The sequence below is a fragment of the Sturnira hondurensis genome, unplaced genomic scaffold (genome assembly GCF_014824575.4).
Source record: "Sturnira hondurensis isolate 20B ecotype Veracruz unplaced genomic scaffold, ASM1482457v3 Scaffold0021632, whole genome shotgun sequence".
Taxonomy (NCBI): Eukaryota; Metazoa; Chordata; class Mammalia; order Chiroptera; family Phyllostomidae; genus Sturnira; species Sturnira hondurensis.
Genome location: NW_028094263.1, coordinates 1,141,520 through 1,209,011, shown reverse-complemented (window position 1 = coordinate 1,209,011; position 67,492 = coordinate 1,141,520). Strand labels below are relative to the sequence as shown.

At 56.2% G+C, this 67,492-nt stretch overlaps 5 protein-coding genes across 6 annotated transcripts in view; all 5 read right to left on the bottom strand.

Moving 5' to 3' along the window:
- KRT35 (keratin 35) overlaps positions 1-3,697 on the bottom strand; it is a 3,866-nt gene extending 169 nt beyond the window's left edge. The window contains exons 1-7 of the mRNA XM_037033204.1: positions 3,227-3,697; positions 2,324-2,406; positions 1,978-2,134; positions 1,708-1,869; positions 1,294-1,419; positions 588-808; positions 1-313 (exon numbers count right to left, since the gene is read on the bottom strand). The exon at positions 1-313 is cut by the window's left edge and continues 169 nt beyond it. Coding sequence (XP_036889099.1) covers positions 166-313; positions 588-808; positions 1,294-1,419; positions 1,708-1,869; positions 1,978-2,134; positions 2,324-2,406; positions 3,227-3,697 — 1,368 coding nt within the window. The 3' untranslated portion in view covers positions 1-165. The remainder of the gene's footprint in view (positions 314-587; positions 809-1,293; positions 1,420-1,707; positions 1,870-1,977; positions 2,135-2,323; positions 2,407-3,226) is intronic.
- Positions 3,698-9,628: 5,931 nt separating this feature from the next.
- On the bottom strand, positions 9,629-13,510 carry KRT36 (keratin 36). Its single transcript, XM_037033197.1, has 7 exons — positions 12,581-13,510; positions 11,936-12,018; positions 11,518-11,674; positions 10,829-10,990; positions 10,599-10,724; positions 10,201-10,421; positions 9,629-9,832 (listed from the first exon to the last, which is right to left on the bottom strand). The coding sequence occupies exons 1-7, from the start codon at positions 13,028-13,030 to the stop codon at positions 9,655-9,657; spliced, it is 1,377 nt and encodes a 458-aa protein (XP_036889092.1). The 5' UTR covers positions 13,031-13,510; the 3' UTR covers positions 9,629-9,654.
- Positions 13,511-21,065: 7,555 nt separating this feature from the next.
- Positions 21,066-24,938, bottom strand: LOC118978025 (keratin, type I cytoskeletal 13). Its single transcript, XM_037033191.1, has 8 exons — positions 24,368-24,938; positions 23,700-23,782; positions 23,351-23,507; positions 23,043-23,204; positions 22,829-22,954; positions 22,520-22,740; positions 21,827-21,852; positions 21,066-21,467 (listed from the first exon to the last, which is right to left on the bottom strand). The coding sequence occupies exons 1-8, from the start codon at positions 24,812-24,814 to the stop codon at positions 21,268-21,270; spliced, it is 1,422 nt and encodes a 473-aa protein (XP_036889086.1). The 5' UTR covers positions 24,815-24,938; the 3' UTR covers positions 21,066-21,267.
- Positions 24,939-33,401: 8,463 nt separating this feature from the next.
- LOC118978027 (keratin, type I cytoskeletal 15) lies at positions 33,402-37,767 on the bottom strand. Of its 2 annotated transcripts, none has more exons than XM_037033195.1 (8): positions 37,182-37,767; positions 36,176-36,258; positions 35,896-36,052; positions 35,331-35,492; positions 35,121-35,246; positions 34,680-34,924; positions 34,249-34,274; positions 33,402-33,723 (listed from the first exon to the last, which is right to left on the bottom strand). In XM_037033195.1, the coding sequence occupies exons 1-8, from the start codon at positions 37,671-37,673 to the stop codon at positions 33,632-33,634; spliced, it is 1,383 nt and encodes a 460-aa protein (XP_036889090.1). In that variant the 5' UTR covers positions 37,674-37,767; the 3' UTR covers positions 33,402-33,631. The 2 variants fall into 2 exon arrangements, with proteins under 2 accessions (XP_036889090.1, XP_036889091.1); XM_037033196.1 differs by having other exon boundaries at positions 34,704-34,924.
- A 4,920-nt stretch (positions 37,768-42,687) lies between these two features.
- On the bottom strand, positions 42,688-46,535 carry KRT19 (keratin 19). The gene is made up of 6 exons (XM_037033205.1): positions 46,122-46,535; positions 44,240-44,322; positions 43,911-44,067; positions 43,451-43,612; positions 43,210-43,335; positions 42,688-43,078 (listed from the first exon to the last, which is right to left on the bottom strand). Exons 1-6 carry the CDS (start codon positions 46,533-46,535, stop codon positions 42,824-42,826), a joined length of 1,197 nt encoding a protein of 398 aa, XP_036889100.1. The 3' UTR covers positions 42,688-42,823.
- Positions 46,536-67,492: the final 20,957 nt, after the last annotated feature.

Below are 67,492 nucleotides of genomic sequence, written 5' to 3'. Positions count from 1 at the left end.
GAGAGGCTCTGAGCAACTTTATGGCATGTGTTTGCAGTGAGGCCACTTGGGGCCAGGCCCTGGGCTCTGCACAAAGAGAAGGGATTGGGCCTTAGGGTTAGGGTTCAGTAGTGGCCAAGTCCAAACCCTGGAGACAATGGCCTTAACTTTCTGGGCCAGTCACTCTTAGAACCGGCCTCCTGGGCAGGGCACACAAAGGGGGCGGGGGCTGCAGGTGGCGCGGGCTGCACCAGGGCCACAGGAGGCTGCAGGAAGACAGGGGAGGCATGACTTGGAGGGCGAGGGCTCAGGAGCACATGGGTTACAGGGGAGCCTAAGAGAAAGAAAAAGATCAGATCAGTCCCTGTTTTTAATAACTCAGATCACCTTAAAAATCACTTAGTCCTGCCCCTCTCATTTCACCAAAAGGAAACCAAGAGGCCCAGGGAGACTGAGGACTTGCCAGGGTCATGTGCTGAATTTGTAATAAGACCAGAACTAAAACCCAAGGCTCCTGACTCCGGACGCTGGCTCTTCCCAGGCCCTATGCTGCCTCCCAGAACTTTGTATATTGAACCCAGGAGATAAGAGAGTGCAGTGGTACTCACTTGCAGTCCTCGCTCTCCAGCAGGCCCCGGTACGTGGCGATCTCACCCTCCAGCCTCGCCCGGACGTCCAGCAGCACCTGGTACTCCTGGTTCTGCCGCTCCAGGTCGGCCCGGATCTCCGCCAGCTGGGCCTCCACGTTGGTGATCATACACTGCATCTGGGTCAGCTGGGAGCTATAACGGGCCTCAGTCTCCGCCAGGGTGGATTCCAAAGCATCTCTCTGTAAAAGCAAGGATTGCATAGAGAAGGAGGAGTTTGGAGATGGGAGGAGGAGCAAGGAAGGTGCACCTAATCCATCTGAGGCTCAGTGCAGGCTCAGAATCCAAGAACAGAAGCTCAGAGAATCACTTTCATCCAGAGTGAACCACAGTCAGACTTCTCGCTTGAGATGCACCAATTAGCCCCTATAGCCATCTTGGTCTAGAGGGTGTAAATCTATGAATAATATCTCTGAATAACTCAGAAAGAATCTGCTTCCACAAATACGGGAGCAGCTGCCTGGACCTGTCGGTAGCTACAGGCCTCCTTTCTTTCACCACTGGGACATTTGTGAATGGGGGCTGGGCCCCCATTCCGTCTTCTCTGCATAGAAAATCTCAGGTATTCAAGAACTGAAACCACTAGAGCCTGCTTTCTGTGGTCAGAACGCGGAAGTTGGGGGTTTCACGTGCAGCTGGCTTGGTCGCCAGCAGCCTCGGGACTCACCATGCTCTGCTGGGCCTGCAGCTCGATCTCCAGGCCGTTGACCGTGCGTCTCAGCTCGATGATCTCTGCCTGGCAGGTCTGCAGCTGCTCTGAGCTGGACACCACCTGCTGGTTCAGCTCCTCGGTCTGAAACGGACACACCCAGGACCTGGTCAGGATGACTGAGGACACAGCTTCGGAGGTCTAACAGGGGCCACTTGGGGTCATGAGTCAAGAAGGACGTTGCAGATCACCCAGGCCAAGCCATTCATTTTACACTTGAGGACTTTGTTGCTTAGGGGACAGCAACCAGCCCAAGATGCCTGGTGAGGTCGAAATGGAGCTCAAATGCAGGTTTCTCGATCCAGAGCTGCAAGCTGATTCTGAGAGGCCCGTGGGGGGTCCCTGTTGCACGGGCTGTTCCCAGGTGCCCACCTGGGTGTTAAACCAGTCGGCAGCGTCCCGGCGATTATTCTCCACCAGGGTCTCGTACTGGCACCTCATCTCATCCAGGACACGATTGAGGTCGACAGGTGGAGCGGCGTCCACCTCGACGTTGAGGCGGTCACCAAGCTGGCAGCGCAGAGAGTTCACTTCCTGTGGCCCAGACCAGAGTCAGTGCTCACTTTCCCAGCTGGCTGCCTCACTCTCCCTCCTCCCCGACACCTACCTGCTCCCTGTGCTCACCTCCCGCCCCACACTCACCTCCTCGTGGCTCTTCTTGAGGCAGAGCAGCTCCTCCTTCAGGGACTCCACCTGGGCCTCCAGGTCGGCCTTGCACAGGGTCAAATCGTCCAGGATCCTGCGCAGGCTGTTCATGTCCGACTCCACCAGCTGCCTCATGGACACCTCCATCTCATACCTGGCAGGCACATACAGGGCACTTAAAGCCACATTCCCTTTTTGTATCTAAGTCAGATCCCACCCCAGACTGACCTGGTGCTGTGTGTCCACCTTAATGCCTCAGGGGCATAACGAAGCAGAAACCCTGACTCTAGACACGGACAATGTCCAGCTCTGCCAGACCCCAACAGGTGAGCGGGACACTCACTTGGTCCTGAAATCATCTGCGGCCAGCTTGGCATTGTCGATCTGGACCACCAACCTGGCGTTCTCTGCCTTGGTGCACAGAGTCTGGAGGAGGGAAAGTGACTTCAGAGAAAGAAAGGACATTCTGAGGGTGGGGTGCCCCCGAGCTGGATGTGCGTCCTTTGGATACAGGGCAGTGTCCATCCCTGGGCTCTCAGCAGCTGAGCCTCCATGAGGACTTCTGGAGGACTCCATGCTGCTAAGGTCCCTTCCAACACATCTGTGTCCTGAACCTGAAATAGAGAGAGGGAGGGGCAGAGGTGCTGCAGGAAAAACCCAGTGTGGTGGCTTCCTCTTGTCTTCCTTTTGCCCAGGCCACCGGGCTCTCTGGGCAGGTTACTATCAAGGGCATGCTCTGTGGTTCCTTGGTCATAGATGGCCTTTCTCAGCAGGCAGCTGAGACTTTTAGGGGGTGGGGGCTGGGCAAGAAGGAAACTTCTGACAGGCTTTTCCTTTCCCGGACTAGGTCCTGACCTGCACCAAACTCATCATATTCGATCCCCTTACCTGGAAGGAGGAGGAGAGAGTGGGCAGAGAAGAGTTGGGCTATGGTACCCAAGGTGACACAATCAATTAGTTCATAGAGCCTGTGTTTATGTTCTGGCTCCACGCACTGCCAGCTGGACCACTTTAAACAAGTCACTGAACCAGCCCGCGCCTCAGTGTTCTCATCCGTTAAATGGGCTGGCGGTGCCCCCCCCCATAAGATTACTGGGAGGAGCAAACAAGGCCACAGTGTGAACATACCCTGTGACCCCTGCAGGGCCCCCTGGAAGCAGGGCCACCGCCACAGGTGTCCTGGCTTCCAGCCCAGTGCAGGTGGCACCAGCCCCCCAAGCAGCCAAGCCCACTTGAATCCCCTCACCTTCTTCTGCAGCTCCTCGATGGTCCGGAAGTAGGACTGGTAGTCTGGGCACAGGTAGGGCTCCTGCTGCTCACACCATTCACGGATGCGGCTCTCCAGGCTGGCGTTCTCCTGCTCCAGCTGCCGCACCTTCTCCAGGTAGCTGGCCAGGCGGTCGTTCAGGAACTGCATGGTCTCCTTCTCGCTGCCGGTGAGGATGCCCTCCCCAAACCAGCCCCCGCTTACACTGTAGCTGGTGGCGAAGCCTCCAGGCGGGAGACCGAGAGCAGGGAGGCAGCTGGCGGCCCTGCAGCTGCTCCTGCCCAGCCCCGCGGAGCACGTGGAGAAGCTCCGGGGCCCCCGGGAGAGGCTGGGGAGCTTGCAAGAGCTGCTGGAGTACATGGTGGACACACGTGCGGAGCCCCCGTAGCCCCCTCCCGGGCCCTTGAGAGACCCTGAGGAAAAGCTGGCCTTGAGGCATTTGGAAGCCATGACCTCAGCAGCCAGGACGCAAATGACAGACCTTCAAGGCTGGCTACCCCCCGATGCAGAGGCACAGCTCCTCACCGGGTTTATATCTCTGCCCCAGTGGGCGTCGGCCTTTGCCAGACAAAGTGTTTTCTCCTCGTAAAGTTAATACCACTTTCTATAATACCTCCTCGTTAACCTGTTATTTAGCTTCCCGTGAACACTTCCTGGCCTTGTAAAGAAGGAGCCCCGTTGGACTGGCAGCTATGTGGAGACTCGTCTCCACCGCCCCGTGTTGCTGGGAAGACCGAGTCTCTGTCGGGCCTTCAAAGGGGCCTGTGATCAGGGCCCAGCCCTCGGCCTCGTGAAGAGGTGTGGGCATCCCGCCACAGCCTTGACTTTCTCCAGCATTGTCTTCTTTTATGGGTCCGAGGGAGTAGAGGAGGCCTCCGGGTCAGAAGAGCAAGCCTGGTTGTTGCATCTCAAGCCCAAGGAGGCACAGAGGCTCAGGAGAACAGGCCGTGGCACCCAGCTACTACGGTTTCCCCAGGATTGTTCTGGGTTCAGGGCCGAAAGCTTCGTGTCCCTGGAAAGCCCTCAGGCCTGGGGGGAAATGGTTCGTCTGGTCGCCCTGGACACAGCACAGCCTCAGTGGCCACATCCCGCTGCCTCCCTCATCAGGAGGTCCCTTCTGCTCATGTGGCCTCAGCTTCAGCCAAAGTGACGCGAGCTCGGCTCCCTGGGGACCGGCCCGAGGACGCGTCCACAGATAGGAAGGTGTGTCTTCCCAGGCCCGGCTGAGAGATGGAGACACTTTCCTTCTGGCTGTCGGGGTCCGGTGGAGGGGAGGGGTGTGTTCCTGACTCCCAGAGAGCCTGGCCTTCAGAGTTTTAGCTCTGCTACAGGGGTTGTCAGGACTAGTGCTCAGAAAGCTTGACAAGGGTGGGTTAGGGTCCCAGAAAATCCCACCTGCCAAGCTAGTGGGACCTGGAAGAGGAGCTGAGAGCTGAGCCAGAGGGCAGGTGTGGCCAGGGAGGGGGTCTCACCAGGTAGGCCAACGGGATCTGCCTTCTGTTCGGCCCTGCAGGCTGGGGTCCCGCTCACTCTTCCAGGGACGTGTATTGTTACCTTTTCCATCAGGAGGACTGAGCTGCGCAGCAGCAGCCCCCCAGGCGGGCGATCGGCACTTCCCCGTGATGGTCTCGCTTAATCCTCAGGTTGCCCTGGGATCCCGGGCTTGTTTTCCCCATCTCAAAGCCGAGGCGACCGAGACCACCACCCAGGGACAGGCAGAACCAGGATGCCAGCCCGAGTCTAGTTTGGCCCTGTCCACTGCACCACCAGCCTCCACCACTGCTGCCGACTCTCGTCCTGGGCTGCAGAGGTGGTCGGGCTCTGTGGAGAAAGGAAAGGACAGGACCGAGTGGGCTCCACGAGGGGGTGGCCAGCAGCCCCCAGTGTCCCGGGGGAGGGAGTACAGCATCGTGGTTACCTGCAACCTCTGTGGGTTTGAATCCCAGCCCCACCACGTACAGGCTGTGTGACTAAACGTCTCTCTCTCCTTCTCTTTCTCCTCCTCTTCCTCCTCTCCTTCCTCCTGTTCCTCCTCCATAACTGAGAAGAGGAGAACAGTACCTGCTTCCTAGGGCTGCTCTGAGGGCTGCGTGAGCATGAAGCCTCTAGAATGGCACCTGCCCGTGGTACAAGCTCAGTAAGGACAGCTGCCATGACTGCTCGTCCCCACACGGGTGGAGTCTTGTAGTAGTCACACTGGTGATATGAAACAGCTGTTGCTAGGAGTGCAGAGAGTCTCTGAGCCCATAGGCTGCCACCCCACAGGCCAGGTGCGTGTTGGGGGCCCTCAGATACAGAGCTTCCGTGAGTCACCATGCCCTTCCCATGCCTGGGGGCCTGGTGTGACCAGCATCCCTGGCCCCCATTGGCTACCTCAGCCTTTCCTCCCTGGAAACCCATGCCTGGTGCAAGGACACAGCTGAGAACCTGGCAGCACCTCCTTGAGTGTTTGTGCTTCCCACCCAGGCGAGCACAGGGCTCCACCCAAGCCCCGTAGCCTCCTGCAGCCTCCCTAGAGCCCGGAGAACCTAGAGCAGTGGAGGCCAGGAAGCCACAGTCTGTTTATACAGCCCTGGGGCTCTTATGGGTTCCCAAGCAGGGCTCCACACCTGTGCGCCCTGGAAGGGATCCCTCTCCCCACACAGCCCTGGTAATAACAAGGCTAAGGGCACCAGCCATCACTGGTCCAGCACTTAGCACCTGCCAAGCTCCTCGCTGAGCTCTCTCCAGCCATTCTCTCATCCGCTCCTTACACCAGTCTCACGAGATGGGCATCATCTGTATCCCCGTGTAACAGAGGAATAAACAGGCCCGGGATGCTCCAGGAGCCTGCCCCCTGCTCGGCCCTGCTGTACCCTGCAAGCTCCAGACACTTGCGGCCGAGACGGGTGGCTGATCCGCTGACCCTCCAGTCACTGGTATCCTCGAATTGTCTTGTGTTTCAGCCCTGTCCTCCCAGGAAGACTGTGAGTTCCTGCGGGTGAGGACTGACCTGGTACTGCTTTTGAAACCTCTACAGAGCCCTGGCTGGTGTAGCTCAGGGGACTGAGCGCGGGCCTGCGAACCAAAGGATCACAGTTCGATTCCCAGTCAGGGCACATGCCTGGCTTGCAGGCCAGTTCCCAGCAGGGGACGCACGAAAGGCAACCACACATTGATATTTCTCTCCCTCTCTCCTTCCCTTCCCCTCTAAAGATAAATGAAAAAAGTCTTTAAAAATAAATAAATGAATATGAAACCTCTGTAGTGTCAAGCACAGTGCTGGGCTTCTGGGCTCCTGGATGTCTCGGAATGAATGAATGCATGGTTTTGCTCACCGTGAGTGGCGCTAAGGAAGCAAAGAAAGGATTTTGAGAGGAAGGGAGGGCAGAAAGGGAGGGAATGGCGAAAGAAGGCGAGAAAATGCGGGTAGAGAGCTGAGGGAGAAAGGCACTTCCAAAGCCAGTCATCGTCCTCACTCCTGTAGATGAGGAAAGCGAGACTTGGGGATAAGGGGAGACCAGGCGTCTCTGCGTGGGCAGGTGGCACCTGCTCCGACCATCGGCCCCTTTGGCAGAGAACAAAGCGTTCTCTCGGCCCAAAGCCATTCTGCCCAAAGGGAGGCGTACGTGGGAAAGGTGCGGCCGAAGGTTTCTGATAAGTTTTTTAGATGATTTCATAAGACATATAAGAAATGCTTTCAAAGCTATGAATTATCCTGTAAGTTGTGCTGGTCTATTTCCATCCTTTCTTAGTATTCTTTTTAATAGAACAAAATAATTACCTAGAATTCCTTATCAGCAAGAACTAACATTACTGGCAAGTATTCTCATAACTTTCCCGGTAAGACTTTGCGCTCTGCTCAGGTGGGGTCCGTGCTGTCCCCAGAACATCCCACTTGGCCGTGCTCTCAGACACCCTGTGCCCTCCTTCCTCCTGCTTCTGCCCGCCCATCAAGGTGCCCATCAATTCTAAACGTCCCCTAAGCCTTTCCTGATTGTCCCAGCCCTCAATGATCTCTGCCCCCCCCCCCCGGGGACCTGGCAGCCTGCCCTCACCCACACCTGCCAACCCTGGTGCTGTGTGGTCATGCATGGGGTGATCTGCAAACCTGGACCATCAGCCCCATGGGAACTGTGCCTCTTCTCTGCCATTTGGCCAAGCTGCTTCTCCTCGCCTGCTCCTCCCTAAGGGGCCTCTGCATTTGCCCTGGGTTTTCCACGCTTGGAACATCCACTCATTGAAGTCTGCCACTCACTGTGTCTGGTCCACACTGTTCACTTCTGGCGTGCACACTGGTTAGTGATTTAAACTGGAACTCCATTGAGGGTGTGTGTGAGGTTCAGAGTAGGAAGGGGGGGGTTCCTTAACCAACACAGGTGCTCTAAACAAGTTAATGGAAGGCTAGACAAAGCTCCATAGATACAGCGCCTGTGAGCGTGCATGAGATGAGGCTGCGAAGGCACTCTATAAACTGCAGAGTGAGCGCAGAAATAGACTGCGTGCATGGTGCGAGGAGGTGATGGTGTGATTATCTGTCGGGTCACAAGCCCGTGTGGTCCGTCTGCCTGCTCAGACACAGTACCCAGGCAGCTGGAGCTGCAGCCACAACAGAAGGCCCAGACCACTCCCCAGACCCTGGCTGCTCCCATGTACCAGCAAACCAAATGGGGGTGACGCACTCCGTGTGCCCAGCTGCCTGCCTTGCATCTCCTGAGCCTCAGGCATGAGCCAGGAACTTCAGACCGCAGGCCCCAGAGCAGGAGCAGGGCAGCAGGAGAGTGAGACCCAGGGGAAGGGCCCTCCTGCCGCCAAGCCAAGCAGGCCCTCTGAGGCCTGGGCCTTCAGGTTCAGCACCCACCTCCGAGGGTGCTGCTGGCCAACAGTGCAGGACCCACCCAGGCCCTGCTGGGTAACCAAGCACAGAACTCCAGCCCACAGGGTGGGGGTCCCACTTTCCACATGCCACCCAGGAGCTCTTCATTGAACACATGGTCAGGGCTCCTTCCTGGGTGCTGTGCACATGCTGAGCCCCCTTGAGCCCCATTTCCCAGGGGAGCCCGCCGACACCAGAGAGGGCACATGGCATGACGGGGCCCGCTGCCGAACACAGGGCCAGGCTCAGGGCAGGGTGCTCCCGTCTGCCCACGCGCACCTCCCCCTAAGGCCTGAGACGTGCTCGCTGCGCCTCCGGTTGAGCACCAAACTCCCAGTGACACCAGTCACGGCCACCTCTTTCCCACAGAGGTCTAGGGCTCCAGTAAGTTTCCAGAGGCAGAAAAAGAAGAGACGGACACAGACACAGAGCCAGACGCGGAGAGAGGGCTGAGACCCTGCATGCTGGGAAGAGCAGCAGAGTTAGTCTGCGTCGCTCAGCCACGGCCTGCCACTCTCTCCGCTGTGTGGCCCGCGGGAGTCGCTGCCCTCTCTGGGCCTGTGTTCTCAACTGAAGAGTGAGGCAGGAGGCCAAGAGGTGTGAGGGCCTCGGACTTCTCACAGGCCACACTCCTGTGACCAGAGGGGTGCAGGGCCTGGCAGGTTTAGGCTCAATGCCCAGGTGGGCACGGCTTCACCTGCAGAATCCGGGGCACTCTGAACTCTGCCCCATTGTGAGGTTCCGTGTCTGCCCCCACCCTCCACTTCACTGTCCCCATCACCTCTCACTTCAGCTTTGTACCCAGTGTTTGGGACATGGATCCACCCCCCACCTCCATCCCCCAGGTCACCCCGACGCCCCTCCCTGGGGTGGTTGGCCCAGGCTGGCAGCCTGGGGTTTGCCTCTCTCTGGCTGGTCCTGGAACCCCCTCTTCGGGACTGTCCCAGTGTCAGGTGTGAGGGCGGGTGAGCAGGGTAAAGAGAGCCAGACAAGGGAGAAGCTAAAGGGAAGGGAGACAGATCCAGGCAGGGCTACTGAGGGGGACTGGCCTGGGAGCCCGTGCCTCTTCTGGGGTCAGCCCAGGTGGGTGCCCACAGGCACGGCCAACAAGCCTGTGGGTTATGACCGGCACCCACTGGGGTTGGTCAGTGTCTGATCGGGGGGAGCAGGGCCTGAGGTGTCCCTGTTACTAACTATGTTTAATCACCCTGTCACTTCCCATCACCCAGAGCCCGAGAAGGCAGAGCTGACACCAAAACCCACGACTTCAGTGCAGCCCCTGATCAAACGCCCCCACTCACTAACCACGTGAGAATAGACAGACTCGCGTTTGCTGTGCCAGAGAAACATTTTATTGGGTGAATTTCCAGGGAAAACTACTTGGCATGCATAAAAGCAGTGAAGCTCAGAAATACAATATAAGGAGTATTTCGGTGGAAAATGTGCTCAGCGGGGAGCCCCTCTAGGGAAGCAGGGTCGTTTGGAGCTGAGAGCCACAGGGGCGTCCTCCGTCCTGCGGGCCCAGGCGCGCCCTGGCAGGCTGGGCCGCCCGCTACAGCTGGCAGGACTTCATGTGCTCCCTGGAGGACATGCCTTTCCCGTCTCTGATCTCGTCCTTGATGGTGCGAATCTGGGTGCTGACCTGGGGAGCCGGGGCGCAGGACACACTGGAGACGTAAGGAACCCTAACGGCAGGCTTGCATTCCGTGGCACAGGGGTGGGCAGGAAGCCTGAGGAAATGAGATCATTTCGAGTTGTGTGTGTGGTCCCAGGGCATCTCACTGACCTCAAGTTAAACAGGTTGAAGGGACCAAATGTGAGACAGGTGGGGGATGATGACAAGGGCCTCAGACTGTGCCTGTGACATCCCCAAGGGCTGCAGGGATGAGGACTAGAAACTCCCAGCTAAACGATGCTTGGACTGGCCTGTCCTGCTGTGAACGACTGAAGTCCAGGGCTGGGAGGAATCTCTCTTGAGAGGCTTCGGAGCAGCCCCCCTCCATCTGTGTAACAGCCACGTAGGGGCTGATGCCACCAGCACAGCACTGACTGATGAGCCCTTTCCCCAGCCTGGCTCCCCAGGGCCACAGCCACTCACTTGCAGTCTTCTCCCTCCAACAGGCAGCGGTAGGTGGTGATCTCCGATTCCAGCCGGGCCTTGACATCCAGGAGGACCTGGTACTCTTGGTTCTGCCGCTCCAGATCACAGCGGATCTCGGCCAGCTGGGCCTCCACGTTGCTGATCAGGCACTGCATCTGGGCCAGCTGGGAGCCGTAGCGGGCCTCGGTCTCCGCCAGGGTGGACTCCAGGGAGTTCCGCTGCAGGAGGGAAGAGGGTGTTGCCAGTGGGCGGGCACCCCGCCCAGACACCCACAGCCCTGAGATGCCGCACATCCCTGTGACCGCACCCCATGGGGATCCAGGTGCTGAGGCTGGAGGGTCAGGGAGCCTGCCTGCCACAAATGGTGGCCGACCCCGCCAGCAGGGGCCACTCACCATGCTATGCTGGGCCTGCAGCTCGATCTCCAGGGCGTTGACGTTACGTCTCAGCTCGATGATCTCTGTCTGGCAGGTCTGCAGCTGCTCAGAGCTGGATACCACCTGCTGGTTCAGCTCCTGGGTCTGAGAAACAGGAGAGTACCCAGAGCACGGTCAGACCAAGTGAAGCGACGGTCAAGGGTAACCCCACCACAGGAGCTGGCCTTGCGGGGCTGCCCCCAGCCCACCTGGGTGTTGAACCAGGCCTCCACGTCTCTGCGGTTATTCTCCACCAGGGCCTCGTACTGGCACCTCATCTCATCCAGGATCTTGTTGAGATCCACTGGGGGGGCAGCATCCACCTCCACGTTCAGCCGGTCCCCGAGCTGGCACCGGAGTGTGCTGACTTCCTGAGGACAGCAGCCAAGAAGGCATAAGATGCAAAAAGGGTGCTGGATGGGGTTTCGGGTGAGCTGCACTCAAACCTCCCTCCCTCGGTTGCAAGCTGTGTGACATTAAACAGGATACCGAACCTCTCTGAGCCTCAGTCTCCTCATGGACTTGTGCTTCCCTCCTCAGGGGGGTTGGGAGGATGCAAGTACCAGGTAAACGGAATTATTAGCAGGCACTACAGCTCAAATGGAGAGTTGGTGTTGTGGGCAGGAGTGTGGGATCTGTGTGACCTTAGGCAAGTGATTTAACCTCTCTGTGCCTCAGTTTTCTTGTCTGTAGAATGAAGCTTATCATTAATTAGTACACCCCTCCTGGGATTATTGTGAGGATGAAATGAAAGGCAAAGTGCTTCACATAGTTCCTGGCACCAGTAAGCTATAAACAAATGTCAGCTGGAGTCACTGTGGAGGTGGCTGTCCCACTGTTTTGCCCAGGACTCCCTGCTGGACGGGAAACATTGGGGGTTGCGTGGCACCAGCCTCACCTCCTCGTGGTTCTTCTTGAGGCAGAGCAGCTCCTCCTTCAGGGACTCCACCTGGGCCTCCAGGTCGGCCTTGCACAGGGTCAGCTCGTCCAGCATCCTGCGCAGGCCGTTGGTGTCAGCCTCCACCAGCTGCCGCAGGCCCAGCTCCGTCTCGTACCTGCACACACAGAATCCTGCCGAGTCTGCGACAAAGGGGCCGCGCACAGGGAGCGCCCCCTGCCCTGCCATCCAGCTGCAGGGGCTGATTTGGGGTCAGCAGCACAGAGGTCCTTTCCCTTGACCCAGAAGGGAATCCAGAGCCAAAGCTGCATTTCCACTTGCAGCTTCCTCTGGCCTCACAGCCACCTCACCAGCTCCCAAGGGCGGGAGATGAAAACAAGGGAACCACACAGAAACCTCCCCAACCAGGTCCACTTACTTGGTCCGAAAGTCGTCGGTAGCCAGCTTGGCGTTGTCAATTTGCAGGACCAGCCTGGCATTCTCCGCCTTGGTCAGCAGGATCTGGGAAGCAAGGGGTACCCCATGAGCTGGAGAAGACCCAGCAGCATAGGGGTGGCTGGGATGGGGTAGCCCAGCTCACAGAGGCCACACCTCTGAGTGCCACCAGCACCTTCAGCATCTCTGGCCCAGAGCCCTGAGCCCTGAGCCCTGAGCCCAGGTTCTGCGTCCAGCCCCATCGGGCTGTGTGATCTTGGGCAAGTTGCTGAACCTATCTAAAATTCAACTCCCTCCTCTGTTAAATGGGTCCAGGAATGCCCATCTCTCTGAGACGAGGAGTAAACGACCCAAGGAGAGGAGCGTGTCAGGCACAGTGCTTGTGTCCAGTAGCGGCTCAATGCATGTTACTGACCTTCGTGTAGCTGAGACAGAGAGGGGAGGAGAGAAAGGGCTGGCCACAGGTCACCAGCCCAGAGAGGTCTGGGGCCCCCAGGACATCAAGACCCCAAAGAGGAAGATATGAGAATCCCCTCAGAGCTATAGTTTCATCTGTAGTCCCTTGAAGTGAGACAGACCCCTTCCGGGGCTGGGCTGCCTGGCTAGACAGGGGCCAGGCCCCCGTTACCTTCTGCTGCAGCTCCTCGATGGTCTTGAAGTAGGACTGGTAGTCTGGGCAGATGTACGGGATCTGGGACTCGTACCACTCCCGGATGCGGCACTCCAGCTCCACGTTCTCCCGCTCCAGCTGCCGCACCTTCTCCAGGTAGTTGGCCAGGCGGTCATTCAGGAACTGCATGGTCTCCTTCTCGCTGCCGTTGAAGGAGCCCTCGCAGAACCAGGCCCCACTCCCAGCAAAGCCAGAGGAGGGACACCCAGAGGACAGGTAGGAGCAGCTCCCGGGGCTGGAGAAGCCCATCCTGCCCGAGGAGGCAGACCCCGCAGCACCGGTGAGACTGGGGGCCCGGCAGGAGCCCACGGAGTAGGCAGCGGACACCCGAGAAGTGCCAGCCGCCGAGCCACAGAGGCCCTTGGCAGACCCCGAAGAGAAGATGGGGGAACAGATCTGGGTAGCCATGACGCCAGCAAGGAAGGTCGCAGCTGAGCCAGGAGCTGGGGCACTGTGTTCTGCAGGCCTTTCTGGGGTGCTTATATACACACTTCGTGGGGTGTTGTCCTGTTACTCTTGGGAAAGCCTATTCCTAGCTCGGAAAGCTAATCTCATTAGAACACGATTCCTGCTACCCATCCAGGATTCCCCGCCTTGTAAAGAAAAAGAAAAAAAAATGTTCAATTTGGTTTGCTAAGTCAGGACTCTCCACTGTTGCCTCTTTGTAACAGAATATGAATTTTATTGCCTCTTCAAAGACTTTGCACCAGATCCTATAAATTGGGAGTGGCCTCACAAATGACACTGGGTCCCTGCCCTGTTGGCGTGTCTTTCCTCAAGGAGCCCGATCTGTCCATTTGTCACTGTCATCCACAATCCCCACCCTCACAGCCGCTGCCCTGGGTCCAGGCCACAGGGACACTGAAAAAGGAGCAGAGTAAACCGACGTCCCTGGAGCATCTGTTGTGTGTAGTTACTTCACTTACACCTCACAACAGTCCCAGGAAGTGGCCAGTATTGTCTCCGTCTTACCAGTGTGGAAACTGAGGCTCAGAATAGTTAGAAAATAAATACATCAAGTCTTGCTTCAGGTAAACAGGCAGTGAGCAAAGAGCCTGGCACTGTACCTGGGGGTCTCAGGCCCCAAATCCCACATTCTCGTCCCCCACACGACCAAGGTCAAGCGCCACCACTCAGAATTTAGGGACGGGAGACCGAAGTTCAAAGTCTGGCTCTGCTGATGACCTGCTGACCATGTCCCCGCCTGTCTGGACTCCTCTGTGTCTGCGTTGTGACCGTAGAGATCGCCAACCTGTCCCGCCTACTACACACTGATCAAAAGTCAGGAGTAAAAGTGTTTTGAAAAGTGTTTTGCTATAGAGATGTTGGTTAGTCTAAGCAAACAGTCTCCATTGGTCATTTGTGGCTGTGGCCAGCAAAGAACCATGGGAGTGAGCCTGAAATCGGGCCTGCTTTGGAGAGCAGTCCTCTCTGTGGCCCCCAGTTCTCTAAACCCAGGAGGGTAGAATCAGGGCCCCAAGGCAGCCTGCTCTGCCCCTCCACCCCCAGTCCCTGAACTGCGTGTAGAGACGGCCGATGAAACCTCTCTGGATAGGAACCGAATAAGCAGAATAAACAAAGCACCGCCAGACAGGTGAGCAAGCCAGAGGAGAGCCTGAGAATTAAGGAGCCAAGGTAAGTACGGTCCTCTGCCTCCCCACGCGGGCTCTCCCAAGGAGTGGGCCACCCGTCCCTCCTTCCCACACAGACTTGCTTCGCAAGGCCGGAATTTATGGAAGCATTTATGTGCTTCTGGAGTTGTAATTTACCAACCTCTTAAAATGCTTTATAAGCTTCTCTCTGAAATTACTCAGGAGGCTTGGCTGTGGTGCACAGCCCCTCCCCCAGTGCAGTGGACGCCTGGACAGGATGCCCGAGAGCTGCCTGGTGAGGTCCTCCTGGGAGCCAGAGCCGGGCGGAGGGCCCTCGGAGGCCCAGCTGTCCCGGCCACAGCGCCTCTCAGCAGCCCCTCTGCCCTGCTCTGCTGGTGGGGCCTTGGGTAGGGCCGTCCCAGGGTGTCTCAGCCTTGGCCCTATTGACAAACAGGTCATGTAGTTTTCTCTTGGGGGGGCTTCTTGTGCATCGTAAACTGCTGGCAGCCCCACTGACTCTGCAATCAGGTGTCAGTAACAATCTCCTCCCCTAGTGGTGACAACCAATAATGTCATTAGGCATTGCCGAGTATCCCCTGGGGGGCAAACGACCCTCAGTGGAGACCCATTGGACTATTAGGACAGGGACCGGGGCTCTCATCAGGCCTCCCCTAAGCACCCCTTTGTTTTCTAGGACAACCAGTGCAGAGTCTCACAGTCACTGGGGGGCCTTCTCAGTGTTCAGTGTGCCTCGGTTTACCTCACTTGTGACACAGCTCACTCACCCTGCAGGCAGCCTCTACCACGTGCCCGGCACAGCTCTTCTCTGTTCAGAGTCTCTGGCTGAAATTGGTGTTCTCGTTTTTTTTAACCCTTCCACTGCAAAACCCGTATCTGAAGCTGATTCTAGGTTTCTCTCAGGGCGACTCACTAAGCAGACTCTAAGCTGCCTTGGCTGTCCCCCTCTCTCAGCCTCTGCTCAGTAGAGCCACCGTGGGCCAGCATCCATGCAGGCGTGCCCTGGGGCTGAGGAGAGGCACGCGCTCCTCCTGGGTCAGGTGACAAGCTAGCCAGAGTGGGTCTTTCAGTCACTCTCAGTCCCCTGCCTTTCTCAATGTTGTAGACTCCAAGGCCACTCGTTGGAGGCGAGTGTGGCAGCGGTCTCACCAGAAGAATTGCTCTGTTCTCTTCTACGCAGAAGTGTGGACCATCGTGGGATGAGGGAGGTCTGAGTGGAGAAGATGTTCTACCTGTTCCCTCGGAGAGAGCCGGGACTCGTCTCCCAGGACAGCAGCAGGTGACGGCCCGTCCCACCCATCATGGTGACCCAGCCCCAGAGAAAATCCACCTGTTCTGTGTTTAGCAAATCAGGGCTGCCCGTTCAACAGGTTTTATGTCAAAATAGGGTCCTATTCTGAGGCCATTTCTTCCAATATTAATCATAAGTACACTGGGCTAAGGGTCAGGGGACCTGGACTCCAGGCCAAGCTCTGCCCCAAAGTCCCCGTGTGACCCACCTCCACTCTGAGCCCCAGGCTCCCATCTGAACGCGAAGGGCCTGGACGTGGCATGCTTGTGGCCATCGCATCTTGGACACTACAGGATCCGGGGCCCAGCGCTTCCTGGGGAGAAAGCCAGAAGTCACCTGCATGTGTCTGCCTCGTTCACCATCTCCCACAGTCACCGGCCCTTTTCTGTCACTGACCCACAGAAGAAAGGGGAAATACATCCCTTTCCAGGACACGGTGGGGTTATATTTTCTGCGCAAACTGGCCGTGGCTTCCTCCTGGCTGACCTCCGCAGGCAGGGGCAGCAATGACCACCCCCCAAGGCTGCTCCCAGAAGACCCCATTCTGAGGCGCGGTGTCCTCAGGACCTGGAGCAGGCATCCCCCCATGCCCAGGTTAAAATAACATCTCTGGCTGCCTGAGCCAGGACTCGGCTTTGCAGAAGGGGCTCAGAACACGTCGAGCCGGGCGGCAGGGGCCCTGGGCCTGGACGCGGCAAGACCCAGGTTCAAGCTACTGTATCATCCAAGCCTCGGTTTTCCCAAGAGGGGAAAGGAGATCATTACACCTCATTTCCAGGAGTGTGGGAACCGTGTTGAAATGTGCTTGATGAACAGGAACTCAAGTCACAGGTTTCAGAGATCAACACTGCTCTTGGAGCCCACACAGCCTAAGCCCCAAACACTGTTTCCAGCACACAAACCACTCACCCCGGTTTTGTGCGGTGCTGACTCAGGGGCCTGGCCCGGCTGCACCAGGAAAGACAGCTGCCGAGAAAAGTGGTGGCCGGGGCTATGTCCAGGGCTGAAGGGACTGCCAGCCAGGACTCTGTCTGGCCTCTGGCCTTTACAAGCTTCCAAACGCCTCTCCCACCCCATTCAAGTACAGGTGCTGGTTTCAGGGCCACGGGGCTGACAGGTGCTCTCTGCCCACTCATCCCCAGCTTCAGGGAGGTGCTGACGCAGGAGCAGAAAACACCCTGGCTCTTCCCAAGCCCACCGTGGAAGGCCACCAAGTTCAAAGTCAACCACTGAGTTTGTGACTCCTTCTTTGATAAAAAAAAAAAATGTCTCCATCCTTAAATGAGCTTCCAACTGAAAGCCAAGCTCTCCACGGGCAAAGAGAGCTGAAAACTCAAACCTGAGTCTCCTTCCGCCCAGCTCTGAACAGGCCCTCCAATGCGGAAGGCACTGGGCACAGCCTGTCACGGCCAGCGCAAGGAGGACATGGGTTCTCTGAGCAGTGTGCCCCTTAACCTGCTTCTCTGGGCTGTGGTCAGAGAGTGCCAGCCACCACCACACCATACTGCCCCAAAGGCATCGGAGGAAGCAGACAGTGGACCACGAAGCAGCCAAGTCACCCACAACTGGGCACCAAGGGGACTAAGATCATTCAGGAAGTCCATGGCCGCCTATCTTAGTGCCCTGCTGGCGTAGACTTCCTCTTCCAGGTTGTCTCCTGCTGCCTGTCCCACCTTTGATGTCCCCTCAGAATTCCCCCACCCGTCACAGGCATCTAAGCAATGCTGATCCCATGTCTTAACCCCTTCAGACACCACCCAGCTAGTCACCCAGAAAGGGGGAGACCCACGCTGATCTCACTCCCTCACACGCACACCACTGCTCTTTCCTTGTAACAATTAGTTCAAGTGACGAAGCAACTGGGATTCCCAGTCCCACCCAGAAAGGCAGTTTCTCTCTATTCTGTGTCGAATAACCGCATCAGCAGCCGGTGCCTAAACAACTGCCCGCTGACGTCGGGTGCTAGGGCAGACACGCAGTAACAGGTACACCACGTGGAAGGAAACGTCGTGGGGGTGAAAACCCCCAATGAAGACATTTTAAGCTACCAGTTTCATCTGTCAGAGAGGTGGAGGAAGGCCTGGCTTACTCAGCTTCGGTGGAGGGAGACTTGGGAGTGCTCACAGGCCTGCTAAGGCCATGGGGGCCAGATTTAGCCGCCCTAAAATCCAGGCAGTGTTTGGGACACACTCCTGTGAAAAAATGATTCATTGTCTGTTTGCGATTCTGATTTAACTGGGCGTCTTGCCTTATACCTGGCCGTCCTCGCCTTGGCAAACGAGACACAGCTGTTCCTTCCTTCTTCGCCCCGCGGCCTGTCCCCGAGACTGGCTGGTCTCCGGGACAGGGACGTCTGGCTTCCCTTGGAACATCTCCCCTTTCTGCCCTTTATTCCCTGTTCTGAGTGGCTGCCATTTTTGCCCTCACAGGTCCAGCGAGTGGGACGCAGACAGTGCTGAGTTGTCCTGACTCTCGTCCTGGCCACCTCAGTGACATTCCACCTTGATGGCAACTGCCTCCGGGAGGGTGACTCAGATCTTCCTAGGCAAGATTCAGCAAGTCCCTTTCTGCTCCATTTCTTATGCCCCCGGCCTACCTCCTTGTGCCCCAAACCTCTGCCTACCTCCGGCTGTCACCAGACCTCACCAAGCTCAGGACGGTCTGGACACACAGCAGGTGACCAAGGAGGTCTGTCCCCAACCCCGTCTACAGAGCCCAGAGCCCCTGCTCAGAGGCCTCAGGGGAGCCGACGAGTTGGCCATGGCTCTGAATAGGGGTTCCTCCGCAGGCTTCGGGGTCTGCGGGGCACCCCGGGGACCCAGCTTCCCACGTGCTGCTCTGTGCATGGTCCTGAGTCCCCATGAGCCTTGACCTCACCCGGAGAAGGCCTCAGAACGCCCCTGTACCAGGCCAGAATTGCCCTGGCACTCTCATCTCCCCCACAATACAAAGGTATTTTCTCTCCCCCAGACTATGGTTTTGGCAATTGCCCGGGGCTTCAGGATTCTGCCCCAAACTGCTCTTGCCCCGGGGGAGGCCCAGAGAGCCACCCACCCCAGCCTTAAGCCATACCTCTGTGGTCTTCTCACACCAAGCTCTGCCTTCCTGACCGTGCACAGCTGTTCCTGAGCAGCTGTGCTGGCTGACAGCTCCCGTCTGGAAGAGCCCAGGGCCTCCTGCTCAGTGCACTCAGGGCCTGGCTCCCCCCACCCAGCTTTTATGGAGAATTCCAGGGCTGCCACTGCTGTCCCTGGTGTGCTTAGAGAACATGTGGTTTGTGGGAGATGCACAGCCAGGCCCACAGGCAGAAAGAAGCTGGTCCCTCTGTCTCCCGCATCCCCTTGGTTCAGGTACCACTTAACTGAACCACAAAGCGAAGTTCCCCGTTTGATCGGGTTCTGTGATCCGCATTTACAGGGGCCGGGGCCCAGCAGCTCTCTCAGCGTGTCTGCACCCCGGGCTGTGGGCTCCAGGTTGTCATTACCCACACTTTACACTGGGGCCTCCACTTTCAACCTGCCCTGAGATCTCGGGATGAAAGAAGCCACAGAGTCATTATGGCTGTCTATAAAAACGGGCCAGACGGGTGAATTCTAGTTCTTGGTTAACTCCCCCACACCTCCACCCCCGATAGCAGCCCCCACCCCCACCCCCCACCCCCGATGCCTCCCAACTCTGCAGCACCCCATGGAGCCACTCAAAGCGAAGCAGTCCACACACCCTGCCCCCCACTCCAGCCACCAAAAGCCTCAGAAACATCATCCAACAGGGAGCAGGCCCTCAGTAGCCCCCGAGAGGTACCGACCAAGGCAGGGAGGGACAAAGGCCCAGCAGCGGACACAGGGAGCAGTGCCATTGACCACAGCCTTCCTGTGGAAGCTCTCTCCTCTCTTCCCCAGGCATCCCTTGGGCACGCAGGGGGCAGCAGGCAGGAGGTAGCGAGATCCCCCTTGCCAGCACAACCTGGACACAATGGTCTCTTACTCTAGGTCTTCGGTGGACCCTGAGGCTGTCACCCAAAACAGAGAGACAGCAGGCACCCAAGAGGGTCTCGAGACTGCAGCTCTGTCCTCAGCCACGCTCTGCTCGCCTCCAGTGCCCAGCTGCCCAATACAAGGCCATGCTGGGGTAGGCCAGGCTAGGACCAGGCGTACAGCCCTGTCCCTTCACTCTGTGTCCCAGAAGGTGGCCCTCCAGGAACTCACCTGCTTTCTGGAGTGAGCCCGCCCCCTGCAGGACCCAGCCAGGACACGCAACCCCGTGGGATCACAGAGGTGCACTGGGTCGGCCATCTGGGCGGAGCCTGGGGAGAGGGAGGCGCCCTTTGCTCTAGGGGAGAAACAGGGTGACAGAGCAGCCAGGACTCACTCGCCAATTAGCCACCTGTGTGCAGCACCTGCCATGCGGAGGTGCCTCATTCTAGAGCTCTGAGGCCTGGGGACACCAGGAGAATGTTCTGTGGTTGATATCTTTGTCCCCTAAACCCTGGGGCTTAGGAAAGAGCGTTTGTCCCCCACCCCACCCATGTTCCCAGAGCTGAATGCTTGACTCTGATGAAGGCCAGCTGCCATCTTGGAAAGCACGCTGGGACACGGTCCCCTCCCGCTGGGCGGCTCACTGAGCCAGCCTGAGCCTCAGCCTTCAGGTGTGTGCAGCGGGTACAGCGGTGCCAACTCGTGCATTATCACAAAGGTACAAGAAATAAAGCATAAGAGGAGCCCTGTGCAGCGTGAATGCAGGCACAGTGTCACCTTCCCCTTTGTCACTGTCTCCTCTGGTTCAGAATCTCCTCCAGTGGCGTACAGCACCTGTGTTTTTATTCATAAACAGTCATGGACAAGAGGAGAAAGAGAAGAGCACCCACACCACCAGAGTCCAGGAGGCCAGTCACCGTGTGAGGAGGGAGCTGAGCGAGAGGAGGCCGTGAGCCTGAGCCGGGACTTCCAGAGGAGGCAAGGGGGCAGGGCCAGGCCTGCAGGGGGAGCCGGAGGAAGGGCAGGTTGCTCATTGAGTCCTGTGGTTGTTGGCAGTGGCAGAGCCCTGGGGCAGGCCGAGGGGGCACTAAGGCCTGGGTGCCCATCGTCTCTGCAGGAAGCAGGGAGGCAGCAGGCTGGACGAAACTGGACCAGGTGTCTTGGGCCTCCTTCTCCCCAAAGCAGCCCTGCACTGGCCCCTTGCGGCCCGCCCCAGCACCCTCCAAACCTCTCATCTGTGTGTCCCCATTAACTGACGCCACTAAAGCCATTGTTCCCTTATTACTGGACGCCCTCTGAGGTGCTGAACTAGTTCATGTTCTCCTGCACGGCTCCGTGTTGCCCCAGTTGTCCCTGTTTGCTCGGTGCCCTCATCCACGAGCCACTCGTGCCCCGCCCATCTGTGTCTGCAATTACTGCACCTGTGTGCTGGTGGCGTGCTCAAGTGTCTGCATTCTTCCCCACTGCGCGCTCTCTGGGCTGGGCTTGTTGGGGTGACCTGCTCACCCACAGTCCCAAATCGGGGTCTGGGCACGTGCCACCCACAGAAAACAGGCCAGAATCAAAAATACATTTGCAAAAAGGCAGGAAACTTTATTGATTTATCTTTTCTTGTTAGCAAAGAAGCTAAGAAATCAGACCAGCCAAGTCAGGAAGGAAAGGAAGCCAATTCGGAGAGAAGAGTAAGGAACGTCCACCCTAGAGAACGGGGGGCTGGGGAGCCGAGTGACTCAGCTTCCCGCAGACCCTCCCTCCCTCTCGCAGGAAACTTCAGCCCCCTCCTCCTCTGGATGCTGAAGACACAGGGAGGGGACTCCACACGGTTTTAAGACTGATGAGCGTCCTATGTACGGCGAACAGAAGAGGGGAGAGTCGTAGTAGGGCTGCTGGCGCTTCCGCTGGCGCTTCCGCTGGCACTGGCGCTTCCACTGGCACTGGCACTGGCTCTAGTGCTGATGCTGGTGCTGGTGCTGGCACCGGTTTTGATGGTTACTGGACAACAATGAAGCAAGAGATGCTCAGCCTGGAGGCCCTCACCACAGGCCAGCCAGGTCAGGGCCCCCAGGAGGGCCCCAAACCCCCTCACCGGTCAGGTGAGGGGTTAGTTAATAGGGACTCTGTACGGTTGTCCCCAAAGGTGGCTCTCTCCAAGACAGCCCAGTGGCACTCTGGGACATGGCCATCTACGTTGAAAGGGAAACAGATGAGCAAATGACCACTTTCACCAGAGTCCCCTGGGCCCTACACGGGGAGTCCAGCACTGCCTCCCTCCCACCTCCCAACCCCTGGGGGCAGTGAGCAGGGACCTCTCCCACTGGTAGGTCCTTACCTCCTGAGGAGGGGAAGCCAGCCAACCTGGAGGAGAAGAGAGAGGCAGCCATGAATAGAAAGACCACTGACAGAGGCTGCTGTCCTGTCCTCGGATGGAACACCTCGGACCGTCATCTGGGGCCCCCGAGTTGGGCTTGTTCACCTAACTGTGCCCTCAGCCCACAGGCAGCAGCGTCAGATGCCTCCCAGGTCTGTCTGTCTGTCTGTCTGTCTGAGGCCTCAGGAGAAGAGATGATTGGCTCTAAATGCAGGGCACCTGCGGAAGTTCTGTCTGCCCTTGGGTTCACTCTGTCCCACACCCATCGTGCCCTGAGCCCACAAGCGTGCTGGTCTCTACAAGTGGTCTGAAGGCAGTTAAATGGCCATTTCACCAGCTCCGTTGGCCAAGCTGATATGGGTATTTTTCCAGAATGAGATGTTCTCTCCTCGGCCCCTATTTCTGCCAGTCCGACTCAGAGGCCTGAATTAGAATGTCCCAAGGGATTGACTCTTCAGCCTGCTGAGGAAATACCCCCAGTCTTGACTCAAGAGAACAGGGGAGCTCGGACCCCGCATCTTCACCCAGGCTGTTCAAGGTCAGTCGGGTCCCCTTCCATCCAGAACACGAGGACCTGATCCTTAAGACACTGCCTGCTCTGACATCCGAGGGTCCGCATTCACTTGCCCAGGAGAGAGGCTGGTGAGGACCTACTTGGCATCCTGGCCCTCGAGCAGGCTGCGGTAGGTGGCGATCTCCTGCTCCAGCCGCGTCTTGATGTCCATGAGCTGCTGGTACTCCAGGTTCTGCCGCTCCGTGTCAGCACGCATGTCGCTCAGCTGGGCTTCCATACAGCTGATCATCTCCTGGATCTGCGCCAGCTGCATGGCGTAGCGGCACTCCGTGTCTGCCAGTGTGCTCTCCAGCCCGGCTTTCTGGTGGGGAAATAGGCAGGTTACGAGGGGAGGCAGACCCAGGGGAGACCTGGCGGGAGTGGCCGCTGGCCAGGGGCAGCCGGTGTACCATGCTGAGCTGGGACTGCAGCTCGATCTCCAGGCTCTGGAGTGTCCGCCTGAGCTCCGTGATCTCCGTCTTGCTGGTCTGAATCATGGCGGTGTTGGACGACACCTCCTTGTTCAGCTCTGCGCTCTGAAATTCAAGCAGGAAGAAGGTGATGCAGAAGCTCCGGTGGAAGGCTAGGCAGCCCCTGGCTCCACGGGGTGAGAGGACCAGGCACCTGTTTTTGGAACCATTCCTCGGCGTCGCGGCGGTTCCTCTCGGCCATGGCCTCGTACTGCTCCCTCATCTCCGCCAGCACGCGGGTCAGGTCAATGCCTGGGGTGGCGTCCATCTCCACGTTGACCTGTCCTGACACCTGGTTGCTGAGCTCCTTCATCTCCTGTGGGGAAGGGAAAGGAAGAGGTATGAAGCTCCTCGTCTTCCCTGTCCCTGGATGCTACTGGGCTGTTCTGGAAAGCCCTTCCAGGTCCCACGGTGGAGGGCTGAGTCTGGCCACAGCACTGGGCTCCCCATGGCCCCTCTCACCTCCTCGTGGTTCTTCTTCAGGTAGGCCAGCTCCTCAGTCAGACTCTCGATCTGCATCTCCAGGTCGGCCTTGGTCAGGGTCAGCTCGTCCAGCACCCTGCGCAGGCCGTTGGTGTCGGCCTCCACGCTCTGACGCAGGGCCAGCTCGTTCTCGTACCTGAAGGATTTTTTTTTTTATTGAAAAAGCAACACAGATAATATTAGACACCCCACCACCGCCGCCGCCGCCTCTGCACTGGACTTTTCTCCAAGACATTCACTCCTGGGAAGCTCTGATTTCCTTGTTCAGATGAGCATTTGTCTAAAATAAGAGACTGCTAGGAAAGGCAAATGAGAAAAATAAACTAACTTGAGCCTGAAGTCATCCGCAGCCAGCCTGGAATTATCGATCTCCAAGATGACCCGGTTGTTTTCAATAGTGGCCGCCAGGATCTGCAAAACACAGAAGGTGGCCACTGGGGTCTCCGGGAGCTTGGGGAGGAGGGCCGAGAAAACATGGGCAGGACTGGCTGTCGTCACACTTTCGGGCAACGGGAGCTGAGCCTCGGTTCCTTTTCTGTGAAGTGAGGGGCCAGCCGGGTCCCTGCAGTTTATTCTAGCATTCTCGTCCTGCATTCTGGTCACGACAGGGGAGACCAGGAGCTGCATTGCAGGGAGACGACCCCTCCGAGAACATCTTTGGATGGTCAGGTCTGCACAGCCTCAGACTAACAACCTCTCTAGGCCCCTGTCTTGAGAGCCCTCTCCTTTGGGTCTGGAGGAAGCCAACCTATCTACATGCAGTTCATCGCTGCACCAGAACTGGTCTGCCGGCTGAGCAGAGGAAAAATCCAACACATATGCCCATCCATTTGCGTATATGCAATCAAAGTGCTGACATGAATACCAACAACAATAAAACAATGAAAGAATTTCATCCATACTACATCTGCTGGTCCCCTGGGGTACTAGGTTTCCTGGTCTTTCCAGCTCTATTCTCTACAGAATGTCAACCCTCCTTGACATTCAAGGGCTCACCTTGTCCCGGAGCTCCTCGATGGTCTTATAGTAGTGGCTGTAGTCACGCTCCGGGCTGGCGGGGCTCTGCTTCTGGTGCCAGTCACGGATCTTGACCTCCAGGTCGGCATTGGCCTCCTCCAGGGCGCGCACCTTGTCCAGGTAGGCGGCCAGGCGGTCGTTGAGGTTCTGCATGGTGATCTTCTCATTGCCAGAGAGGAGGCCACCATCACCACCACCAAAGTCACCAAAGCCACCGCCAAAACCCCCGCCAAAGCCTCCACCGAAACCACTACCAGCCCCTCCACCAAAGCCAAAGCTCATGCCGCCCCCGTAGCCCCCTGCCGATCCTCCAGATACAAAGCGGTTGGAACAGGCAGAGACACTACGGCCGCCTCCCAGCTGGCAAGAGCCACCCCCGAAACCACCCCCATAGCTGGCAGAGGAGCTTTGCAGGCGGCTGCTCATGATGAGAGTGAGTGGAGAGCAAGGTGCAGGCAGGAGCTTGGCTTGGCCTGGGCCAGGGACTGCAGCTCTTCTTCAGTGGGTGCTTTTTATACACCCTCCACAGGGGTTGGACAGCCGTCCCATCCTCTCTCCTTCCTCCCCACCCTCTAGCCGGTGCCAGCTGTGCCTCTTTGTTTCCCACAAGCCCAGTTAACTCCGCTCTCCAAGGTGGGTTGTGCCTTTTGGGGGTGGGGGAAGAACTGGCTTTTTTTTTTTTTAATCCCTGACAAAAGAGATGATTCAGAGGAAATGGTGTTCTGCCTGAGACTACCCTTTGACAACTGAATTCTGTTTCACCTCTCCACGGCAGGCACTCGCTCCCAGAGGCTCTCGGCCCCACCCGGTGTCGGAATGGGCACCCAGGCACAGAGGCTTCGCAGGAGCCTCTTCTGAAGGGAGGGGTGCCTGCAAAGTGGTCCCGTGCTCTGCGAGGCCACCGCAGCCTTCGGCCTCCCTCTTCCATTCCTAAAACTTCTGAACGGAATGTTCTGCATCCACCCCAGCACTGCCCCTTCCCCAGTGCTCGCGGCAACTCTGACGAACTTTAGAATCCCCTGTAGAACCAACTACCTTGAAAGTGTTGAGACTAAGAAGAAAGTGGATCCAAGACCATCAGATAAAGTCACAGTGTCAAGGAACCTTAGGGACCATCCAACACCGCTGGGGAAACTGAGGCACGGAAAGAGGAAGTGACCCTGTACATTATAAGAGATCATACTCTCAGATCCCTCACCACATGCAGGCACGGGGCCAAGAACTTCATACTAGTGACCGTAAAGTTTCATCTTTGCGGCAGCCCAGCCAGGTGGGCCTACTATTCTCTCCCCAGTTGAGGACACTGAGCCTGCAGGGCAGAGTCAGGACCGAACCCCAGGCCTGGTTCTGCCTAGCACCAAGGCTCATTTCTTAGGTATAGTTTTCATATAATAAAACATGCAAATCATGTGTCTAGTTTAATGCATTTTCACTTCCGCATAAGCGCATGTCCTCTGCGCAAGCACGTGTCCACCTGTGCAAGTGTGTGTTCACCTGTGTAAGAATGTGTCAGCCTGTGCAAGCACACAACCACCTATGTGAGCACGCATCTGCCTGTGCAATCACGTATCCACCTGTGCAAAGCACATGTCCACCTGTGTAAGCATGTATCTGCCTGTGCAAGCATGTGTCCACCTGTGAAAGCATATGTTGGCCGGAAAATTTCCAGCCTTCTTCCTGAAGTTCCTTGTGCCTTTCCCAATTGATTGCCCACCTCCCGCACCCTTATGACAACCACATTCCAACTTCTGTCACCATAGATCAAGTCAGAGGTTCTCAGCCTTGGGGCTATTTTGCTGCCCAGGGGATATTTGACAACGTCCAGAAGTGTTCGGGGGTCACAATGGGAGGACATTCCTGTTACCTGGAGGACAGCAGCAAGGGGTGCTGTTAAACACCCTACTGTGTGCAGGACAGTCCCGGCAACAAAGAATTCTCTCACCTAGATGGTCAACAGTGTCGAGGCTGAGAAGCCTGGGTCAGACCCACCCTGTGTTTCGTGAGTCCCTTACACCGGCTGCCCTAGCCGCACAGCCAAGCCTAGAAAGAGGGCCTGCAGCACCTCAGCAGGGCCATCGCTGGCCCCCCTACCATGTGACATCTGTCTCAGCCTGTGAGTGTTTCAGCCAGGGGCCACGTGGAGGGTGTGACTCAGGGCCTGAGGCCAGGATCCCTCTCGAGAAGTGGCTGAAACTCGGCTGCTGCTCAGTGGTCTTCACCACTCAACCTAGAAAAAAAAGGCCTTGAGTGCCCCCTCAGAGCCCAGAATAGAAGAAGAAGGTTCCAGGTCCTAGAATAGAGCACCCTGGACTCAAGATCCCTGCCCAGCTCCCCAAGGAGGCCAGGGCTGCCGTGAATGAGCTCTCAGGAGCAGCCTTCAGGCCTATACCAGCCAGAGAGTCTAGATGGGGCCAGACCAGAGGCTGGGATAGGGTGGCACAGGTTGGAGGTCATCCTGGAAACCCCTTGACTGATTCGGTGAGCAAGACCAGAGAAGAGGGTTCTCAGTCAGGGCTTTCTCACCCTTTGTTTTCTGCAGGCAGGGGAGCTGGCCTGCATTCTGCCCAGTGGGTGTCAGCACCAGGAAGAGAGCCAGGCAGTGCTGTGGGTGCTCCAGGACCGCTGTGAGCCCAGGTAGGGATTCATGCTGACCCCTGACCTGGCCTGGCCCTTCTGCCCCAAACTGATGGCTCAGCTCTCCCTCTGAAAAGGTTTGAATTCAGCCTGGAGCAGGAGCTCTGGCTCTCTCAGCAGAGGATCAAATCTGACAAATAGGTGATTAATGGAACCTGCCTGCCTGGAGTGACATTCTCCCAGGGCTGCCGAGCAGGTTCTGGCCAACGCCTCTCTGAGGACAATACCAGAGATCCTGCAAAGCCCCAGCAGTACAAACAGGGGGTGGCCATGACCTGTGTTTCTCACAGGGTCAAGGCATGGCCCCTCCCCTCCCCTCCCTTCCCATCCAGGGCCTTGTAGCCTTGACACAAGAACGCTGTCTTCTGACCCAGGGTGAACCCCAGGGCTGACGTGCCTGGCCCTCCTGGGGGAAGCTGGGCAGAAGCCCACCCGGAGACCCAGTTTTCTCTCTGCTTATCCAGATTTAATTGGGGTAGGACAGAGGCTGGGCTGAAGCACTGTTTGCTAGTCTTGAGCTTTCTGCTTTGCTTTCTTTTCTTTTTTTTTAATAGGATAAATTCTAGGACTTTCCTCACTCATACTTTTTAAAAAGATTTTATTTATTTATTTTTAGACAGAGGGGAAGGGAGGGAGGGAGAGATATATCAATGTGTGGTTGCCTCTTGTATGCCCCCCTACTGGGGACCTGGCCTGTTCAGCAGTCCACGCATGTGCCCTAACTGGGAATCGAACCAGCGACCCTTTGGTTCACAGGCCTGTGCTCAATCCACTGAGCTGCACCAACCAGGGCTCTGCTTTGCTTTCTGGTGAATCACATAAAATTCAGGCCCCTGCCCCGGCTGGTGTAGCTCAGTGGATTGAGTGAGGGCCTGAGAACCACACAATCGCGGTTCGATTCCCAGTCAGGGCACATGCCTGGGTTGCAGGCCAGTTCCCAGGAGGGGACACATGAGAGGCAACCATACATTGCTATTTCTCTCCTTCCTTCCTTCTCTCCTTCCTTTCCCCTCTAAAGATAAATAAATAAAATCTTAAAAAAAAATACAGGCCCCTGCCCAGTAAGTTTCCAGGGAAGGAGAGGGCAGGCTGCATTCGTGAGCACCCCTTGGAAACGAGGTTGCGCTTAACACTGTCACTGAGTCCACACAAGAACCAGAGAGGATGTTTACTGGCCCACATTAGATGAGGCAGCTGAGGCTCAGGGAGGCCAAGCCACTTGGCCAAGGTCACCAGGAAGTCAAGGTTTAAATTTGGCCTCTGGCTCTCTCTACTCCACCTGATATTGACTTAGAGACTTGCTGTGAACTCCATGTATGGTCTCTGGGTGTTCCATTCTATATGAGTTAAAAGATAATAAAATAACCCTAGCTAACGTTTCTTGAACAATGTGACCCTTATGCTGAGCAGGACCCACTGTGGCCTCCAAGGTCTTATTTGGAGGAAGTGGTGGCAATGTATGATCCTACAAAAGACGAAGAAGAGGAGCTGTCTGTTCAGGAAGGAGCCAGCATCTATGTCAGCAAGAGGCACGATGATGATGGAATGAATAGTCAGGACTTCCCAGACTGTCGCAGGGCCCCGGGACTCCCCTGCAGCGAAGTGAAGGATACAAATGATAAAAACTACTTACATTTTTTCTCTGTTTATTCCTCGGTATTAAAACAAAAAAAGCAAGCTGAATGCAAGAGGGGGGGAAACGCTCTACTTGCATGATTTTGGGGGGGTCCTCAGAACAACTCAACTATTTTATTTATTTATTTATTTATTTATTTATTTATTTATTTTTAGAGAGCGGGGAAGAGAGGGAGAGAAATGTGGATGTGAGCAAGAAATATCGACCAGGTGCCTCTCGCACACACCCAACCGGGAAGGACCAGGCATGTGCCCTGACCAGGAACTGAAATGGTGACCTTTTGGTTTGCAGGACCACGCCCAGCCATCTGAGCCACACTGGTCAGGGCTCCACTATTTTTATCATATCGTTTTTTTCAGGTGTGGAAACTGAGGCCCAGAGAAGTTGAATACACAATACATTGTGTCGGAGCCAAGGTTTAAGCCTCTGGCCCCAGGGTCTGTGCCTGTAACCACTGCCTGGTGAATCCCTTCCAGGCCCAGGTTAGCGCCATCCTATCCTAACAGGGATATCCGCCGCTGACCTCTCCATTCTCAGGCCCTCCCCTCCCGCCAGGCCTGGCTGTTGGGTGGTTCTGCTTCCCACAGCGGCAAAGCCCATACAGCTGAAGGCCCGTCGGGCCAACCTCTCTGCTGTCCGTCTTTGGCGTGAGCCCCAAAACCTCAGGGCTTGTGAGGGCCCTCACAACACCTAATGTCAGAGGCAGGGTTGTTGTAGGAACTTTCCCACACCCATTTCACAGGCGGGCAAACTGAGACCCAGAAGGCCAAGGCCCAGGGCAGTGGGACACAAGAAGCAATGCCTGAACTTAGAGCTCACTGTGGACTTCACATTGAAATGACTTCTAAGTTTCCCTCAGCAATTTCCTTTCTGAAACTGGTCCCCAGGGTGTCCACCGTGTCCCCAGGCTCCGAATCTGGGGTTCCTTGTTTGGATCTTGGGTCAGGCCCCTCTCTCACTGGGCTCCAAGGGTCCTGGAGCCCCAAAAGGCTTCAAGGTCCCCCACAGGGGAAGGGCCTCTCCTGAGAGGCAGACCCTTCCCAGAAAGCAGACCAGGCCCCGGCCCGCAGAAGCTCCCACTTGATACAGCAGCACCCAGCAGCCTTCTGCAGACTGGCCTCATGCCTCAGACCCATTCGTTTCCACAGCATCCATCTTTTGGAAACCCTTTTTAAGCTCTGGCTGGTGCGGCCCAGTGGATTGAGTGCCAGCCTGTGAACCAAAGGGCTGCTGGTTCGATTCCCACAGGGCACAGGTGGGAATTCCCAGTCAGGGCACATGCCTGGGTTGTGGGCCAGGTCCCCAGTAGGGGGCATGCACACATTGATGTTTCTCTCCCTCCCTTCTCTTTTCTAAAAGTAAATTAATAATGTTAAAATAAAAATAATCATATAAAATCCTTTTTATATTCTTTTTATCCTTTTTGTGGCATAAAAAGGATTCTAGAAACTCAGCAAGGTAACACGAAGGCTTTGAATTTGGTGGGCCTGAGTTTTAACTCTGTAGGTGCCTTCGACGGGCTGTGTGACCTTGGGAAAGTCATTCAACCTCTCAGAGCCTCGGTGGCTGCCACTGAAAACCAGGCATCCGGTGAGTTCATGGTAGAGAAGCACCTGACACAGGTGTACTGGGCAGGCGGACGGCCACTCTTACCTCCACTGCATGAACAAGGACGTGCCAGCTCATAGCTGTGAGATGACCAGGTCGAGAGTCCTCTCGGCCTCTGTCCTGCACCAGCACATTGCTTTGCCTCTCTCTCTGGTCCCTGCAGCCAGCATGGCACCTACAACAACCAGACAAATGACAGTTGGTGGCATTCCTGTCTTATTTCCCTGCTCAATCTCCCGTTCCCTGAGGATAGGTCTTTGTCTAATAAACCTCCACCTACGGCTCCTGGCCTGGGGAAGCTTTCCACAAAGGCCTGAGAGGCCGTTCCAGGGGTACACTGTCTGCTGGCTTTGCCTGAGGAGTGGCAGAGAGGAGAGGTCACCCCAGCTTCCAACCTCATGGGAAAAAAAGCTATCAGCTCCCTATGTCCCCTGTGCTGCTAGCTGCCTGTGGAGGGACAGGTGATGGCACATGCCAAAGATACTAGTGAACATCCAGAGCCTTGTCTAAAGCAGGAAAAAGCACAGGAGAAGCACGTGCAGGCATTAGTTCAACTATTCCCTTAGCGCCCGCTCAGCAGACACAGCAACGCATAGAGCAGACACGCCTGCTCTCGAGGGTCTCATAGCACAGGATCCCCTCCGAGGTCCCAGGGTGCACATCAACTCACAGAGACCTTCAAGATCATCGTGTCCGGCCAGACTCCTCCATTTCAAAATGGGGAAACTGAGACCCAGAGAGGGACAGGGGCCAGCCAAAGTCCTCAGGGGAAGAGTGGCAGGCACCTCCCATGCTGGCTCTGGAAGCCCAGCCTAAGCAAAACTCATGCCCAGGGCCCTAATCCCTAGTCCCAAAGCCGCCCTCCCTCTGTGGGAAAGAGGGAGGCTCAGTGCCTGCTGCTCAGATTGGCTGGAATCCAAGCCTGACCTCAGCCCAGGGGCAGGCAGGGGGCGGGCCATCCCTGCCACACACTATTTAAGGGCTCACCCTGGCAGGAGCTGCCCCTGGGTGTGAGTATCTCACTCCAGGGTCAGGCAGGGAACAGAACTTGTCAAGTCCAAGGGCCTCTCTGACAGCCCCTCCTGGGATCTGGGGAGAACAGTAATAGGTGGATGCTTCAGGGAGAGAGAAGCCACTTCCCTCTCCCCCAGCCCCGAGGCCAGCCCTGAGACAAAGCCAGGGATGAGGGCCAAGCCCCACCTTGCCCCTCTGCACCATTGCAGAGGTTGTTAGTCTTGCAAACTAAAGGCTGAGAAAACCCTTTGCTGACTGCTTAGAAGGCCCCAGACTTCTCAGCAGAGGCCTGGAGGTTGGTGGGGTGGGGAACAGTAGCCAGGCCATTGGGTCTGAGGTTCTCGGGGAGGAGGCTGGCTGTTCCCATGACGTTGGGGACAAGGCACCTGGTGCTTTGGGCTTCAGCGTAAGTTTAAACCACAGCGTGAGAAACCAAGCTGAGATGCAAGGACAATCTCTCTGACCATAGCGGCTGCACGACATTTGAACAGGCTGCCCACACAGGTTAAGGAGTGAGTTTCAGAGTGTGAGAAAGGCGCGTCCCATCTCCTGTCACCCTCATGACATCCAGGGAAAAGCAAGGGTATGGAATCAGAGGGACAGACTCAGGTTCACTCTTTCCTAGTGGGTGACTGTAGTCAAGGTATTTCACTTCCTTGGGCCTCAGTTTTCTCTTCTGAAAACCGAGGCAAAAGGCTGATCTGCCTTCGCAAAGCCGTGGGGACAGTCAGTGAGGCGCCCTCTGCTGAACGCCCTGCGCAGAGCCTGGCACAGTGTGGACACTTAGTAAATTCTGTCTCCTCCCTCCAGCCCCAGGGAAACCTGGTCTCAAAGAGTGTACTCAGGGGACACAATTGAGATTACATCTCGCCCAGAAAGCTTCTCTCCAACCAAGGCTGCTGGTCAAGGAGCTTCATGCAGCGGGACCCAGGGGGCCCTCCCAGAGGGCTTGGCTGTCCCCCAAAATGATCAGATCCCAGGATAACAGAGGCACCCCCAGCCTGCTCTTCCCAGCAGGACTAAGAAACCAGTTCTCCCTCGCCCCACGGACCCAGCCCAGCCACCGCACCCGGAGTTCACTTCCTCGTGCCCCGCCCACTCTCTAGGGCTAAGAATCGCAGAGGAACCAGCCCCAGAGCAGAGGCAACAAATCAGGGGTGCACAGGGGCCACTGCTCTGATGCACCTGAGTGCAGGCGCTGGAGTCCGGAGAACAAGAGCGGGATGTGGACAGAGGAGGGCAATAGGGGTCAGTGTGGCTTCATGTTTAACTGTGGGGAAATCAGGAAGGGCTTCCTGGAGCTGATGTCTTTCTCTCTGGGCACTTTACGGGCTTCGTGCAGAGAAAATAGTGGCCTCGAAGGGCATGGGGGCCAGCTCTGCAGGGGCCAGAGACAGGAACTGGTTCAGCCACCGTGGAGTTCAGGTGTGCCTGGCTAGAAAGGAGTGGGGTTCAAATAGCAAGTGTGGTGATGGCCAGAGGCAAGGAGGAAGGTCCTGGCAATGAACTTCGGAGGGCCAGGGCCTGAGGTCCCACGAGGAGCCCTAGCCATGGGACCATGCAAACATGGGGCTCGGTCTCAGCCCTGCTGCCTACTGTTCACCCACGAGGCCACTGGGCGGGTCCTGTATCTCCCCACCTTCTCTGTCGCTAAGTTTCTCACCTTGTCTCTCAGACGAGCGTATTCAATCCTGACCACCCACCATTGTACCAAATGAGACCCCTGGGTGGGCGTACTTAGCACAGTGCCGACCATACCGTGGCGAAGCGGTACAATCCATGCAATCGTTCAGTAAATCATTACTCGGCACATCAAGTTCTGTGCTAAGTTTACACAGCTGCTTTCAGAAACCACCTCCTCACCGCCCCCCACCCTCTCCACCCCGTCCTGTTTCCATGACCACCAAGTGGAGCGAGTTAGCACAGCAAGTCGCCTGGGCAGTATGGGTTTGTCCCAGGCACCCTGGGCACCCCAAAGAATGAATTATGACCCACCAGGGAAAAGGCCGAGGTGGGGGAGACTTCAGTGTGTGGGCCCTGGGCCTCCTCAGAGGCCTCAACAAGAAAAACCAAACACACTACCGAGAGATATTTGCAAAAAGAAAGCCATTTTTTTAATTATTATTGCAGGGACAGACACGGTACAAATGAACGTGTTACAGGAAGGAGCCAGGCAGAGCTGGAGGGCAGCGGGAGGCAGAGCAAGCAAAGCTCCGAGCTGGGAGGCAGGAGCCCTCCTGAGCTAGGAGCTCTGAGGGGGAAACGAGTTGGCTTTTCCAGCCCCTCGGGCCACTCCTCCACTCAGTCTGGGGGGAGGGGTGCGCCGAAGGACAGTCACCTGTGCTGGGCACTTAGATTTCTCTCTTGCTGGAAGAAACCACCTTCCCATCTACTGACTCCTCGACATTGATGTGGACTTTGCCGCCGCCACTGCCCCGGGAAGCTAGAAAGAAGGAACGAGGTTTAGTGTGGGCGACACTCCCTGCTCTCGTCCATCCCCGAGGGGCCAGGCCCTTGGCCGAGCTCCAGGAGAAACGGACAGCACCCCTGAGAATGGCCAGTGGCTGATCCTTCAAGAGCTGCCTTCTGCAGGCTGCGGTTGAACTGCTCATTGTAGAGGTGGGGGTGGCGGTGGCAGGTTCGCCCTGCAGTGAACCAGCATAGCGGGGTTTTTAATTGCACGTGCACCAGGTGTATCCCAGGCATCCTCATGTAAGTGCGTGAAGGTGGAGCCTGGGGAGCTCTGCCCTGGTCAGAGCCTGCTCAGCCTGGAAGGTTCTCGATAAATCTCCAACCCCCAATCTACTTGGGTTGAGAGAGGTCTCACTGGGAAAGACGAGTCAACGGCAATGGGCGTGTCCCTGCCCTCCTGGCATGATCAGCCTCTTTTTCCTCCCTCTCCATTCCACAGTGGAATGGTGCCTTCGACCACGCCCCTCCCCTCTCAGGAATAGCTAAGCCTTCTTACCTTCTCTGGTGCCGATGCCAGCCATCCTGAAAGAGGGGGAAGCAGATGTCAGCCAAGGCAGAAGCTCAAGCCTCTCTAAGGAAGGCTCTGGTAGCCGGCTCAGCAGTCCTCTCCAGCCCCTTACGTCCACCAGCCTCACATCTGACTCCTCTAGAGGCCCAGAGCTTGTCCAGACGCGCCGGCCCCAGGCAGACCGATCCCGATCTACTATAACTCCCCATCTGCCTCCTGCCTGGGGTGGAACCAGCCCAGTCACTTTCACTTACAGAAGACCCACAGGTGCAGGGAAGTGACGTGACCTGCCCAAAGTAACAGCCAAAGACCAGAGAGCAGAATCCAGAACCCTTCCTCCTCACTCAGTTCTCTTTCCCTGCAGCCCTATGCACCCCCTGGATGACTCTCCACACGCCCCACAACTGCCCCTCCCTCACCCTCCCGCTGCACCCCGCCCCTGCCTGGCATCCTCGCCCTCCAGCAGGCGGCGGTAGGTGGCGATCTCCTGCTCCAGTCGCGTCTTGATGTCCAGCAGGATCTTGTACTCCTGGTTCTGAGCCTCCATCTCGCAGCGGAGCTCGCTCAGCTGGGCCTCCAGGCTGCTGATGAGCCCTTGGATCTGCTGCAGCTGCATGGCGTAGCGACACTCCGTCTCCGCCAGTGAGCTCTCCAGCCCGGCTTTCTGGTGGGGCAACAGATTCATAGAGACCGGGTCCAGTTAGAAAGAAGTGCCAGGGGCACAGGGAGAGGCATAGAATGGACACAGGGACCCATTCTGGGGGTTTGGGAATGACAGAGCCTCACCAGCCATACAGAGCGGGGTAGACTAGGGCGGGGTGGGGTCCGGAGGACCCTTCGAGGCCAAGGCAGGGCCGTACCATGCTGAGCTGGGACTGCAGCTCGATCTCCAGCCCCTGCATGGTGCGTCTCAGGTCCGTGACCTCCGTCTTGCTGGTCTGGATCATCTCCGTGTTGGAGGCCACCTCTTTGTTCAGCTCCTCAGTCTGCAGGTCACACGCAGAGAAGTGAGCCCCGTGGGCTTCCCAGGAGATCTGGGGAGCCAGGGCGGGCTGGGAGGTCAGACGCACCTTGCTGAAAAACCAGGCCTCGGCATCACGGCGGTTCTTCTCAGCTATGGCCTCGTACTGCTCCCTCATCTCCGCCAGCACGCGGGTCAGGTCCACGCCTGGGGCCGCGTCCATCTCCACGTTGACCTGGCCGGCCAGCTGGTTGCTGAACTCCTTCATCTCCTGCAGAGTGGTGACAGAGGGCAGCAGTGAGAGCAGATATGCTGGGGTCCCGTGGGCCGTTCCTGATCCTCCCCTGACTCACTCGGGGACCTCGGCTCTGCCCTGTACCCACACGGCCTCTGTTTCCCGCTGCTCAGGGAGAGTTTTGGCCGCAGGGGCCCCTCAGCTCTCAGGGTCTCTCGTCCTCTCTAGGTGCTACCAGAGAAGGACCTCAAGGCAGTAAGGCCCGTGCATGAGCTCACGGCCATGACTGAGAGAAGCAGAGGGGTCTGGGTCGCCAGAGAAAAGTCCACCTTCCACTCCCTGGGATCCCCTGTTTTGGTGGGTGTGGGGTGCATTTCTGAACCACTAAGACAACTGTGAGGAGGCCCCAGCAGCCCCACTCTGGTCTCGCCACTCCTACCTCCTCGTGGTTCTTCCTCATGTAGGCCAGCTCCTCCTTCAGACTCTCGATCTGCATCTCCAGGTCGGCCTTGGCCAGGGTCAGCTCGTCCAGCACCCTGCGCAGGCCGTTGATGTCGGCCTCCACGCTCTGGTGCAGGGCCAGCTCGTTCTCGTACCTGGGAAGAGAGAGAAACCCCAAAGCAAAGATAGGTGAGGGGTCTGGGCTGCTTGAATTTGGGGGAGGAGAGAGGTCAAGGTGAGAGGGGAATGCAGAAGGGGAGAGGGAGTCAGGAACGCACTTGAGTCTGAAGTCGTCTGCAGCCAGCCTGGCGTTATCGATCTCCAGGATGACCCGGGAGTTGTCGATGGTGGCTGCCAGGATCTGCAGGAGACAGAGTCCACGCCAAGAGGATCCCTCTCTCCTCCCCATTGCTCTCCCTGCCCTGCCCACCCCACACTGACAATCCCTCCCCTGTCACCATCAACAGGAGTCTGTAGGGTCCTTGGAGCAGACTCCAGCCCTGTCTCGGGTGCCCCCTGCTTGGTCTGCCCCTGTCTCCAGGGCGTGAAAGACCAAGGAGCCAGGATTGCCTTGCACCTTCTGGTGGAGTTACCTGGCCAGGAGTGCAGTGGGTAGGGTGCGTATGGGTGGGGCGGGTCTGACAAAAGCCCTCTGGGATAGACTCCACCGGCTCCCCTTGGACTGCTCGGAGTTGCTGGCCCCCTGTACACCTTGACATGGCCAAGGATCTACAGGACATTCCAGCCAACGAGAACAACCTGGAGGGCAGCTGAGGAAGGCATCTTACAGCTGCGGAAACCCATCCAGGTGAGGAATAGGGTGAGTGAGTGGACTGCAGAGCCCGTAATGAGTTCCAGGTCTTCTAAATCACAACACTGCTTTGGGTACCAAAGACATCAGCAGAGGGCGTGGCAGGAGCCCTGGCACTCAGGGCTCCTGGAGCTACGCTCACCATTCTTGCAAAAGAAGCAAAGGACACAGGCAGAGCCCTGTAGGGTGTGTGGTTCGGGGAGAGTGACTGCTCTCTGTAATTGCACCTTCCTTGGCCCCCACTGGTCCTGACCAGATTCCCAGGATCAGCCCAGCCTTGCCAAGCTGAGCAGATCGGTGCCAGCCTGCACACCCGCAAAGCATTCCCCGGGCTCTATGTTTGCCAAGGTTACACACTGGCAGTCGTTGCCTGGGCAAGAAAGGGTTTCCTCAAGGCAGCAGGAGCACTGATGTTAGAGATGGGGGCAAGGCACCAGCCACCTGCCCCCTGTCCCTGACCCTTGAGGGCTCACCTTGTCCCGGAGCTCCTCGATGGTCTTGAAGTAGTGGCTGTAGTCACGCTCCGGGCTGGCGGGGCTCTGCTTCTGGTACCAGTCTCGGATCTTGACCTCCAGGTCGGCATTGGCCTCCTCCAGAGCGCGCACCTTGTCCAGGTAGGAGGCCAGGCGGTCGTTGAGGTTCTGCATGGTGATCTTCTCATTGCCAGAGAGGAGGCCACCATCACCACCACCAAAGTCACCAAAGCCACCGCCAAAACCTCCGCCAAAGCCTCCACCGAAACCACTACCAGCCCCTCCACCAAAGCCGAAGCTCGTGCCGCCCCCATAGCCCCCTGCTGACCCCGAGGAGACAAACCTTGCAGAAGAAGTTGAGATGCTTCGGCCTCCACCTCCCCCATAGACACTCCCCACACCAAAGCCGCCTCCCCCAACCCGGAGGGAGCCCCCCCGGGCAGAGCCACCTCCAAAGGTGGAGGAAGAAGCCTGCAGGAACGAGGTGCTCATGGCCAGGCCCTGGGATCTCAGCAAGCACAGGAGATGTTGGCGGGAGGTACAGGCTGCCCTGAAACCAGAGTGCTGTGCCTGTCACCCCCGGCCCTGGGGCTCCTTATATACCCTGTGGAAGGTGTTGTGGGCTCACGTCTCCTCCCCTAAGAGGAAGCCAACTCCTTCTGCATTCCTGACAAACACAGCTGCCTGTACACCTCTGTGTGGCTGGGGTTGAGTTTTTCTTTTCTTTCCTTCCTTTTTTTTTAATGTAACAAAAGAGATGATTCAGAACGAGTGGTGTTTCGCCCCAGGCCATAGTTTTAACACTTGGATTTCAGGTTCATTTTTACACTCTGAGCACGTTGAGTGAGTAGCAGGGAGCAAAGTCTCCTCACACCACAGCCCAGCTGGAGCAGCTCGGGCCAGCTCTGCTCTCAGTCGGACTTCTCTGCTGCCCACAGCCCAGAACCCTCACCCCTAGCTGGCCAGCTACATGTTCTCAGTTCCCATCCCTCCTCTCCGTTGCCCAGCTCACAGACCCCCATGGCCTCTGGGATTGGTGGTTAGAGGATGCAGGGCCCTTGGCAACGGGCTGAGCACTGGGGCAGGAGTCTTGAGTCAAGTCCCAGCTGAGGTGACCAGAAGGCACAAGCATCTGTCGCTCCCCCCCACCATGGTGCAAATGGCCACTCCTCCTCCGCCCCTCCCCCCGCCCCAGCCCCACTGCTCTGGCACCCTCACGAAAGCCAGCAGGCTCGGGGCTGACAAGGGGCTGATTGATCATCCGCCACCTGCCAACCGCACATGTCACTGAAACTTTGCTTACTCCTGGGACACGTTGGGGCAAACCTCAGCAGATAAGACCGGGGCGAGTTTCAGGAAGACCCTACCTTCGCCAGGGAGAGGCATGTCACTGCACAGCAGAGCCAGGTTCCCGCTCCGCCTCCCCATCGTCCCGTGAAGCTGCAAGGCTCGGGGGCGGGGGAGGCTGGAGGGGGGCCCCCAGACCCAGAGGCCTGTACATGCCTGAGCTGCGGGGAGGAAGACGATAGGGGCTGGGCATGCAGGCTGAGGTCTCGAAGGCAGAGGCACCGCTTCACAGAACAGGATGCTGAGGCCACCAGCTGAGGCCACTCAAGGCCTGGCTTTCCAGGGATACCTGAGACCTGTGACTAGTGCCCCTTGGAGGTGTGGCCTCAGCTGCAGGGCTCAGAAAGAACAGGGGTTGGGAGAGCGACTAAGGCTGAAGCAGAGAGTCAGGAAATGGGCTCCCGGCCCAGGGCTGCACCGCAGGGCTCTGCGACCCCTTGGACCAAGGTTCAAATCCCACCTCTGTCAGTTACTGCCTGTGAAACCTTTAAGTCTCAGTTTCCTTGTGGCAAATGTGCACTTTCAGGGAAGCCCTGAGGCCCAAGAGCCACCCACCCACCTCCTCCTAGCTCCCCATCTTCTGAGGGGCCAGATAGTGAGATAAGGATAACTATCCATCAGCTGGGGCTCCTGAGTACCCTCACCAGGAGGAATTTTTGTCCCTGGGCATCAGATCATGCCTCGTGAGCCACATCGCGGCTCCATATTCTCCCACAGCCAGTGCATTCTGGGCAACGCGGGCCATTGTTACTATTGCCTTACTCACAGTAATCCCTTCCTTCCCCTGCACACTGCACAGTGCCCAAAGTGCTGGGGCTCAGAGACGGGGAGCAGTTTGGGCAAGGCGGCACAGCTGGTCAGGGGCATAGGACTCAGATGGGCCCTCCGACCCCAGCGCACAGAAAAGACAGGAAAAGAGGGTTCCACCCATTGACCCAGATTCCTGCACCTGAGTTGGGGGGCTGGAAGGGGGACCGCAGGCCTGAGCAGGCAGGCTCCTCACCACCTCGCCGTCAGTCAGACCTCTGAGTGTTGGGCCCAGACAGCGCAGTATTGTCTCATGGGTGGGACAATACTGTCTTCCTCCCAAAGAAAAATAATCAAAGTCTGATCAGCCATAGCTCATTAAAGCCTCTGCAGACAGTACGGCCCCAGCAATTAACACACGAACAATTACGTGCCATCCCCCACGGGGTGAGGGAGGGCTGGACCCCAGCCAGCCCCTCTTCTGCACACTGACTCCCCTTCAGCAGCCCCTTGGGCAGCTTTCCCTCTGCTCTCAGGCCCATGCAGAGCAGTAGCTGCTCACCCACCCACCCCGCTGGAAATCCCTGGTTCGATCCCAGTAGCTCCTGTGAGCTCAAGGTCAGGGTGGGGCCTTGGAGCGTGCGAATTAGCACCAAGTGGGGATGGCTGGCCAGGGTGGAGGTCGGGCTCTGTTTGGCCCGGCCCCAGCTGCAGCCTCCCCAGAATGCTGTGCCAGTTTCAGAGCTTGGTCCACGGGCAACAGGCCACCCCAGAGTCGGGCTTTCTCCCTGGGGCTGGGGAGACGCAGCCCGTTGGGAAGAGCTCAGCTGGCCTCCACCTCTGGGTGTGACTCCATCTCCGAGTCAGGTTCTCGACTTAAACTTGGGCCATCTTTCCACTTACGTGAGGTGCCCAGCGTAGTTAAAATCATGGAAATGGAAAGTGGATTGTGGTTGCAGGGGCGGGGTGGGGAGGGTGGGAAGTGGCTGTTTAACAGGTGAGAGTTTAGTTCTATCAGAGTTATGAGAATGGATGGTGGAGACGGTCACACAACAATCCAAAAGCATTGAATTTCACTGAACTGCACATACACTTAAAAATGGTTGAGATGGTACAATGCACGTTTTTTATTTTACCAGAATTTTTTTTTTTAAGTTAGGCCTTGCCCTGGCTGGTGTAGCTCAGTAGATTGAGCACAGACCTGCGAACCACATGATCGCGGTTCGATTCCCAGTCAGAGCACATGCCTGGGTTGCAGGCCAGTTCCCAACAGGGGACTCCTGAGAGGCAACCATACACTGATATTTCTCTCCTTCTCTCCTTCCCTTCCCCTCTAAAGATACATAAATAAAATCTTAAAAAATAAAAAGTTAGGCCTTATCACAGACACCAGCTGCAAAGCCACAGTGACTATCTGATGGTCACTGCCTGCCCCAAAAAGGGAGAGGCTGGACAGAGCACAGGACCCAGCCCGGGGCCTGGAGCTCTGCCCGAGAATTCTGCCTTTCTCACTTCCCTGGCTTCCGGTTGTCCTGCTTCCTCTCTGAGCCTCAGTCTGCCCACCCAGAAAATAGCAATAACTCCAGCTCAGTCTGACTCACACGGACAGAGTGACATGGTTGGCAAGAAGTGCTCTGCCCATAGAAGTGGCCACATGGCCCACAGAGATAGCAAGGCTTCCCCCTTTCTCCCTCTCCTTCTCTATCCCAGCCGCTTCTATCAACAGAGCACCCCCAGTTCCAGCTCCCGGACCGAGACAGAAGTGTCCCCGCCCTTGCCCTCTCTCCACCACTCACACACACAAAGAACGGCTTCATTCCCAGCACCCAGACTTGTAACCCAGTCACCTGCCCCACCTGTGTGGACCCAGACCCCGCCCCACAGCCACATTCCAGGGGCCTCTGGGGCACGGGGGAGGGCTTCGGCTCTGACAACGGAGGCTTTCATGAACGGGTACAAATGCCTCTGGGCAATCCCAGCCTGAGGGTAAGCCTGTGGTTCCAAGGCCTCTGGAGAAGTTCAGTGGGAGAAAGAGGCTGTGGGTGACGCAAGCCAGAGCAGCAGAACAGCTGGGGAGGTGGCAGAAAGGGCTCCTGGCCTGGGGCTCCAGCAGGTTGAGGGAAGAGCTGGGTGCTAGAGTCACCAGCCATGTCGTTTGGATCAAACCAATAAACCTCTCCAAGACCCACAGGGCGCCGCCTTCAGGACTGGCGGGGGCAGTGACAAGGTCACGGGGCTCTTCAGCACAGCACAGAGCATTCCATTCCCCTACAGACCTTTGGTGCAGTGGGGGGTTTGTCACCCCTCCCTCACAAGGTAGGACTGCTGTCACAAACCCAGGGGACCAGAACACATCCCCTCAGCTTGAACCTCTCAGCCAGGGTGAAGCAGGACTTATTTACCACTTATTTACCTTTAACTGGCCTCAGTTTTTGGCAACTGAGCTACAAACCACAGGGCCCAGGGCCATACCCACCCAAGGGCAGAGTTGTACCAGGAAGCTGGGACTTCTGTTCCAGTTGGCCCAGCCCCAGGCAAGCCAGGTTGGGGGTCTGTGTGGGAGGTTCGGGTCACATCTGGGTTCCATTCCAGGCCCTGGGCCCAGGTATGGGATGTGGGCGTGTAGGGCTCACGTGGGACCACCCAAGAAATGGATGACTGTGTTAGTGCCTGCACCAGACGCCCGCCAGCAGGCACTCTGCCCCCAGGATGCGGCCCCAGACACTCCTCTGTCAGGTGGACAGATGGGTCAGCAGGAACCGCCCCAGGGGACCCCTGTCCTCGGCCTTCACGTGGGGCAAGGCTGAAATGTACCAAGAACCTGGCACAGGCGGAGTGGACTCCGGACGTGGTGCCAGAGTGGCACTGTGGGCCAAGGATCAGGAGACCTAGACTCTGGTCTTCATTCTGCCCTGTGTCTGGCTGTGCGGCCTGGGACAAGTTGCTCTGTAAGATGCCATTCACACTTACTAAGTGGGTTGGTTTGATTAAAGGGCACACAGTAGGTGGTTTGATTAAATGTCACACAGTAGGTGCAGTAAACATAAATTTCCCACACTAGCACCAACCTTAGAGAGGGGTACAGTTGAAAGAAAACTAATCTGGAAACAAAACCCAGTTTCAAATCCCACCTCTGCCGTGTGCTGGAACAGCTACACGCACAACAAACCACCTCACCTTTCTGAGCCTCGGTTCGCCCCTCTGCAAAATGGGAGTGGCGCTTATTTCGTATGTTTGTTTTAAGAAACAGGTTAATGAAGATTTCTGCAAACAGGAATTACGGCAACATCTGGAGTTTATGCACACCCTTCTTTCCATATTCTGGGACAGGGTGGACTCTGATCCAAATAAAACCTAAAATGGGGCCAAGGCCTGGCCCATTTCCATGGGCTGAAATCATAAACCCGATGTCCTTCCTCCCTTGGGCTATAAAATTTTATTGACAGGTCAGAGGAGGAGCCAGAGGTAAAGGTCCCACCCCTCCCATTCGCCTACCCAGAAGCATCCATGCCTCTGCTAGAAGCAGGAAGCCAGGGAGGCTGCTGGACTCAGATGGGCAGGGCAGTGGGCAGGTTGTTGTAATAGGCATCCTGGCCCTCGAGCAGGCTGCGGTAGGTGGCGATCTCCTGTTCCAGCCGCGTCTTGGTGTCCATGAGCTGCTGGTACTCCAGGTTCTGCCGTTCGATGTCAGCACGCACATCAGTCAGCTGGGCTTCGATACTGCTGATCAGCATCTGGATCTGTGCCAGCTGGGCTCCAAAGCGGGACTCTGTTTCCGCCAGTGTGCCCTCCAGGGCGGCTTTCTGAGGGCAGGGAGAGGAAAGGCAACTCAGCAGAGCCTGGTTCCCAGGGAGGGCATGGGTCTAGCCACTGCCCAGAGTACCCAGGTCTACAAAGACATGAGCGTGCATCCCACAGGGAGGTGGGCACGTACCATGCTGAGCTGAGACTGCAGCTCGATCTCCAGACCCTGGAGGGTGCGGCGCAGGTCAGTGACCTCCGTCTTGCTGGTCTGCAGCTGCTCCGTGTGGACAGCAACCTCCCGGTTCAGCTCCTCAGTCTGCAGTAAGGGAGGAGGAGGGAGAAATGAGCACTGAGTCAGACCTCTGGCCTTGGAGCATCAAGCCCTCTCTCCTTGCCACCTCCCCAAAGGGCACCTGTTTCCCCCTTTATACCTGGATGATAAACTGGGCTTCAGCATCCTTCCGGTTCTTCTCAGCCATGACCTCGTACTGGCTTCTCATGTCACTCAGGATCTTGGCTAGGTCAATGCCAGGAGCAGAATCCACCTCCACACTGACTTGGCCACCCACTTGGCTCCTCAGGACACTGATTTCCTGGAAAGATGGAGCAGAGATGGGCATGTCAGGACCCAGAGCCTGCTGGGCTTGGGTCAGGCAACTCCCCAACCTCTCAGGCCAAAGGGGGCTGGTTTTTGGGTGCAGGTCTGGGAATTGGCACTGCAGGATGGAATGGGTCACAACCATCCCCCCCCGCCTGCTGGAACCCTGGAAGCCATCCTCCACACCTACGGCCAAGCTGAGGCTCCTGCGAGTGTGGCCGTGGTCAGAGGATTGCAGGACACAAACGAGTCCTCAGCCCTGGGAAGCTGGGGTGGCCCAGCTGCAAACCCACCTCCTCGTGGGTCTTCTTCAGGTAGGCCAGCTCCTCCTTCAGGCCTTCAATCTGCGTCTCCAGGTCGGCTCTGGCCAGGGTCAGCTCGTCCAGCACCCTGCGCAGGCCGTTGATGTCGGCCTCCACGCTCACACGCAGAGCCTGCTCCGTCTCAAACCTTTCAGAGGAAAAGTCGCAGTCAGGCCAGCACTTCCTCTGCATCTCTGAAGACTTCCTCACCTCCAGAGCCCAGGGTCCGTGGGAGTGTGCTTCAGGCCATTCCCCCCCACTGCACTGAGCGCCGAAAAAGGGCCTGGGATTCTGCCACCCACCAGGGCACAGAAGCTCACTTGGTGCGGAAGTCATCCGCAGCCAGACGGGCATTGTCGATCTGCAGGACAATCTTGGAGTTCTCAATGGTGGCACCAAGAATCTGGAAGACAGGAGGCTGGCAGTTCAGCACGCTGGCACTGCCCACCACGTTCTCCTCAGACAGAGCAGAGCAAATGAGTATGAGCTCACCCCCTGGAGACAAGCCCCAGCCACCCCTCCACTGCCCACAGGCCTGCTCCCTGGGAGGTGTTGGAATCAGTCCCTGCCCAGTTGAAGCAGTGGTTTCTCACCACTGCCCAGGAGGCTGAGCCAGGGGGCAGGTGATGAGTAGGGGAGGCCAGGCAGGTAAGCCTGGAGAGGAAGTCTCGGAGACCTGTGCCCAGGGAACTCTACATGGTGTCGAGAAAGGTGGTCTGTAGTGACATGCAAACCAGATGCAGGGAACTGTCCGGGGTTGCCCCTTGTCTGCACGCCCTACTCAAAGCACTCTGCCTCGGGGACGGGAATTCTGTTATTTGCCAAGCACCTTACACCTCATCTTTCACGCCAGGGCTGTGGCTACACCTATTTCACCCAGGTGGGAAGTGAAGTGCAGGATCCCTTGTCCAAGGTCACCCCCAATGTCGAGTTCCCCTAACTTGAGCATCATGGTCACACGGTCAAGATCCTTGCTCTCACTTCATGCCCTGTTAGTCACTGTGCTGCGTGCTGATTTGCATAGTTTTTAAATGAAATAGAACATATCGGAAGGGACTGCTCACAGTAAGGTAAGGCTGGCTGCAAGAAACTTGGAGCTCCGCTGTGTGTGTGTACGAGAGAATGTGAGGACACACGGCAAAATGTGGTTCCCGTCTTAGGTCACGATTTGAGAAGTGTGAAAGTACAGTAGATGTCTAGCCCACCCTCCCTGTCTCCAGTGTGATCTGTGCCCCAGCACCCAGCACCCAGCACCCTGCCAGACACTGGGTGCGCTCTGGGCAGTGATGTGGGAAAACCCAGCCTGTGAGGCCATTCAATAGCCCTCTGGCTTCCCTTGCCTTCTTCAGGACACAGCTCCAAGCTCGTCCCTGTGGGTGGGGACCAAGCCCCACCCTGCAGGCTCCCAGGGCCCCTCTAAGCGCCTATGGCTCAGACCTGGGTCTCCAGCCCAGGACACAGAGATGTGCTGCTTTACCCGGTCCTCCCAGTGACAGAGACGTCCAAAAGCAAAGATCCCCAGGACCTTTTTGTCTGTCCCTCCTTTATCCTGTTCAGAGTCCACAGCCTATGTCCCTTCTTAACCTGCCAGGGCCCCTGCTGGCCTCTCCCATTCTTCTGAGAGCTTCTCTCAACTCCCAGGTTGTCCCTTGGGCCCCTCAGCAAGAGGCCAGAGCGTGATGGAAACCAGACCTGCCCAGTCAGAGAAAAGGAATGCAGAGAGCCCCCCCAACCCCGCACAGCGGGGACAGCAGGGGGCGGGGCTAGCCCGGGATGGACTAGACTCCTCCCTGACCAAACTCTTCGTTTCCCTGCAGCGACTGCGGCACCTGGCCTACACCTCAGGACCGCCCACAGCCATGTTTCACGTCCTGCCACTCCTCGGGGACCCCTTTTCCCTGGTCTCCCCTCCCTCCAACCCCGCCCCTGCTCCATGCCCCACCCACCGACCAGCCCCCAGTTCCAAGCCCGGGTCCAGCCACCCCCCACTCCACTTCCTGCCTCTTTGTCCTGCACTTCCTCACCTGCTCCCTTCTCTCCGCCCCACCCTGCGGCCCTCCCACATCCTAACGGGCTCACTACCGCCCCGCCCGAAAGTGGCCTTGGCGCCCCCGCAGCCCCAGCCTCCCGCCTCCCGCCTCTCCCGGCCTGCTGGGCTGGGTTGAGCGACAGGTGTGCTTCCCCCATCCCGTTGTTGTCCACCTTGTCCCGCAGCTCCCCGATGGTCTGGTAGTAGTGGCTGTAGTCGCGGGCGGGCCCAGGCCCTTGCTTCTGGTACCAGTCTCGGATCTTCACCTCCAGGTCGCCGTTGGCCGCCTCCAGGGCGCGCACCTTCTCCAGGTAGGAGGCCAGGCGGTCGTTAAGGTTCTGCATGGTCAACTTCTCGTTGCCCACCAGAAGCCCATCGGACCCGACCACGGTGCCCATATAGCCGCCGCCATAGCCTCCAGAGGACGAGGACACAAAGCGGGCAGACGACACCGACACGCCACGGCCGCCCGAGCCTCCGTGGATGCTGGGCGCGCGGTAGGCGACTCCCCCTCCGAAGCGCGCGGCGCCGCCCACGCCCCCGAAGGACGAGGACGCCGACGACTGGCGATAGCTGTAGGAAGTCATGGCGAAAGAGGAAGTAGAGACACCAAAGGAGCTGTGGTCTGCAGGAGTGGCTCGGCTCGCACCTGGAGCTTTTTATGTCCTAGGCGGTCCAGGGGAGGGGGGAGGCCGGGGTGGATATCTGAGCCCAGAGGAATTTGCAGGCTCCAGAGTGCAAGCGCGGGCCGTCTCCCCATTGGTCAATTCCTGGTGGCTCTGCCTCCAACTTTCCCCTCCCAGGGGCCAGAGGCTTCTGTCCTGCGGCCTGGTGCCCCACCCAGCCACTTCTGGAGCCCCGACGACATGCCCCCTCCCCTCGTTCCCATCCCCACCGCCATCACACACCTACAGAGACAGCCCCTCCCAGTTCACATTCTGACCCTCGTTAATATCACCACAAGTGTGGCAACCCTCAAGAAATAGGGCCCCTCTGAGAAAATACACTCCTCCCCTCTCACTGAGACTCCCCCTTTAGAATCCTATTCTGGGCCCCTTCCTTGTGATCATAATTAACCCCCCCAAATTACATTTTCCGGAATCCTATACCCCACTTGGAATTACAGCCTCTCAGAGCCCACCCCTTGGGGCTCACCTGTGCCTCAATCTCCCTCAGCCCCTCCGCCCATCCAGGAGCTCTGAACTGCACCCTCATTCGCCTCCTGAGACAAAGCTGCCCCACCCTGCTGTGTCCACACAAAGCCACAAGCTGACAATAGGCACCTGGGAGCAGATCTGCAGCTGGGTTGTAAAGAGCATCGTCACACCCAGGGGCTGACCCCTCACTCCGGGACTCCGACAGCCTACCCCACCTGCTCCCAAAAGGCTGCATTCATTCCAGGATCCATGACCCGGAATCGGAGCTGAGGGAGGCAAGTCACTTGCCCATGAGACATTGAGCGCCCAGAGGCAAAAATGGAATGGAATCCTCTCTCCTTGTGAGCAGGGAAGGAGGGGCGGGTACCAGGGGCTGAATCCTTGTACCTAACCACCTCATCCTAGTACAGGGGTGGATGAGGGGCCTCAGCGAAGATGCCCACAAAGTGAAGTTTAATAATAGAGGAAGGAGACCCTCCTCTCCACGCACAGCCCAACCCTGCCCTTCATCCAGCTCAACGGCTCCACCTGCCCTTTCGGTCACTGAGGGGCCTGGCCTGCTGCTGGGCACTGCCACCACCTCTGCCCATTATTGACCCCACCCCTCACCACAACTGTCCCAAGTTCCACCTGCCCTTAAATCAGAGCAGTCACCCGTTACAGGACAGAGGCCCCTATGACCTTTTGACAGGGTGTTAGGGAGATGGGCTAGTCACTCCCCACCTCCAGGTCACAGTGTCCCCCGTGAAATATCAGCCCTCCTCTCTGCATATTATCATCTGGGTCACCTGTGGCTAAAGAAGACTTGTCCCCAGACTCGGAAACTAGTCCCTAAGAAACTGTCTTCCACCCACCAGCTTGCCCAGGGACAGGGAAAGGGAACCCCACACAAACTCCTACCCCCCACCCCCAGGAGCAGCCCTGAGCCACTGCAAAGGGCAGCTTCAGGCTGTTTAAACTAGCCTGCAAGTGGGCCGGCTCCCAATGGGGAAAAGGCGAACACAGGGTGTGGCTGGGCCTCCACAAAGGTTGCAGCCCGTAGCCACCAGGGCTGGTCTGACCTGAGTCACTCTATTTGGCCCAAAGGAGGAGGCCTGTTCCTTGTGGAGGGGGAAGGAGAGATGGACCAGATAGTTGCTATGTATACTAAACCTGGCCAGAGTGTCTGTTTTTCAGGCCTGATAGGAGGGTCTGGAAAGGGATTTTGCACTAGGAAACAAAGTATAGAACCAACACAGTCCAGCCCTAAAGATGAAGGAACTGTGAGCTCCCTAAACTTCAGAGGGGCTTGGAGTCCCAGCCCTCTGCCCCCAGGCCGTAACCATCAGGATAACTGACTGTAATACAGTACCTTTTACAAAGGCTTTTCAAATCTCCTGGGACCCTCCCAGCAGCCCAGGGGAAAGGGTGTCCCCACCCCCATTTTACAGATGAGGAAACAGAGAGTCCCAGGGTGGAGGACAGTGACTTGCTGGAGGTCCACAGCCAGGAGTGGCAGAGTCTGGCTTCCAGCCTTGTGACCTTCAGCCCCTGGCATAGGTTCCTGAGGGTGACAGAGGCTCTACTGTCCCCTCCAAGGAAGTCCAAGTTCCAAAACAACTCCTTTAGCTCCACTCCCCCAAATCTTCTGCCAACTCCAAGAACAGTCAGCCCCCGACTGAACTGTATGTAGGCTGGAGTCTGGGACAAGCCCCCAGCCCTGGCTCTCTATCCCAAAGGGTGCCTAGCACCTTCCACCAGGAGCAATGTGGCCTTTGAACACCTCTTGGACATACCAAAAGCCCAGGAGAACAACCTGTGCAGGCTGAGCTCCCCAGGCAGGGAACTGAGAGTCAAGCTTCTGCTCCCACTCAGTAAACAGACTGCCCATGGCCAGGCATCTCAGACCTGACCTGGCTGCATGAGGGCGGAACCCGACGCCCGGAGCTCCCTTCTCAAGCCCCAGTCTCCAGGCTGGAGGCCCCGGTTTGCCGAGGAGGGGCACCCAGGGTCAGGAATGCCAAAAAGGGAATATTAGAGCTCCAAGAGACTCAGAAGGGACGCTGCCCGGCCTTCCTCGGGCTCGCTTCTGCAGAGCCCCCCACAGCATGCATGAGAGCTCTGTGTGAACGGGTGGCCATTGCCAGACCAGGTCGGAAACACTGTTTGTTCCCAGAGAGATTCACAATGCACAGCACCAAAGGCTCTGGAGACCTCAGCCCCTCACGTGTAGAAGGGAGCTAATAGCCAATAATAATAACCTATTTTGTGGGGTTGTTTTAAGGGGTAAATGAGATGGTGCTCATGAAGAGTCCATCGTGGGGCCTGGCAGTAGCACTCAGTGTTATTATTTTATTATATGATGTTATTGTTAAATGGCACGTTGTTATCCTAATTACCACTGCAAGTGTTATGATGTAACTTTGCTTCATACTGGACCACAGAACCTTTTGTCGGGTAACAGCTGTTAATAATCCATCCCCCGAATTAACCAGTCCCTTCTGCTGGGTGTTTAGATCGTTACCAGTTTTGCTCTTAATGCTGTGCTATGACGACCATCTATATAGCTTTTTTTCCTTCACATTTCAATACTTATTTTCATATAAAATACATCTAAAATTGTTTTGGTCTACAGATGGATAATTACTAGGAAAAGCATAATCCACATATTATAGGAAAGGCAGATCCAGCCCAAAGGAGCCCCAAGAGGTCAAGTTACTTGCCTGAAGCCACAAGGCTAACCAAAGCCATGGCTGGGGTGCGTTTCCAAGTCCTGAGACCCCAGGCGGTCTCTGCAGCTCCACCTGGACCTACACTGGAAGCTTCTTCTGGTTAGTTAATGCAGATCACAGTTCCCAGAGGGTGGAGGTTAAAGGCAGGGGAGTTTTAACCACCGGAAGGAGGTGGGAATGAACGTCCTCTCCCCCGGGGAGAAGAATGCAGTGGTGTGACGATGCCCATGATGATAATGATGGTGGTGCTCATGGTGAGGAAGGTGACGACGATGGCAGCCAGCATCTCCTGTGCCAGCCGCCATGCTGAACACACCATACACGTCGTCCCAACTAATCATGTGAGCTAAGTATTACCATCCCCATGGAACAGACGAGAAAGATGAGGCTCAAAGAGGTTAACATCTTGACCAAGGTGACACATGTAAGGGACCCAGAGTTGAAGCCCAGATCTTTACATCCCTAAAGCCACAGTCTGGACCATTAGCACGGTCCCTCCTGTCATGGGATGGGCATGAAGATGCCTTCCTCCCCTGGCCTGGAGAAAGAGTCCTCGAGTTGGGAAAGCATAGTTATCACCCACCAAGGTCCTAACTTACCCTCTCTGCTCAGACACCAGTCACTCATCTGGTCCGTGAAATGAATGAGCTTCATTTAAGCGAGGCTCAGACTGCAGCCTAGCGGAGGAGATGGACCCCTGCGTGTGAACAGAGCAAGCTCTGGAAGCTGGAGGAGGGAAAGGTGAAGGTGCGCGGGACGTCACGAACTCGCCTGCCACGTAAATCGACACCATCCCCTTCCCAGGGGCACCATGGGCAGGAGATGCTCCAGGTATTTTCTCACCTGCTCCTGCATCCAAGGAACATGTACCAAGTCCCCATCCCCAATTCCTCAGGCACGGTGCTACACTCTGGAAGTAAATACTCTGCCCACCGAAAACAGGCAGACTGCCCACACAAACCCCAGAAACTCAGGAACTGGGGCATCAGGGATCTGGTCAGGAGAAGTGGATCAGGGGACTGTGAACGGGGCTGGGTGGAAGTTTCTATGAACAGCACTGGGGTCCCTCCCCGACCCCTGACTCAACTCAGGCAGCCGGAAGAAGCCGGGAGATTCACTCTTCCCCATCATCCTGGCAAAACTTCAGACAGCTGTGGGCAGATGGACTCCCTCCCACGTGTTGACCGGAGGTGGTTCACAGCGGCCCCTTAGCAGAGCGGGTTGTCTGTTTCTTCCATAAAGCAGTTCAGACACCTTGCCAGCCCAGCCCATCTCCACTCTTCCCCATTCACCCCTAGGAAGCCCTGGTCCGCATATTTGAGGAGGCGTATCCAAGGGTGGTCTGAGGAGCACGGTTTGTGACAGCGGAAAGACAGAAACAACCACTAGCAGGGAGATGCTGAGTAAACCGCGTAACTGCCGCATTATGCCAGAAGAAATCGAACAGACTGAGTAACGTCAGTACACAGTGCTGTAAAAACCCTAAAGGACCAGTTCTTGGGTAAATGAAGGCAGCAAGGGAGCAGCACTTACGATAAGAGACAATAAGAGAAATCAGGGCTGACATACACTGAAAAGACAGCCTGTTTCTACAGGTGCCCACGAACGTGCATGTCAGCGCACACGGAAGGAAGGAGGCACACCAGCCGGGCAGCAGTGGTTTCCCTGGGAGAGAAGCCGAGCGAAGGACGGTGGTCAGGGGGGCCCAAGCTCATCTCTGCCATTCAAATTTTTACAAGGACGTATCTATGTGTTACTTGTTAACTAAAAACAAATAATTTCTTAAGAAACACAAAACAGTCATGGGCGTGTAAAGTACAGCACAGGGAGTATAGTCAATATCATTGTCGTAACTGCGCGTAGTGTCGGGGGGGCCCTGGGCTCGTTGGGCTACCCCTTTGTAAGGTGAATGAGTATCTAATCACTGTGTCACATGCCCAAAACTAATGTAGCATCACATGTCAACTCTAACTAAAAACTTTTTTAATTTTTATTTTTTAAAACATTTTATTTATTTACTTTTAGACAAAGGGGAGAGGGAGAAAGAGAGGGAAAGAAACATCAGTGTATGGTTGTCTCTTGCGCACCCCCTACTGGGGACCTGGCCCGCAACCCAGGCATGTGCCCTGACTGGGACTTGAACTGGCAACCCTTTGTTCTGCAGGCTGACACTCATTCCACGGAGCTACACAAACCAGAGCTTTTTTTCATTTTTTTAAAAACACTCCATGATGGACATTTAGACCCGGCTGTATCTAGTCTAGTAAACACTTCTTCCCCTCTTTGCACACAACGTTGACATCTTCGTCCCCACTCACACCTGTGACAATCTCTAGTCTTGAGTTAGAAGAAGGGACAGATGTGGGGAGAAGAGAGCCCCCCAAGGGGTTTCTAGGTTCTTGCCTCCACTGCTGCTTTGCACTGGTTTCTCCCTTCAAAAAGCAAGAGGATGGGAAGCAATGATAAGGTGGCAGAACTTTTCAACAGGGGTTTGAGAAAAGTCTGGGTGGCAGAGGCCCCTTCAACCCAACGACTTGGACTTGGGGGAAGCCCCTCCTGCTCTGGCTCCCCGAGGATCGGAAGCTTTGGGAGCACAGAGTCGGGCCTGCTGGCCCACACGGTGTTCTCAGGCTGACCCCATAGTGCTCGGGACTGGGCGGGGGAGGCCGCTGCAGCAGGAGGAACGGCACAGTGCACCCACGGAGCCTGCGGCCAGCAGCCACCACAGCAGCCCATGGGGGGAATTCCCCTGGGGTCTTTCTGAAATAACCAGGGGAGACCTAGGGGTGTTGGGGCCAGTAGCCACATGCCGGCCACCATGCTAGAACTAGGAAGCCAGCAGGCATTTAGTCCTCAAACAAACCATTGGAATAAAGAGTATGGGTGCTGGGAATTGTGTCTGCAAGGAGAAGGGGGTGCTGGGAACAAAAAAGGGGCCACATCCTAAACCTGATAAGCTCAGGGGAGGCCAGCATGGCAGACTCACTCAGAGACTGACAGTAACCCCACAGGGTGGTCAGAAATTAAACCTTTCCAACTACAAGCAGGGCACGGCAGGCAGCCACGTCCCAGGCCGATATCTTCCCTGACAAAGGTCAACCTTTACCTTAACTGGGCCTGCCGTCTTTTTCGCACCTAGGATAACATACCTTTGGAATGGCAGGGTAACCTCCGTTTCTTCCCTGACCTCTCCGGGCACAGCTGCACCAGAGCAGACTGCAAACCCCCTCACTGGTAGTGTTCCTTGTTGACTGTCAACTCCCCTGCACCCACAAATGGGAAAGCAGCGTTTGTCTGTTCCTCCCACTTTTTGTCCAGCTCCAGAGATCTCCCTGCCTTGCTTTCTCCTGCCTCCCTAATCCACCACCAGGGGATCTCGTGTAAACCCCTCACGTCTTCCCCTTTGATTCTCATATGTAAAGTAAGGGGTGAAACTGCCCGTGGCCAGAGCATTTTCTCAACCGGCTGAGATTTTGCTCCTTGGCAATCGTTGTCATAAACTCATAAAAAAAAAAGTTCTTACAGGTTCAGGTGTTTCTCACATTGGCAGAGCAAAAAGAGGGAGCACTCACTTCCGCCCTGGAGCGTTGAGAGATGTTTCAGAGGGCACGACGCTTGAGCAAGACGCTTGAGCAAGAGGCTGAAAGACCGGGACCTATGAGTGTTGAAGGTCAGGGGTGAAAAGACAGGGGCCTGGAAGAGTGAGCAGAATCACTGATACCTGCTGGGGGAACAAGCAGGACTGAGTTCCTTGGGGGGAGGGGGGAGCCAAGGGAGAGGTGGAGAAGGGGGTGGGAGGGTGGGGGGACTAGAACCCAGCCAAGGGGTTGTTGCACTTTATGCAGAAGACAATGGAAAGTCACATCAATCAGGGATATGAATGGGTCAATCTTACATTTTAGAAATTGCCATGGATTCCACATAGTGAGTAGGCTGCTGGGAGGAATGTAGGCATGGCCAGGGGTGGGGAGACCAGTCAAGAGAGAGACGCCAACTTCTCCTAGTAATGCGGGTGGAGAGTTAAGGACGGAGATGAGAAAGAAATACCGGGCCCCAAGGCCTTGCTCAGGCCAGGTGGGTGAGAGCATGCGGACCCCAGGCCGACAACCGGGTCTGTGGCAGCTCCTCCTGGTCCCGTCCCACAAGTAAAAACCAGGAAAGGGGAGGCAGGGTGGGCTGGATCAGGCTGGCCCACCGTGCTCCTCTTGGAGTCCCCAGAGGAGGAAAAACCAGACTGACTGGAACCTGGGCCAATCGTGGGGGAGGGGAGAGCTTGCTGCCTCGGAAGGGGCTGGGGGGACCAACCCTTGTCCAGGCCGGTGGGGGAAGGGAGAGGGTCAGCTTCCCCCCAGCCGTCACATTCCACACCCCGGGAAGGGCAGGGCTGCCCCACCCCTCCTGGGGACTGAGTGTTTACTTGGTGAGGCTCAAGCTCCTGACACCTCAAGGAGGGGCCTGGTGGGTCACTTGGTGGTGGGGGAGGGGTGGGGGGAGCTAGGCTTCTTCACCCTCCAGATTTTGGAAACTCTCAGTGTGGGGGTATTATTGTTTCTGTGGCAATACATTTGTTTGCATACATTCAACAAGAACTCGTTCTTTTTCTGACAGGACACAGTGGGTAACTGGTTGTACTAACCAAGGCTTTGAAGGGAATGTCATGTTTGACAGAGGCATGCATGGACTCAGGTGTCACCAGGAAGCTTTAGGGAATTAAGATAGCTTTGGGGGCAAATAAAACCCCTTTGGTAAAACAGCCAGGGACTTTGCTCACATGGTTCACAGCAGTCTTTCCAGGTAAGGAGTGATGGTGGTCTTCCCAGGAGATGGCAAAGAAAGAACCTCGGGACGTTTTGGGGGACATTGAACCTGGGTCATTAACCCAGGGCTATAGGCCTTGCAGGCAAAGGCAGATGGCAACTTTATGTGGCTTGGCTTCTTAGCCTGGAGGGGCTACAGTTCAATCTGGAGATTCTGTGTGCAATTCCAGAAAAGCAAGATTTTTAAAAGAGCCTCCATCATTGTTATTCTTGTTGTGTTTATGCAAATAATCAGGCCAAGTTTATTGAAAGGAGATGCGCAATAAATTACCCTTAATTTGGTTACCATTGATAAAAATGAGGGTGATTTTAGGAAAAGACATTGTGTTTCAATAGAAATTATAATACACAGTTGTGGATATTAGATGCTAGTTCAGTCAATTATCTTTAAAGTTTTATCTTTCACCTGTAAACTGGATCCTGAATTTTTCTAGTTTTCTTAAATATTTTAGTGACAGCCCTCCGCACTAATGTTTTCTTTTTCTCCCACTATTTGACTTGGAATTACTGAGAACTAAAACTGGTTTGGGTTGGGTTTCTTTTCTGAGAAGTCGTGAGAAATCACCACAACAGCTCACACTTAAACCATCTCAGTGACTGAGTCTGTGAAACCACCCAGAGAATCTACCTGAGAACCTGGTGACATCACCAGACAGTCCAACTGCACACCAGGACAGCCTGTCAGAGTGTCACTGCCCGCCTTCATTCCCGTGAAAGAAACTTTGAGCCAGATATGTGGAAACATTCTCAACTGACAGTCTCACAGACTCAGAAACCGGATTATAATTCACTTTGTTAACCTCTGTTCTGTTCTTTTCATAATTACACCCCTGTTAAACGTCTGATTGCTCACGTACACAATACAGAACTCACTCCAGAAGACCGCCTGCCTCACTGCTCCAGAAATAAGACTCAGCAGCTTAACTGAACCAACTTGAACTCTCAGGCCTGAATTATGGGATCAATGAAATACGGAGCAGCTTGCCGATTTAGCTTCCATTTAGCTTCCCCAGCACGGATGTTATTTCACTTATTGTCAAAGGAGGGACCGAAAGGAATGAAACTTGCTGCCCTAAAGCAGCATTTGGGGGATATGGAGTTTCAAGCTGTTTATTAGGAAACAAAAGGCTGACAAAGAACCTCTGGTCCTCACCCCTTTCCCGCCCAAGAAGTTCACAGAGAGGTGGGAGGAAGCGTATCCATTTTTTTAGCCTGTGTTCATTCCCCCTCAGGGCTCAGGAGCTGAAACAGAACTTAGGTCAAGATGTTATTTTTAGTCTGGACTGCGTGCTCACTGGTCAGGTCCCAGGTCCCGGCTACCGTCTTCTGCTTCCTTCAAGGTTGCTGATTATCCACGGGAGAGAGAGAGGGGTGATCTCTAGAACTGATTGAAAGCTAAATTTAATTCAAGTCATAAGGACCCTCGGTTTCACTGCTGGACTCGGAGCTTCTAGAACAAAGTGTTCAAAAACACCCTGCCCTCCTGAACTTTCATTCCGAGTCAGGGAGACACGATATAATTCTAGGAATGAGGGGTGCGTGAGGAAGAGCAAAGCCAGGCAGGGGTGAAGGGCCACCAGCAGGGAGAGGCCCATGTTACCGGACATGTTACCAGGCAGGGGCCTGGGCCTGAGTGGATCTGCCTAGGGCCAGTCAGTTGTCAGCTTCGAGTAGAAAACATTGAATAACACAAGTCCAGGTGACTATGAGAATACATTTATTAAACGTATTAATAAATGTCCCCATCCACTGAGGACAGTGACACAGGAAGCAACAGGAGAACTTAGGCTGCCTAGGCAGGCAGCTCACCGAGAAGTCAGAGAAAAGCAGGGCCTTGGGGACAGGTTCAGGGGAAGGGCCTGGGACAAGCTGCCAGCGTTTCGTTGCCTTAGAGTTGAGGAGACTCATGCTTGTAGGGAAAGAAGTCAGGAAAGAAAAGCGGAAAGGAAATGGCTCAGGCCGCTCCCCAGAGGGAGAGTGTGTGGGCCCTGGGTCCTTTGTCCCAAGGCTTTTATCACTCTCTTGCAGGCAGGGAATCTTAGGGGAGGTTTCGGGGGAGGGTTCCAGTAGAATATTCATCAGATCCCGCCCCTTCAAGGTCCTGGTCTTCACTGATTGGTCTGTGACAGGGCAGGGGCTCGCTCTTTAGTTATTGCAGCTGGTTCTGGCGTTGCCCAGCTGGTGTTGCTGCTTTTCTGGGCCTGGAGCTGAAATGCAACTGAGGCCTGGATGTCATCTCCAGGGAGGTGAACTCCTGTTATTTGGCTGTAAATTGCGCAGCCATTGTGTTCAGCTATCTGCCTCAGTTTCCCTCTTCCCCTTGTCAAGGAATTTTCCCAGCTTCCTACTATGCTGTGTCAGATGATACCCGAATGAGTCGAGAAGCCTTCCAACCTTGGGACCCACACAGCAGAGGCAAACTTCCTGGAGAACACCCAGCAGCCTGTGGTGAGGGGGCTTCCCCAGCGGAGGAGGCACAAGGGTCCGCAGTCTTGCCAGGGGGGCTGGGCTTGGAGCCAAGCAGCACTGAAGCCCTCTGGAGAGTTGGACAGCTGACCAGAGGAATCCACGGAAAGTGGCCTCGTGGGGTTTATTCTGAAGGCAGAGCCCACAGGTCAAGGTGATGGAATCACACGCAGCCCGGCAGCACGAGGGGGGGGAGGAATGAAGGTGACTTCTAGCTTGAGGACTGAGCCTGGCAATTGCACTGCTGTCAGGGACTGGAATTGATAGGGGACTCAAGGGTTGGAAAATTTTAGTTTAAGGTAAATAGTTACAAGCCTAGAAAGCAATGCATATGTTAAAGTGTTTGTTTCAAAACCTACAGATAAGGCCCATCCTGGCTCCTGGGAGAAAGAGCGGACCTCCTGGGGCACTGCTAAAGATTACCACCTGGGGACAAGTGGACGCATCTGGGGCCATTGTGTTTCAGGGAGCTACTGCCACCATCCACCCCTGGGAACAGTTAACTGCCCAGGATGGCAATGTTGCAGCTTCTTTCACCTAATCCTCCCTGAAGTTCAAAACCCTCACCACACCTGGTTTATTCCCTGCTATAAAAACGCTGGCCTGGAAAGAAAAGAGAAGATGGTCTGTTAGGGTACGAACCCGCCATCTTCTCAGATCACCAACCGTCTGAGTAAAGCGCCCACAAAGAGTCCATCCCTGTCTCTCCTTACTGGGTTTGGTGGTGACAGGCGGCCTGAACGCTGGTATCTCTTCCAGTTTCAGTCTGGGGTCCAGCGGGCTCACCCGATCCCCCTCCGGGAGGACAGTGGTCACCCCCAGGGTCCACCGGGATCTGCTTTGGAAGAAGTCTTGGCAGAATTAGGTTTTTGTTGGGTTCTCCTTCCCAGGCCCGCACTGTGCCGTGTCTGCCAGCGCTGACACCCTCCAGGGAGGGGGAAAAACGAAGGCTGGGTCCTCCCAGGCCCCGCCCTCACGGAGCCCACAGTCAGGGTGGGCAGTAGGGAGATGCCTTCTGCCCGGGGCCTGCTTTTCCTGAATTTTCAACAAAGTCACAATGAACAAGCAGCACCTCTATGACTGGGGGTGGGGGCAGGTGCAGGGAACTGATGTACTTTCAAGTCTGACTTGCCCCAGGCTCCACTGGCTTCCAGCTGGCGAGAGAGGCCCAGTGGACTTGGGGGAAGATAATCAGGTTAGCCGAGTTTCCAGAAAAACTGCTTCTTCCCCAGAGAAGAAGGCAGCCAGAGGAGGGGAGGGGGAGGGGACATTCTTGAGAGCAGCTGAAATTCAGAGCCACTCTGGTGACAGAACACTAAGCCCTGGCTGCCTCAGGTCCCTCCTGGCTCTAGCTGACTACAAGAGAAACATTCATTAGGCAACATGGCAAAGAATGCCATAACCAGGTGGGCTGCTGGTAGCTGGGAACCCCAGGAATGCCCCGGTCTGGGGTCTGATGGGGCAGATGCCCTTTGCCCAGAGAAAGAGCTGCTGAGACCCCACCTTCTGCCAGAGCCTGGGATGCAAGGGGCATTTGGGTCAACGGATAATGTATTGGGAGGGAGTGTAGGCCCCGCCTCCCACTCTCCACACAGGGCATTGACGGAGGAAAAAACCTCTTCGGGCACCTCACTCCCAGGCAGGACCTAGAGAGTGCCAGCCCCAGCCCTCACCAGGCTTCCCTCCCTGAGACCCAGCCCCTGTTCAGCAGAATGTACTGGGTTGGGGCACTTCCTCCACAGGCCTTGTCTGGGATTGGGGCTGGGGCCTGTGGAACTAGGACAGCCACCAGAGACACCCGTCTGGGCTCAGCAAACACCCAGCAAGGGCCTCTCACACGAAAACCGAACACAGCCCTGGACAGAGCTGTGTCTGGGGCAAGCTCAGGTGAGCGGAAGGCAGGCTTCAGGAAGCCAAAGGTTCCCACTTTTGCCAGGCCCACTTGACCTTGCCCTTATCCTCATCTCAACCACTATGTAACATATTAAGCATCTACTGTAAGTCTGGCAAGAGGAATGGGACAAACCCCTGCACTCCCACACCTTCAGCCCAGCCTGCAGAGCCCTCAGCAGAGGCACAGATCTGCTGCTGACCACCCACACTCTCCCTCACACCCACACTCACTGCCACACACACACACACACACACACACTCCTTCACCCAAAGCAGCTCCGTTCTCACTGGTGTTACATCCCCAGCTTTCTGTAAGATTTTACTTAAGCAGAGGTTCTCTCTCTCTTTCAAGACTCAGTAACTGGTGCTTTGGCCCAGCTCCGTCTGTTTACAGATCAGAACACTGAGATAGGAGCAGGGACCCGGCCTGCCTGGGATCACACAGCTGGTGTCCCATTGAGCTGAGACCAGCGCGCAGATGCAGGCGCAGGTACCTTGGATCCAAGTTGTCTGCCCCAGGGGAGATCTGAGCTCACAGCAGAGAAAGGGGTAAACACCACAGGCGCCTGACTAATGCAGGTGGCACCAGGGTCAGAGGGGAAACCAGAACCCAACCTGAGGGCTGTGGGAGCACAGGGAAGGAGACCACCCTGAGAGGGGCCTTGGGTGCGCAGGGAAGGTCTCCTGGAGGGGCAGGACCTTGAACCGAGTTCCGGATGAGCTGCAATTGAAGGAGGGGGGACAAAAATGTGGCAGATGGGCGGCGAGTTCCAGTAACAAAGGAGCCTGTAAAAACTGTGCCCTGTCTACGTGCCTGACTCTGTTCAAGCGTGTGGCATACACTGACTTGTTTGGATCATCAAGCTCCCCTGTGCTGGAGCTGCTGTTGTGGACAGCGATATCCCCACTTCACTGACTAGGACACTGAGCGCAGCTTATTTAAGCCTCACGTTCAGTAAGCAGCAGAGCTGAGATTCAAACCCAGGAGGTCGGGCCCAGTGCCTCGGGTCTAACTCCTGTGCCAAAGGAGAATCTGGGCAGTAGAGGCTTCGGAGCTGGCCAGCCCCAGGCAAGGAAAGGCCTCTGCAGGTCAGGCCACTGGATTTGAATTTTCCTTTTTCGGGAGAACCCAACAATATGGCTTCAGAAGGTGACACACGCAAAGTGCCGTATGAGTCAGAGAGCCAGGAACGAGGTGCCCTAAAGCTGGGAACACAGGCCTGTTGTCCCAGGTGGCTGTCCCAGGTGGCTGTCCCAGCGCCCCCTTCATTCCTTCCCTCTGCCGCCCCCATAATCCTAGCCTTATCGCTTCAAGACCGAACATCTGCAGCCCCTCCCTCAGAGTCAGTCCCCAGGGCCTCTGCCAGCTGTAATCCAGTCACTGCTTACAAGCCTTCAGTGGAGCCAGTTCTCCGTGGCAGCGACTCACACAGAGTGTGCTCCTTAGGCCCCCTGGGGCAGCATCACCTGGCACGCTGGTTTAAAACGTTGACTCCTGGGTCCCATTCTGGGGTCACTGCATCAAATCTCTGTTGGCTCACTGCTATTTATAACAGTGAGCTCCCCAGGAGATTCTGGGACTCACCAAGTTTGAGAACCACTGAATGAGCCCAGGAATGAGATCCACTGAACTCCTGTGTGAAACCAGGATGAACTTGTGGAGGAGACCCAAAGATACGCCAGCCATGAGAAGCCCAGCAACAGGCAGCTTGGCAGCTGGTAGGGGAAGGCGAGCCTGGCCCAGTTCCACGCCCCATTCTGCTGCTTCCTACCTGGGCGACCTTGGACCCAGGCTATCACAGAGCCTCACTCTGCCCAGCTGCCAAATTGTCAAAAACTGTAAGGGTCTGAGATTTATTCTTTTTGAAAGCTCACAAGTCCGCCAGCCACAAGTTCTTTAACCTGACAGAACACCTGAGATTCCTAGGTCAGAGACGAAAAGGATTTCATCACCCACAGCACAGCAGGCAGCTGGAGATTCATGTTTGCATTGACTCCTCTTGTCCTGCCCCCCCAAGTACCATGGGGACCATGCAAAGCTGGACCCAGCTGGGTGCTTCATTATGCGCTGGGTTTTGCCTACCAACTAAGAAACTCCAATCCTTGGAAAACCAAATCTTTTATCATTTGTATGCAAGCTAGCCTGTCTGATCTTTCTTGGGGGAGGGGGGGGACATCATTGTTATTATATAGAACACTAGGAGGAAAAAAACCTCCCTTCCTGTAGAGGGAGACACTACCTCCACCTTCCAAGGCAACTCACATCCTTGAAAAGACAGACCAGAATAAAGGCTGCCAGTGTCTGGTTGCAAGAGGGACAGAAATGCAAGATATCCATGGAGAATTATCTCCCAATGTAAATGAGAGTATTAACAGTTAAAAGCTTTATATGATCCCTGGCCGGTGTGGCTCAGTTGATTAGGCACCATCTCATAAGGCGAAAGGTCCCCAGTTCAATTCCTGGTCGGGGCGGAGCACACAGCAGGCAACCAATCCGTGTCTCTCTCTCACAGCACGTTTCTCTCCCTCTCTTTCTCCCACCCTTCCCCTCTCTCTTAAAATAAATAAGTCTTTTAAAGAATAAAATAAAATAAAAGCTTTAAGTGAGATGGAGTTTTAAAGCTTTTAAATCAATCACGAGCAAAAATTACTGAAAACAGGAGGGATAATTACAGAGGAGATAAGATTAAGTAGACAACTATCTAAAGTGAAAAGTGATAAGCGGGAAGCTTTTCATAGCAGAAATTATTGCAAGGGGAAACTACTTGCAACCTATTTCATGGGCCAAAGGCTAATATGCTTAAGACATATAAAATGTTCCTACAAAGTAACCAAGAGACCAACAACCCAGGAGGAATAAAACAGCAAGAATATGAGCAAATAGTTCCCAGAAAAAGGATACACAAATTGCATTTCAACAAAGGAGATTGTTCGACCTTGCTCACAATAAAAGAAATGCAAATTCAGACTACCGTGAAATCCCATTTTGTACCTGTCAGACAGGTGAAGATGAAAAGCAACAAATAACGTATTATTGGTTGAGAAGATGGGGAACTGGACAATCCGCACATTCTGAGTAGCGGGAAAATCAGCATACACTCTATGAAGAGTGATTTCCAACGTCTACTAAAATTTTACCTAGAATTTTTTGATCCCTCCACTTCTCTCAGGGACTTACCTTTCAGGTGCACTTTTGCCTGTGTGCAAAACGACATGATGTCCCGGGACGCTCACTGCAGCTTTACCTATAATTGCGAAACACGGGAGACACCCAGGGGTCCGTCGCACGCACCTCTACATGAAGGAATACGGTGCCACCGTCTAAGAAAACGAGGCAGCTGTGTGGGACCGAGAAAAACAGCCTTCGGAACATTTTATTAAATGAAAAACATTACAGAGCAGTGTTTAGAGGCTACTGCCCTGCGCGCGCACGCTCCAGGGAAGACGCACGCACGCACGCACAAACACACACACACGTTTGCAGGTGCCCGGGATCTCCTGAGGAAGACGCACTTTAAGAAAGTGACAGCGTGGACACTTCTTGGGAGGAGACCTGGGCGATTAGACTCAAAGAGTGCAGGAAGACTAACACTTTGTCATATATTCTCTCTACTTTAAAATTTTTGTGCTGTACTAGTCTTCCAAAAACTATATATAAAGGCTTCCAAATCTGTATATAAAATATATGGTCTTCCAAAAACTAAATATACCATAGATTTGTATAAATAAATGAATAAATAAATAAATACATACATACAAATAAACTTGGGCATTCAGATCTGCCAAGAAATTTGGATGGGCTGGACTCCCCCACCCTCCGAAGCCTGGGCCCAGCAGGGCCTCAAGCCTGCAGACCCTCTGGGTCTCAGCGGCCGCAGGTGGCGCCCCTGAGCAGTTACCAGCTTCACCAGAGGCACGCCCAGGAAGCGTCCTGCCTTTCCTGCAGCCCCAGGCGTGTGCGCTGAGCCCAGCCCAGGGCTCCGTGCGAAATGCAGAGATGAAAGAGACCGAGGTCCGGCCCCTGTCGGCTCCCTGTCAAGCGGACAGGATACATACAGGTGGGACCGGGGAGGATGCTACACATAAACCACAAAACAGTGGCAGTTAAGTAGCATCGCAGTTAAGATTGATGAGTGGCGGCGGATGCGGCAGCGACCAGCTTGGCCTTTGAAATGAGCCACGCCTGGGTCGGAGAGCCGCTCTCCAGCTGGCCCAGTTATTTAACCTCCCCAAGCTTGTTTCTTCCACTATAAAATGTGGCCGGGGTTGAATTCGTGGGCCCATTACTTATTTTAAAGCTGTGTCACTCAAGGCCATTTACTTAACCTCTCAGTCTGTAGCAACACCAACCTCAGGGTTTGTGGGGGATACATGAAAACACTGCCTGGCATGGGGTCATGGGGGGGGGCAGCAGGGCTTAATAGAGAACACCACTGAGGGGCCAATTTCAAGGGTCAGACTGGCCGGGACCAGGGCCTGAACAAAGCAGTGGAAGGAACACTGTAAACAGGGTGCTAATCTGGTGCCCAGCAGGGCCCGCCGTACCTCAAGGGGCAGTGTTTGCCACCTCAACTCAGAGACCAGCTGAATTTACTTGGAAAGGGAACAGGTGCTGGCCTTTCAGCTTTCCCAGGTGGGTTCCCCCAAACCACACCTTCCTGCCGCCACACACCAGGTGCTGCTCATGTGCTCACACCTGTGCCTCTGCTCCGGCTGCCCCTCCACCTGTAGGGCCCTTCCCCTTGGCCTTCACATGTCTCAACCCTGTCCCAACTCCAGCAACCCCTGGGACAGGCAGATAATGCCCCCCAAACTGCACTAGTCCAAACCCCCGGAACCCATGGATGGGCGCGTGACCTAGCAGGGAAGGACTTCGCAGAGGGAGAGATTGTCCTGGACTATCTCAGTGGGCTCGGCGTGACCACAAGGGTTCTAATAAGAGGGAGGCAGGGTGGCCAAAGTCAGAGAGAGGAGACATGACCCCGGAAATGGAGGTTGGAGGGATGCACTTTGAAGGAGGAAGGGGCCACAAGCCAAGAAAGGCAGGCGGCCTCTAGAAGCTGGAAAAGGCAAGGCAACAGATTCTCCCCTAGAACCTCTAGAAGCAGGGCAGTTAGGCTGGCACCTTGAGTTTAGTCCATAAGACCCATTTCCGATTTCCGCTGTAGGCCACTGAATTTGTGCGAGGGAACTCCTACGCGGGGTTTTCCTCACAGCCTCTATAAGGAAATGGGTCCCTGGCACCCTCTCCACCGCAGCTCCTCCCCAGCTCTGAGCCCAGCTGGTACTTTCTCTGAGTCTCTCCTGGGCTGTCGTCTCCCCACCTGGAGAGAGTTGGTTGGCTCCTACCTCCTCTACTCTAAGATGAGCATCTTGAGGGCAGGGCCTGCTATTCATTGGTGTGTCCCCCGTGGCCCTAAGAACTCTCCTGGGTACTTTCAGGTTCATTCGTCCCCTCTCTGCCTTGCTCTCTGCTGGGAAGGCTGGTTGCTGGCTGCCTGGGGGACCAGCCCACAGGAGCCAGCTGCAGGAGATGGATGGGAAGAGAGAGGCTGGTGAACTATCCCCTCGCAACACCCCTGCCCCACGGCCAGCCCTCTCCAGCTCCCATCACGCTGCTCTCTCCACCCCTGTCCCTTCAGCTTCTCTGCAGGTGCAGACCCATCCCTGCTCCCATCCACACTTCCAAATCCTTCTCTCAAGTCCACCCAGTTTCCCCCGAGAGCCCATCTTGTCCTACGGGCACCTCGACCCAAGTGTGGCTGAAGTCCAAGTGGATGGCCAGCTGCAGTGGGCCTGGTACGTGTGCAGACATTGCCTTGGTCCGTCTGTCTTAAATGGTGACCTAACAGGGCCTGAGAAAGGTCCTCGGAGGCTTGTTTTCTACCCCCAGCTAGCCAGGTGGGGAGGAAAGGCCTTGTTGAGGGGCAAGAACAGGAGATGGCAGGGAGCAGAAAGCAGCCTGACAGGTTCTCTGAACCCCATTCCCCACACAGGCCCACGCACTGAGAGGTCCCAGGCCACATTTCTCCACGCAGCTCCTGGGGCGGCTGGCCCCACGCAGGGCCCTCCCGTCCTTCCACAGGGCTGCCTCCCTGCCTGCTCTCTCGGTGCCTGGTGCCTCCAGGCCTGGCCACCCCTGCACTCCCTCCTCCCCGCTGCCTTATCTGAGCTGGTCAGTGACTCACCCCACAGCCCTCAGGCCCAGCCCTGCCCCTGCCCCTGCCCCTGACCCCACCAGCCCCGCCCCTCTCAGCGCCATCCCAGCACTGGCTCCCACGCCTGAGCACTGCTCGCCCCACGCTGCACCCCAAAGCCCAGGGAAGCTCACCCTACACGGGGCTCTGACAGTCCCACCTTTACAACACCAGAGGCTGTAGGCCAGGCACCAGGACAGAAATCCGTCCTGTCTGTCTCTCACAACAACCTTCAAGGAGTCCCCTCTCACAGATGAGGATACTGAGACACAGAGACGTTCAGGGACCGGCCGAACCCCACATGGGCCGGTAGCAGTGCAGCTGCCTTCCACACCCTCCCATTCACCCAGAACCGGACCCAGGGGGACGCCCCGTGTTTAAGGGCCCTAGACATACAGTCCAAAGCCCTGGATCCGGGCTGGGCTCTGTCTTAGCAGCCGGCTGGCCTTGGACAATCCCTCAGCCTCTGGGAAACTCTTTTCCAGACTAGTGACAGGGGCAATGATCTTGACAGTCCATCTTCCCTGGGCCATTCAGAGGCTCAGAGAGAAGACAGGGTTTCGAGGTGAATGGCCTTTGAGCCACGGAAAAGGGTGGTGGTGTCCACCTGGGAGCCATCCACAGCTTCCTGCCTGGCAGGCTGCCAGCCACGCCCCGGCATTTGCAAGCTCCCCAGCCTCCTGCGGCAACCTGTGTCCTCAGCAGGTAGAGCTGGTAGAGCTTGCTGGCATCCAGGGCCCCACCAACTTGGTACCACAGCGCCTCCTGGAGTCCATATGGGGACTCGCTGCCCTATCACCAGGTGGACTTCCTACTACTTACCCAACTCTTTCTGTTTAATTCTGAAAGAAGAAGAGGGTCAGAGAGGGGCCTGTCTGGGCAAAGGCAGGCCCTCCACCCAGGCTACTCCCTGACCTTTCTACAAACAGCAAACGGGCACTGAGCTGCGAGATGGTTGAAGAGAAAGAGCCCAGGAGGACTAGAAGTCCAAAGAGCGGGGTTCTAGCTGCGTGACCCTGTGCTTGTGTCTTTCCCCCTCTGGCAACAGAGAGCGGAAGAGACCATCTCCCTAAGGAAAGGTACTCCTACCTCAGGTCTGAACTGAAGTTTATCTGACACTCGGTTTCCTTGTGTGTAGAATGGCCACAAGGGGCCGCTGCTGCCACAGCTGTGAAGAAGCTGGAGCTGATGGAAACTGCCCACACCTGGCAGGCTGAACGCCCCGCCCCACCACACCCCTGCATCTGGTCGGCCCAGCCTCCCCCTTCCCTGTCCCAGACGTGTTGGAATCACAATGTAACCCAAATGCCTAAAAACTTCCCGGAGTAGAGCAGTCCCCTCGATTCACAGTCCTATTGTAAGCGGAGTTTAGTGGGACCCCTGGGCTCACAAACTCAGAGCATATACCTAGGGAAGCTGCGAAACATCCTTGAATCTCCTGCAGTGGGTGAAGAAAACACGCCAGGAAGAAATCCCACCAGCCATGGAATCGACCCCGTGCACGTGGGCCCAGATCCAGGAGAGTTGGGAGTCCCCCACTACCCGTCGGTCCTTAGACCAGACAACCTCTCGGAAATCCAGCTTCTTCCCAGAACCACGGGGCGAGAGCATACCCTTTGGGAGAGGGGAACGTGTTTGGACTGGGGTCCAGCTCTCCTTTCTCCCCCAGCTGTTGCCTGCACAAACAGGAAATGTGGGCCACGGACTCGGAGCAGCATCCAAGATTGCTCGAGAAACTGGACACGAGATCGTGGCGCAGCCTGGGCACTCCCTCCCTTCAACCATATCACGCTTCTCCCAGACTCCGCAATGGGCTGGGCTGGCTCCTACCTCCAAACCTCCGCCCTCCCACCACCCATTCCGCACACCTCCACACGTTTCCGCTCCCCCCTGCTGCTCCTAACCCTACCCCTGACCCTCGCCCATGGCCAGAGTGGGTGCCCCCGAGCTCCTTACCCTGGATTTCTCCCCTCTCAGGGCCCTCAGCTCCCTGGACGTTGCTTCCATTCACCTGTGTGTCCCTGGAGGGTGGTGAGGTCCATGACTGGCTTGTGTACTTCCACCCTTCCCACTGGATTCGATCACAGCTGTTGTGCTTGGGTGATTATCTTATACTTCCTATCACCCAGGGAGCATACCTGGGAAAACTCACAGGCCCAAAGAATTCCAGAAGGGGCTCTTGTTAGGAAGCCTAATGAAGAGGCTGCTCTGAGCAAGCCTCCCCTCCCCCATCACACAGAAACCCACACGCATTTTTTTTTGCACCTCAACTATGACTATTGGCTGTGGGTTTCGAATTTTCT

Coding starts and splice junctions, on each gene's coding strand:
- KRT36 (XM_037033197.1), bottom strand. CDS start 13,030: ATGGCTACCCAGATCTGTTCCCCCATCTTCTCTTCGGGGTCTGCCAAG. Junction 11,675..11,935: donor ACCGACGACTTTCGGACCAA/GTAAGTGGACCT, acceptor CTGTGTGTGCAG/GTACGAGACGGAGCTGGGCC. Junction 10,991..11,517: donor TCAAGAAGAACCACGAGGAG/GTGAGGCTGGTG, acceptor TGCTGTCCTCAG/GAAGTCAGCACACTCCGGTG.
- LOC118978027 (XM_037033195.1), bottom strand. CDS start 37,673: ATGAGCACCTCGTTCCTGCAGGCTTCTTCCTCCACCTTTGGAGGTGGC. Junction 36,053..36,175: donor GCAGACGACTTCAGACTCAA/GTGCGTTCCTGA, acceptor CTCTCTTCCCAG/GTACGAGAACGAGCTGGCCC. Junction 35,493..35,895: donor TGAGGAAGAACCACGAGGAG/GTAGGAGTGGCG, acceptor ACCACTCTGCAG/GAGATGAAGGAGTTCAGCAA.
- LOC118978025 (XM_037033191.1), bottom strand. CDS start 24,814: ATGAGCAGCCGCCTGCAAAGCTCCTCTGCCAGCTATGGGGGTGGTTTC. Junction 23,783..24,367: donor TCGAGGAGCTCCGGGACAAG/GTGAGCCCTTGA, acceptor TGTGTTTTGCAG/ATCCTGGCGGCCACTATTGA. Junction 21,853..22,519: donor CTCGAGGGCCAGGATGCCAA/GTAGGTCCTCAC, acceptor CTTCTCCTCCAG/GTTGGCTGGCTTCCCCTCCT.
- KRT19 (XM_037033205.1), bottom strand. CDS start 46,535: ATGACTTCCTACAGCTATCGCCAGTCGTCGGCGTCCTCGTCCTTCGGG. Junction 44,068..44,239: donor GCGGATGACTTCCGCACCAA/GTGAGCTTCTGT, acceptor TTCCTCTGAAAG/GTTTGAGACGGAGCAGGCTC. Junction 43,613..43,910: donor TGAAGAAGACCCACGAGGAG/GTGGGTTTGCAG, acceptor CCATCTTTCCAG/GAAATCAGTGTCCTGAGGAG.